A 72,089-nucleotide genomic window follows, 5' to 3' on the forward strand; every position below is an offset into this window, starting at 1 on the left:
TGAGGGGATAATTTAATTATAATGCGTTCAAGAGTCTTACGGCCTGAGGGAAGAAGCTGTTACAGAAGCTGGAGGTTCTGCTTCGGAGGCTGCGGATTTAGTTAGCTGAGGTATATAATGTACAGTGTATTTTGTCAACAACTGTATGTGTGTAACGTATTTCTTGTGCTGAGCGATCATAAAACGGCTGCAAAAGATGCACTGGCTGAGGCTCGCCTCCTGCACCCCCGCCGTAGAATGCACGGCAACCCCTGACGGGAGTGTTATATCAACTAAAACCCACACTTAAACTTTCCACGTGCAAGATTGAATCTATTTAAAAAAGTTATTTCATAGGAAGCCAAAAAGTGCAAAAACAATCATGTTGGTGTTGGAGAAGTTGTGAATGACTGCAGGGCCACAACATTAGGTACACCTGCAGAATGCAGGTGTACCTAATTCACAACTCCTCCAACACGAACATTATTGTTTTTGCACTTTTTGGCTTCTTATTAAATAACTTTTGTAACCTATTTTTATGGGCTTTCCTCTTTGTGATGTTAAGTTCCTGTTATGCGCTGTTATACAGTATATGCCTTGAGCTCTTATTTTGAAGGCGCTAAGAGCGGAAGTGATGTCACGTTGCGGAGGTTTTTGAAAGAAGGTAAATAAAGTGGTCCTCGTGTAAACTGGAGCCTCCGTGTTTGTTATTTTGTAGTTTCATATAGTATAGGCGACATTTATAAACCCTCGGTTACACTTTTTTAAATAGATTCAATCTTGCACGTGGAAAGTTGAAGTGAGGGCTTTAGTTGATATAACACTCCCATCAGGGGGTTCATTAATCCAGCACAACAGCGGCGCATTTATAAGTAAAGGTAAGACCATAATAACGTTTTTTTATTAAATGTGCTTTTTTGTGTGCTACAGTTTGTATGTGTAAAGTTAAAGTTTAGTTAAAGTACCAATGATTGTCACACACACACTAGGTGTGGTGAAATTTGTCCTCTGCATTTGAGCAGTGGGCAGCAGCGGCGCCGCGCCCGGGAATCATTTTTGGTGATTTAACCCCCAATTCCAACCCTTGATGCTGAGTGCCAAGCAGGGAAGAATGCTGGTATGAGCTTTTAAACAAAACCCATTAACTGCTGCCAATCAAATGGTGAATAAGATACTCTTTAGGGTTCATATGTTTGTAAATCTGACTGTGATGAAGTCAGTGCCTCACCAGCCATCAACCTCACCGCACGTCACTGGTATTAAGTCTCTAAGGACCTGTCTGAGAGACAACCAAACTAACAGTTCTGAATAATTGAACACAAAAGTAGTAGTTCACCATTCAGACCTGTATACTCTGTAGCTTTCAATGTCTAGATCAGGCCTGGGCAATTATTTTGCCTCGGGGGGGCCAAATTTAGAGGAAAAAAATGTGACTGGGGGCTGGTATAACTATTTTTAGGAACACTAATACAAAACCTCACAATAATGTCTGCATGCTAAAAACGTTATGACAGACCGCCTAAAAAAACGGAATGGAATTTTTTACAATTTTTACTAAATGAGACACCCAGAATGTACATGAAAATAAAGAATGTGGGATTTACAATATTAACTATGAATGATAAAACACTGAATATTGACAACATATGAACGTCAAACTCCCACTCGTTCTCCGTTTTCTGTCTACACACCGTGTCTGTTTGTAAGTACTCCGTGATTGTGCGCTGCCGAACATGCTCGTCTGCCCGTAAACCAGCAATGACACGGCGACGGGGGCATGGTACCGAATATGATTCATTACTAATGAATCATTAGTATTGCGGTACTATACTAATATCAGTATACTGTACAACCCTAGTTCCTTCCCATGCTCCCATAAACAGATTATTAAAATGAGGTGCAAGGCATGCTCCCATTACTCTTACCTTTGCTGTAGATGAGCTAAATCTGAGAAAAGTGAGTTAAATGTAACAATCTGTCACATTCACGTCTTATGTTTCCTTAGTTTGTGTTTGTTTATTTCCTGTCAGCGCTCTTATTTTAGTTCCACTTCCTGCATGTCTTCCTGAGCGCTTGTTTCCCTCACCTGTCCCTGATTGGCAGCCTGGCACACCTGGTTGCAGTTGCCAATCAGGCTGCTATTTATGCTTGCCTCGCCCTTCTGTCAGGGCTCGAGGATTGTGATTATGTTACGGACTTTTAGCTGCATGCTGTGTGCGGCTCCTCCTATGTTTGAGGATTATAAAAGACTCTTGCCGGCCTCCTGCATCTTGGGGTCACAACTACCTCAGACATGCGAGTCCCTGACATAAAATATGAAAAAAGTGAGTTATATCTGAGAAACAGATCTGCTAGAAAAGTGTGACTGAACTTTTACATTCGGTACCCTATAGTTGCACTGTCTGTCTGTCCCAATAATTGGTCAGTTCGGAAATGTGTTCACTGTTCAGATTAAATGTTCCGATCAAACTTTTCCATGAATCAGACCAAAAGTTAAGCAGGTAAAGCTAAGTTTCACAGAATTTTTGTTTGTGTAAATTTAGTTCACTTTAATTGTCGCAAAGGTACATATTTGACGTGTTTTCTGGTGAACTAATGGCAGCAGTGCTAGCATTTATTGCTAGATATGGTTATGTATTGTAAAATGCGGGAATCCACAAATAGTTTGATCGGGGAAACAGAGAGCTGAAGCAAAACCAAAACTAATTAGGGTATTAAGTATTGGTTTGTCGCCTTTGTGCTTTACTAATTATGGAGGATTAATCTGTTTTAATATGTTGGATGTTTATGTACTATTTTACCTGAAACTGAATAGGCAGGTTATGTAACTAGAAGTTGTGTAAATGTGCCGTTTTTGATCCACTATCCATTTTTTTCTTTATCCTAAATCCCATTTTGGGTGGATGATTTACTCACTTCCAAACCACTCTGATCATTTAAATGCTTTTACTAAATGTTAGGATGGTAATGCTAAGTTTTAATGCATTTCAATTTGATTTAGATCATATTGGCAACACTAAATTGGCCCTGGTGTGTGAATGTGAGTGTGAATGTGTCATGTCTGTGTTGATCATGTTTTTGTTTGGCCATGTGCTGTTTGGTTTTGGACTCTTTTTAGTTCCTGCTTTTCACTCCCTTGTCTTGTTTCCATGGTTACCCATTAGTTTCACCTGTTCCACGTTTGGACTCATTGTGCACTCTTGTTTGTCACCATAGCAACCCATTAGTTTTCACCTGCCCTCACGACTCACGCACCTGTCTTTAATCATGTCACTATTATTTAAACCGATTGTTGCCAGGAAGTCTCCCTGGCGACATCATACCCCTGACACACACCTGACACTCTGCTTCATGCTCAGTTCACGCTGCTTTCTTCATAGTCCATGCCAAGTAAGTTTTTGTTTATTAATGCCACAGTTAGTGTTTTTGTTTCATTGTTCATAGTTTCTGCCTTTGTGCAAGTTTTGTGTTTATAGCCAAGTTTTGTACCTCCACTGTGAGCGCCTTTTGTTTGTTTCTTTTTTTGAGTGTTAAAAATAAATAATGTACTCCCCTTCACGCCACGTATGGTCCAAATCATTTACACCATGGGAGAACAAATCACGCCATAGTTCTAGTCATGACAGAATGTTGTCTGTCTATGTGTGTTGGCCCTGCAATGAGGTGGCGACTTGTCCAGGGTGTACCCCGCCTTCCGCCAGATTGTAGCTGAGGTAGGCTCCAGCGCCCCCCGCAACCCCGAAGGGAATAAGCGGTAGAAAATGGATGGATGGATGGACATTACAAATGCATAACCACAATCAATCCCATTTGCGCTCAAATTAGGGTTGTACAGTATACCGGTATTAGTATAGTACCGCGATACTAATGAATCATATTCGGTACTATACCACCTCTGAAAAGTACCAGTCATTTGCTTACTTACTAATAAAAGAGAAGTTGTCTAGTATGTTCACTATTTAATTTAAGGAAAAACATGCAATAACAAACATACTGTCAGGGCGTGGACTTTTATGCAGCTTACCGCGAGGATTGTTTTCCTAGTATGCAAACGGACTAGACCAGACATCGGTAGAAGGTAGGAACATGATTTAATTTTGACTATAAAAAGTACAATCAAAAGGCGCTCACAAGGCGGAGACACAAACTTGGCGCAGGGAACAAAACTAATACTTTTTTTTTCTACCAAGAAAAATAAACTATGAACATAAAACAAACAACACTTACTGTGACATGAGCATAGCAGCATAAACTATGAACAAGAACTATGGCGTGGGCAGAGCAAACAGAGTAAATCCAGAGTACCGTATTTTTTTGGACTATAAGTCGCAGTTTTTTTCATAGTTTGGCCGGGCTCCAGTGCGACTTATATGTTTTTTTTCCTTTTTTACTATGGATTTTCGGCAGGTGCGACTTATACTCCGGTGCGACTTATACTCCGAAAAATACGGTAATGTCGCCAGGCCGACTCACTGGCAAAACAGGCTTAAATAATAGTCTCTGATTAAAACAGGTGCGTGAGTCAAACACGTGAGACAGGTGAAACTAATCAGTCGTCATTGAAACTAAAACAAGGGAGCGCAAAAACAGGAACTATGGAGTCTTAAACCGAACAGAAAATAACCAAACAAAATCCAGACCACAGAACATGACACATACTTTTAATGTACCGTAAGATTTTTTGTAAAAATAAAGCCAAAAATTCTATTTTTTGTGGTCTCCTTTATTTAGAAAAGTACCAAAATGTATCGAAGTAATTTTGGTACTGGTACCGGTACCAAAATATTGGTATCGGGACGACACTAGCTCAAACTGGTAAAGGTCCAAAGGAAATAGGAAGAAGCAGAGCTTATTTGATCCTACCATTGTCCCCCTATAAGTATCTGAAAAGTCACAGTGCTACAATAGTTGTTTATACTTTGTCAGCACCACTATGCTTATGCTGTATTGCTTCATGAACGGATTAAACTTGCATTTTTACAACTTGAAAGTGCATTAATTGAGTTCTGTTTGAGTAGATGACTAATACTACAGTATGACTTGGCGAGTTTTACCAGGGCGTATGCCTTCCTCAAGACAGAAAATAATGTCACACAGCAATCCTGTTAGACATGTTATTTGCGATCCACTGTGTCCAGTAAGGTTTGTTATTCTTTGTAGAAGCCATTTCAATAGGTTGTTCTGACTTGCCACACCTCTGTTGTGTTACTAAGTCTGAGTACATCTGGCTACTGCTTCATATTGCTCCCTGTTTCTTTGACTTCAACTGCTGACTCTGGTAAAAATATTACTTGGCAATGTTTTTCTTTAGACTTCAATTTCACGTGCTAATTTAGTTGTGATCTGTGAGTTTATTATGTCTGTTGTAATATGTTCACTATAACTGAAACATAACCGCCTCTATTGTTTTTTCACAGGAATGTATTTTTTGTCCTGGAACTAAATTTCCAAGATTATTCTTCACCATGTCGAGGCAGCTAGCACAATATCACCCACAGGGGGCCTATTTGGCTCTGATGAGAGGTTTGAATGAGGTGGACCTTTGTGGCCCTCCTGTGCCCTCTAACCTGATTCTGACAGGAGACCATGCCTTTCCTTTGGTTATGAACAACCAAGGCCAAGTCTTGATGGCGGCCTCTCAGTATGGCTCCGGAAGGATTGTGGTCTTGGGTCATGAGGCCTACCTGACGACAGTCGCTGCTCTCGTAGAAAATGCACTGACCTGGCTGAGAGGAGACAGATCAGAGAACCTGTCAGTGGACGTCCACACAAGCGTTAAAGCAGTGGTTGATTATCTCAGCAGATCCAGTTTCCAAACCAGAGTTGTGGGGGCATTCCAAAAGAATACAAATGCCGGTGTGTATGTAACAGATGCCTACAGCCTTGGTACAGATGTAAAGGACCTGGTGGCTTTCCTGAAAAATGGTGGGGGAGTGTTGATCGGAGGGCAAGCGTGGAATTGGGCTGCAAATCACCCAAAGGAAAACACTCTGTTTCAGTTTGAAGGGAATAAACTTTCTGGTGTGGCCGGGATTTACTTTTCTGAACATCAGGGGGAGGCTGAATGTCTGCCTGTACACCCTCAGATTCCATCTTCCTGGATGGGCGTCGTGTAAGTACATTCTATTATTATTGTAGTGTAAGTTTGCAATTTTATCATGTCTGTTTGTGTGGGTGTGTCTGTTGGGTAACAGCCAGTGGTGTGACGTCAGGGCCAGTAAGGTCTTCTCTGCTGGCCTAACATAACCAGAAATCATGATCATAATTAAAGATAAAATAACTTTTTTATTTACTTTCCCTAAATATCTAAAAGTATTTATATTCTCTTCGTGTCATATCATACTTGTTCCAGTGCTGTTGTTTTTAGTTTTAGTTTGTATCCAATCAGAAATCAGCTAGCTTATGTTGCCATGCTGTACCAAATCTGTCAGAGGCCTTCAGAATCAACAATGCGGGCATCCGTGCTCTGTAAGTGAACGGGGACATACAGTTGATAGACAGTTGCGATAGCCAATCAGATCACGAATTGTCAGTAAGGCCTTCTAGATGGCCTCACGTTGAACGTGACATTTACGCGTCCTGTGATTAGATACTCATCGGGACCGTTAGCGGATGAATTTGAGATCACATAGAGTTGCGATAGCCAATCAGATCACAAGTTGTTGACAGTAGCCTATCCAAGTAGCCTGATGTTAACGAGACTGTGATTGGATACACACTTGTCACTCCAGAGTATCCAATCACAAGTTTCAATTTAGCAGGAAACAGGAAGTGTTGCGCTGTAACCAGACCAGGATAGCAGAGAAGGAGAACAAAACGGTGATTAGGTGGCAGATATATATTTGCAAGGCCATTTTCAAGAAGGATATTTAAAGAGAAACTACATCTTGTGAGACCATGTCGGCCAACCCCGGAAGCTTGCTCAGCTGCTCTGACGATTAAATGCTCGCCATTTCCACTCGAATAAGCCGACGACGAGGGGTACCACTGGCTTATACTGCGTCGAATAGGTCCGAGTAATTGTGAGTTCAAATATTCAATTTTTTCACTTTTAATATGTTTTTTGCAATTTTAATTTTGACAGTATGTTTTAGATATGTTTTAATTGCAAATGCGTTTTAATGGATTTTTAAATTCCGCCAGAAAATAACCCGTTTTGTACTGTTGATGTGGTTCAATGAACTGTTAGGGCGTAAATGTGTTTCTGAATAGTATTTCTCCAGCAATGGTCATGTGGTGACATAAATGATGGTATTTTGAAAGGTAATCTTTGAAGTCGGACATTAATGAAGGCCTTGGTGGGAAATGCACGGCCCACCACAATTCAGAAAGTTGAGGTTATGATTTGTAAGTTCATTAAGGAACATCATGTGGTTACATTTGCATATTTCAACACATCTGAAAAGGAGTAGAAGGAAACACATCTTACATTTAATGCTGCCGCTTCTCCAGGCTCCTCCCTCCCCCGCAACCCCGAAAGGGACAAGCGGTAGAAAATGAATGGATGGATGGAAGGTGTTAAAACAAATCTACTTAATATTGTAGAATCTGTCCTAATTTGCTATTTTTGTAGCTGGCGTTGCTGGCTTCAGATGCAACAAGTCTTTAAGAGTTGTGTTGTTTATGTCCTTGTCGTCGAGATTATGTCATCTTCGGTATTTGTCCAGTTCCTAAATGTCTTTAACAACAAGTATTTTGGTATCTTTCGGTCCTTTTTTAACTTGATGTAGATTTTACAGTTGGTGCTTTGAATTGTCTCCCGTTTCCTTAAGTCACTTGCTTTCTTGGCGATGTCAGCGTTGCGTTTGGTCAGAAGCTTATTTATGTAGATATTTATTCCCTTTCGTTTGACTCACTGCCTCAACAAGGGCACTCTGCTGCTCGCGAGTGTTACCATAGCTGAGTTATCGTGTAGAAACATGGGGAAACAACTACAAATGTGTGCTTCATTCACTAACAGTGTTACAAAAAAGATCAATTAGAATACTACTTTGTACATAGTGTTGGATATAGAGAACATACAAACCTTTATTTATTGAATCAAAATATTGAAATTCAACGACTTAGTGCATTTGCAAAGAGCTAAAATTATGTAACCTGCTACCCAACAACGTACAACAGTTCTTTTCAACAAAAGAGAACTATAACCTTAGAGGAAAATCAAATTTAAAACATTTGTATGCACGTATAACACTTAAGACCTTTAGCATCTTTGTATGTGGAATTAAATTGTGGAATAGATTAAGCAAAGAAATCAAACAAAACACTAATATAATTCAGTTTAAGAGACTGTTTACAAAGTACAAAGAAGAACAAATATACATAAATACTTTAAATCTTAAAAAAAAAGAGATAATCATTATTTATCAATCAAAGTTTACTTATATAGCCCTTGTGCAGCCCTTTTTCAAACGACATCCTTAGCTCAGATCCCACATCAGGGCAAGAAAAAACTCAACCTAATGGGAACAATGAGAAACCCTGGAAGGGACCGCAGATGTGGGGAGCCCCCCCTTAGGTGACCGGTGCAATGGATGCCGAGTGGATACAGTTAATAACGTGAGAGTCCAGTCCATAGTGAGGCCAGCAGTGGATGCTCTTGTATGTAGACACGTCAGCAGCGCAGAGATGTCATCGACTTCTGCATAGCTAGTGCATCCTCCATGCAAACTGATCTGTGGCCACCTGATAACCTCTCCACGCAGGAAAGGGGGGCAGAGCAGAAAGAGAGACGGCAGATCAACTGGTCTAAAAAGGGGCCTTTTTAAAGGCTAGGGTGCATAAATTAGTTCTAAGATGGGACTTAAAATACTTCTACTGAGTGAGCATCTCTGTTAACGGTAGCATTCCAGAGTACTGGAACTCGAATAGAAAACACTCTATAGCTATGCCGCAGATTTATGTATTTAATATTTGTTTACTTGCTTATGGTATAATTATTATTTTTTTAAATTAATTATTCATTGTTCTGTTAGCAGCTGGGGCAGTATTGCATTCTCTCTGCCGCACTGTTGTGACGAAACGAGAGCTGAGCCAGAAGGCAAAGCTCTCGGTCAACCGAGCCACCTACATTCCTACTCTCACCTATGGTCATGAAGTGTGGGTCATGACTGAAAGAATAAGATCTCGTATATAAGCGGTCAAAATGAGTTTCCTCAGAAGGGTGGCTGGTATCTCCCTTAGAGATAGGGTGAGAAGTTCAGTCACCCGAGAGAGACTCGGAGTAGAGCCGCTGCTCCTTCGCTTGGAAAGGAGCCAGCTTAGGTGGTTCGGGCATCTCGTGCGGATGCCTCACGAGCGTCTCCCAAGGGAGGTCCTCGTTGCACGTCCCACTGGGAGGAAACCCCGCGGCAGGCCAAGGACCAGATGGGGGGGATTACATCTCCTCTCTGGCCTGGGAATGCTTCGGAGTTCCCCAGGAGGAAGTTGCTAATGTTGCTCTGGAGAGGAAAGTCTGGGGGTCTCTGCTGGAGATGTTGTCCCCGCGACCCGATTCCGGATAAGCGGTTGAAGATGGATGGATGGATGGATGTTCTGTTACAGAGAACAAATGAAACGGCTGTGATATGAAAAGGGATGGGATTAAATACGCTCTGCTTCTTCCAACTCCTGATCAGACGAGCTGTAATTAAACAATTGGTAATCTGCTATGCATTACATTGTAGTTGTATGCATGATCGAAATAAACTGCACTGAACTAAACTTTGTTGTTTTTGTTGGTGAACTTTGTGATGGTGGCAGGTGTGGTGTTATTCCTGCTAGACATTGGAATGTATGTTTTGATGTTGTTGACATTCACATTCACCCTCTTAGATTGCAGAAAGTTGGACACCAGCATCTTGTCTGCCTCCTCTGCTTCATCATTAGGCATGTGTGATATCTGAAGGCCTATCATAATCACATTGTTCATGCGGACAGATTATTGTGCTGTCTGACACATATAAGATAAAATGTGATACTTCTCATTATTTTGCCTCTTTAAACATTCACTTTCTCTTGTAGTCTAATCACTTTTCCTTCCAGTCCATCCATTTGGTTACAGAGTGTTGCAGTATCCTTCCTCACTTCCTAATATTTTTTGGACAAGTATTTCATGTCCTCGCACTGTCTATCAAGCACAGCAAACACTTGGGTCTACCTGGCTCCCATATTATGTAGAATACTTATTACTTATTGGAGACTACATGATTCCGGACTCTCTTCCACATCCTCCTCTTCTGCATTTGTTGCAGTAGAAGCCTTTTTTCTTCCCATGTTGTTTGGGTTTGACGGCTTTGAAGCTTGGAGGTTAGAAGTAGTTAGCTTCTCTTTGCTAGAGATCGACAGCAGTCGTAACTCGTCTTTTTCGAGGAAAAACTACCAGGCAGTGTTCAAACCAGTGGCATCAGCAAACAGATATGGAATTATGGTCGACATCTGTGGTCCGGAAAAGAAAGGTACAAAAACCTTTAATCACTACATAGGTCTTTCAATTCCCATCCTTCCTCAAAGGAAATTACTTTTTTTTTTTTATATTACAGGCTGATTTTCATCTATCCAGAGATGTTTGAAATGGGATAAGGAAGTTGTCATTATATTTTGGGGTTAATACAAATAATTTATACCTCATTACGGATGTGTATTGCTGATCTTGTCATCCTCGTCTGGACCTGAGGGCGGGTGATGCATCGTTGAACAAAAGTTTCTTTATTGTCGAACAAGTGTCATTGTACAGGACTGTAGTACTTGGAGGAGGTTTAGCCAAAATGTGTCTCCCCTGCCTTGGAGAAGCCAAACCAGCAGTTTTATATTCCCCAATGGGGTCATCTTATATCTTTGAGTGTGTGCTACGCAAGTTGCATACATTCTGACCATGTAAGGCAATGTTAAAGTGTGTAGGTGTGCTTACACTTCAGTTGTAGGTCATAACTTAATTGTTGCCGTTTAAGTTAAACTTAAACATGTGGTCCCTTCCCACAGATGCGGCTGTCCATTTGCATACCAAGGGTGGATTTATGAGCCTTTATTTTGTGTGAACTGGTCTAGTCCAATGTTCCCTCTAATTTTTCATGTGTGTGAGCAAACGCACAAACTCCCTGAGCATTCAGTGGAGCACATGTGAGCAACATCAGACGTGCACACTGTGGCCACACCAGCGTCACACCTGTCCCAAACCTGACATCGTAACAATTTAAATGTTTTATTAAAATAATTTTCTGATATAAGTGATTTTACCCTCTTACAATGACAATAACAAAAAAACATGTTTTTCATGACCTATGTGCTAGTATTTTATGTCTGGCTGCGGGTCCTGCCTTTAAAAGAAATGTTACCCCTTTCAGAGATTACATTTAGTTCCTGTAACTTTCTGGCTGTAAAATACATCTTTTTATTAGCATTTTTGAAATCTAGTGACAATATTTCATGAATAATATCCTTAGATTAACATTCTTAATAAATGGCAGTAAAATAAGCACACATCTGATTGTGGAGTCAGAGTGTTACAACCTGGCATTTACACATTGTGTGGCGTTGGGTTTGTCCGACTTTTTGTGTGGCCATAAACGCAGCACTGGCTAAGTGCCATGAGTGCTTGTGTTGGTGCAGGTGAGAGAGCGAGCGGCTTCTGTTGAAACGACGAATGATAACGTTGGTTTAAGCCTGGTTTGTATGGCAGAAAATTACCAGTTTTTATAGATACAATTTTTTTTTACTCATGTTTTTGGTGTGGTTACAAACAGTTTTGTCCGTAAAGTGTCTCGACAGACGATAATTGAACTGTGTTGACAAAGATTGGTTTATTCATTGGGGCCACTCTTGTTGTCATCTGTCACTCACAGAGTTGCATTGCAAAATCATACAGAATAAATTGTAATGTGTTTATTTTGTTTAAAGTTCAGATGGGATTTTTGATTTCAATCAATCAATCAATGTTTATTTATATAGCACTAAATCACAAGTGTCTCAAAGGGCTGCACAAGCCACAACGACATCCTCGGTACAAAGCCCACATAAGGGCAAGGAAAAACTCACCCCAGTGGGACGTCGATGTGAATGACTATGAGAAACCTTGGAGAGGACCGCATATGTGGGTAAAACCCCCCCCTCTAGGGGTTGGGGTTTCCTGCGCGGCATTAAATTGCTGTGCGCAGAGGACGTGTGAGCGGTGCGCAATTGCGCAGGCGCGCACCTTAGAACGTTGGTCTAGTCCACATGTACGTAAACGTGATGGCCATACTTTATTACCTGCCCACAATGATATACCCCTATTTACTGAAAACCAGATTGTCCACTTTCTCCAAGAGGAATGTAAACATACACCATATGCAAACCTTGATATGTGGTAATATCAACAGACACCACATTACTTTACAATATGAGCTTCAACTTCTTTGTCTATATGTATTGTTATGGTCCCACCTCCACCCAAAGAGACAAAAACAGTAGAAGACTGACAAGAGGCGTCACTCTGTTCCTTTCATTCTGCTACAGAAAGCTCTATCAGTCATTGACAACTTTTTTTTTTAACTTTCAGGAAAAGTCAGAAAAGGGAGAAGGTACAAGTGATTACATTTTGGGGGTAATTCGAATCACTGTCTAGTTTCAGGAATTTTACTATTGGAAGTAGAGCCTGGTGGTGGTCTGTGCTCTCCGAGTGTTTTTGTAGTTTTATATAGTTTTGCAGTGTTAGTAGTTTCTTTCTTTTAATCTACCGCAAAACCACTTTTCATTCAACTGCAACAATGACAGTGAAGCTTTCTCTTCTATTCTTTTTAAATACAGTGTTGGTAAGGATTTTGAGGAAGACCTGGAGTTCTTGCTAAATGGGATATCCCAGTTTGACATCACTGGTAATGCGCTTGCTTCTGAGATTCTTGTTCATGGCCAGCTTGCCTTCCCTGTGGCAATGGCAGACGATGGACGGACATTTTTGGCCGCCTCCTATTATGGACTGGGGCGCGTCATTGTCGTGAGCCACCAAGGGTATCTGCAAAGAGAGGTAATTTTACATTAGAGACGGTATGCTAAGCAAATTACTTTGTGTTACTTTACATGTTATTGTGTGCTTTTTCACAGGCGTTTGCTCCATTTTGGAACAACGCAATTCACTGGTTGACCAATGACCGACATGGCACTATTGGTATCGAGAAACAAGACGTCTTTAAACATTTCAAGAAATCTGGCTTTAAGTGTGAGAAGACAGACTTCCGGAAAGACCTGAGTGTGTTTGTGGGCTCAGTAAACAATGACAAACATGCAGAGGAGATCCACGACTTTGTAGCAGAGGGGGGAGGCCTGTTGATTGGTGGCCATGCCTGGTACTGGGCCCAAAAACACAAAGACCAAAACGAATTTACAGAGTTCCCAGGTGCTACACTCTACCATATCAACTTCATAGTATGACTTGATCATTTTATAATTGACACTGCCTATAATTCCAGGAAACAAAATCCTCAACACAATGGGCCTGAGCTTGTTGAGTGCAACTATTAAGGGAGGTGTCTTCAAGGCCCCTGTGCCCAGCAAGACCGTCAAAGACACCTACCACTTCCGCCACCTTCTGCAGCGCTTTGCTGCTCATGTAACTCAGGGAGAGAATCTTACTCAGCATGAGGAGCAGTGCCTTAAAAGGCTTGGAAATGACTGTGCGACCTTCTTAAAGATGAATGCCCACCACTGCTGCCCATACAATCAGGTCCTGTCCACCCTCACAAATGTCCTGAAAAGATCAGGCATGCCTCAGGTAAGTTAGGTTCTTGGATAAACTCATGAGAGCAAAAACAGCAGTTGCATGCATTAAATCGCACTTAACCATAATCCCCATTGTTAGATCTTTATATTTATTTGGTCACGTTTAAGGTATGTGACAGCTGCCCAGTGAAGTCTCCCAAAGACCACCTCCTTCTCAGTGTGGGAGCAGAGGTATACAAGGTTAGCCCCAATCCTGACAGTCTGATGCCTTACCTAATCAAGCAGAATCCCCAGTTACCTGTTGTCTACGACTACACGATTCCATTGAACGTCAACACAGCAGGTTAGACCTTGTTGCTGTGCTATTTGAACGTTTAACTTTTGTACCGTCCAATACTACATTGACTTAATAAAATGAAAATCATGGTTTCTGTGTGTCAGAAAAGGATGAGTGGATCAGTACAGGTCTCTACCTGTCTCCCGGCATGAAGACCTACATGGCGTTACCTGCACAGATTGTCAACAAGGGATGGAAGGTATGACACACAAATCCAAATGAACACAGGGGGGGAAATAAAAATGGTGCCTTTCATTTTAGACCTAATTCTCAGTTTAGCCAGTCCCCTGAATAAGAACTGGCCAGGAGTTTATGCAATCCCCGGAGTTTGTCTGTTCGTTAGCTAGTTAGTTAGCAAAATAACTCAAAGTTACAGGCTGATTTTGATGAAACTTTCAGGAAATATTCTTTATGGGAAAAGGAACAAGTGATTAGAGGGCAATCTGAATCACCGATACCATGTTTTATCCGGATCTACCATCTACCATGGTGGCGCAGCCATTGTGGGCAGTGTTGCCAATCAGGCCTACGCCTATTACAAGCAACTTTGGGCCTGTTTTTTTAATAAAGTCACTTACAAGTTACGTAAATTGTGGGTTGCGGTTTTTGAATTTTTGTTTTAACATGTGGTAGCTTATTTGGGCTTGCTTTTCTGTCCCCACAAAAAACAAAACATTAATGAATAAGCCAGAGCCCAGACTGACACAAATAACAGTGAAAATTAGTCAGTGAGTGGGGAAAACGTAATAAAAAATATAATTTAACAAATTGAGGGAAAAAGAGCACACCAAAGGACTATATATATATATATATATATATATATATATACATATATATACATACAGTCGTGGTCAGAAGTTTACATACACTTGTAAAGAACATAATATCATGGCTGTCTTGAGTTTCCAATAATTTCTACAACTCTTATTTTTTTGTGATAAAGTGATTGGAGCACATACTTGGTCACAAAAAACATTCATGAAGTTTGGTTCTTTTATGAGTTTAAAATGGGTCTACTGAAAATGTGACCAAATCTGCTGGGTCAAAAGTATACATACAGCAATGTTAATATTTGGTTACATGTCCCTTGGCAAGTTTCACTGCAATAAGGCACTTTTGGTAGCCATCCACAAGCTTCTGGTTGAATTTTTGACCACTCCTCTTGACAAAATTGGTGCAGTTCAGCTAAATGTGTTGGTTTTCTGACATAGACTTGTTTCTTCAGCATTGTCCACATGTTTAAGTCAGGACTTTGGGAAGGCAATTCTAAAACCTTAATTCTAGCCTGATTTAGCCAGTCCTTCACCACTTTTGACGTGTGTTTGGGGTCATTGTCCTGTTGGAACATCCAACTGCGCCCAAGACCCAACCTCTGAGCTGATTTTAGGTTGTTCTGAAGAATTCGGAGGTAATCCTCCTTTTTCATTGTCCCATTTACTCTCTGTAAAGCACCAGTTCCATTGGCAGCAAAACAGGCCCATAGCAGAATACTACCACCACCATGCTTGACGGTAGGATTGGTGTTCCTGGGATTAAAGGCCGCACCTTTTTCTCCTCCAAACATATTGCTGGGTATTGTGGCCAAATAGCTAAATTTCTGTTTCATCTGACATCACATGGACAAAGTTGGAGGAAAGTTTTGTGGTCAGATGAAACAAAAATACCCAGCAATATGTTTGGAGGAGAATTAACCAAAAAAAGTGCAGTTCCCCTTTAAGGGCATCTTAAGTTAAAGTTAAAGTACCAATGATTGTCACACACACACACACTAGGTATGGAGAAATTATTCTCTGCATTTGATCCATCACCCTTGATCAGCCCCTGGGAGGTGAGGGGAGCAGTGAGCAGCAGCGGTGGCATTTTTGGTGATTTAATTCCCAATTCCAACCCTTGATGCTGAGCGCCAAGCAGGGAGGTATTGGGTCACATTTTTGAGACACTGATTAGGCCTGGGCCGATAACTTAATAAATGGAACGATGAATAAAAATGAACTTGATAACTTTGCCAGCCTCAATAAACCGCCATGTGTACCGGTATGCGTGTTTACGAGCTTGAAGACCATTTACTCTTTTACATCGTTTTCAGCATTTGTACCATAGCAAAATGAAAGGAAGGACGATAAGCATCTTGCCCTTCATTAAGTGTATTTGTCTTAATGCAGAGAGGCAGGGTCGTTTGTGTCATACAGTGCATCAAGTTAGCCTGTGACGAACACATTAGCAAAATTAGAAATATTGGAAAAAAATTAAAGCAAAACCTAATGCTTTTGCACCAGTATGGGAATATTTAGGTTTTAAACCAGTGGAACAAGATGAGCCTACCAACACTGAGGAGACAGTTTGCAAAATGTGCTCGAAAATAGCATTTCGAAAAATGTTGCAAACGTTTGACAGACACTGGTCATGTTGCCATGTAATGTTGGTGTTCCTTGCTCAGGATCTGCCAGACTTAAGATTTTTTTGCATATGATATTGCCTGTTAATACATCTGCTTATACTGTAGTGTTTATATTGCTACTCTGCGCTTTTGTTTACAAGGGTCCTAACTTGATTGTCTGTTAAGTAATGTACAACTCTATCTCTGCCTACATGTTCAATATTAAAGTGCAACTTTATTTGTCAATACTTTATTTAGCCATTTTATTTATTGTATTGGCTGTGTGTATTTGAGGGTTCCACCACCTTAACACAGACACAACCTATTTTTTTTTTTTTTGGTTGTGATTTTTTTTAAGTGCAAAATTTTGCTAACAGAGTACATTTTATTCTTAGTATTTTTATTTTTAACTTTGGAGATTTAAAAATGTACATTCCAATTACTATGTTAAAACACAAGAAATACATGTTTATTGCATTAGAAAGGGTATAACTGCATTGTTATGTTTTATCATTTCATCAGTGGTTAATTTGGTCTCAAAATACTATTGACAATAATATTGTTTATCGGCAATAATTTTTAGGTCATTGTGAGCATCCCAGGCCTACTTGTGATTAAGGCTAATTAAATACATTTTGATTGATTAATATATGCTAATAGCAAATAATAACGTAAAAATATAAATAAATGGGTTATACTTGTATAGCGCTTTTCTACCTTCAAGGTACTCAAAGCGGTTTGACACTATTTCCACATTCACCCATTCACACACACATTCACACACTGCTGGCGGGAGCTGCCATGCAAGGCCCTAACCACAACCCATCAGGAGCAAGGGTGAAGTGTCTTGCTCAAGGACACAACAGACGTGACGAGGTTGGTAGAAGCTGGGGATTGAACCAGGAACCCTAAGGTTGCTGGCACGGCCACTCTCCCAACTGCGCCACGCTGTCCCCTACCCATCCATCCATCCATTTTCTACCGCGTATTCCCTTCGGGGTCGCGGGGGGTGCTGGAGCCTATCTCAGCTACAATCGGGCGGAAGGCGGGGTACACCCTGGACAAGTCGCCACCTCATCGCAGGGCCAACACAGATAGACAGACAACATTCACACTCACATTCACACACTAGGGCCAATTTTAGTGTTGCCAATCAACCTATCCCCAGGTGCATGTTTTTGGGGGTGGGAGGAAGCCGGAGCACCCGGAGGGAACCCACGCAGTCACGGGGAGAACATGCAAACTCCACACAGAATGATCCCGAGCCTGGGATTGAACCCCAGACTACTCAGCACCTTCGTATTGTGAGGCAGATGCACTAACCCCTCCTCCACCGTGCTGCCCGCTGTCCCCTACATACCGTACAAAATGCACTGCATAATAACCAGGAGGTTATGTATTCCCTGGGTTTTGTCAGTTAATTAGATAATTAGCAACATAGTTAAAAAAGTTATGGGCAAATTGTGCTAAAACTTTCAGGAAATTTCAGAAATGGGATAAGGAATAAGGAATTAGATTTTGTGGGTGAGCCAGAGCACCATCTGGATTCAGGATTTGTTTAAAAGGGTTCTTTAATATTACGAATAGGGCCTGGTGGAGGTCTGCGCTCCCCCCGAGTATTTTTCTAGTATCTTATTGTAAAAGCTAAACATTTTTAGATCAATAAATGTCCATCTCACGAGCATGGTCATGACAAGGAACCTGAAGTTATTAGGTCTGATATCCAAAGCCTGGATATATGAGAGGGTTTCATCAGGAAGTGCTATTTGAGTAAAAACTAAACTGTGGCGACACCTGACGGAAAAATTAGAGAGAAAAAAAAAATATATATTATAAAGTTTCATTAAAATATTGCTGGATTTTTTTGTATTATTTGGGGGGAACAACAGCCAGGAAATTTTATAAATTTCAACTTAAAAAAGTAATGCAATAGTTAATTTTCCTGGTAGTTAGTTACTTTGATAATGATGCAACTCAGTTCCACTTCTGAGTCGCTAACTTTTTTAGAGAGATAAAGTGTTACTTTAAGCACTGTTGATGGTGATGCAATGTTTTTGTTTGTCTGTAAAATAATCACATATACACATTGCATTATTGTACTTCCACTACAGGTCCAAATTGGTTGTCAAACAGACCATCTTAAGCATGAAAACTTGAAGAGGGCACCTAAAGTTCATGAGCGATTTCCCATTAACACAGAGATGTTGCTGGTGTGGAACTTATGGGGGGGTCTGGTCTATTTGGTGGCCCCACCAAAAACCCAAATGAGAGGCCTAGAGGTCAAAGTGCAGATAGCTGTGCCAGCACCTTATTATAAATCTGGTGAGTAGGATTTGATTGAAACTGTACATGTATGAGCTGTCTAATCCTATATTTGTTCATTTTTGAAAAATAGGAAGGAAATATGTTTTATGCACAGGAAAATTAAGATGTATTACTTATTTTAAATCACTTCAATCCTGGTAAAGATGTAAGGAGCTATTTGCACTATATAAAGTATATTACGAGTGAGTACATGCCTCACGCCTCAGAAACCATTTTCACGACAGTATATTTCTGAAGAGATGGGACAGTTCATTGAAGTTTATCATTTTCAGTTTATTATTATCTGAAGACACTTATGCTCTAAAGTACCTACTTAAGTGTAAAGCTTGGATAGCAGTAAAAATGTACTCACACACAACTATTATTGTCTAAACAAGTGAGTATCCACGTACTGTATGTGTGTCTTGCCGACAGTCAAAAATGTTTTAATCCAATGTTTTGACAGCCTTGTTAATACCAGAAAGCAGTTTAAAAATGGATGCTTATGAGAGGTGCCTAATATATATTTACGCTCGGTGTTCATTTCAGGTGCCACAACACCAGCCGATTGGTCTTTGCGGCGCACAGCTCCTGCCCCCTGGGCCGAGTTGGAGTTTGAGAACATTATCCTCACTGTACCGTCAGATGTCGTACGGACGTTAGATCAGCCAGATTTGTTGGCGGCGTTCTGGGACACCATCATGAGAAGCATTGCTGATCTGGCTGCAAAACCACACACATATGCCCGTAAAGAACGCTTTGTCGCAGATGTGCAGATTTCTCATGGTATGTCATCTGGAATTTTTTAATAACGTATCTCATATACTAGACTGCAACTTCATTTCCATTCCCCTATTGCAGTCAATTGTGTGGTATCAATCGAATATCTAATCAATCAATCAATCAAAATGTATCTATGCACAAGAGTCTCAAAGGGCTTTACATACTCACGGCATTCCTTGATAAAAATCCACAATCGGGCAAGAAAAAACTAAAAAAAGTAGAAACCTTGAGATGTAGGGACCAGGGTGATCGGCCACAATGGATGTTGAGTGGGTATAATTATTGAATTTTCAAATGAATAGATAATGTGGGAGTCTCGTCCATTGGAAAGCCAACAAATAGTCATAGGGCAGGGGTGTCAAACTTGTTTTCATAGATGGCTACATTAATAGGGGTGTGGGAAACAATCGATTCTCATTTTTCAAAAATCGATTATTATTATTATTTTTTTTCTTAATCAATCCAACAAAACAATACACAGCAATACCATAACAATGCAATCAAATTCCAAAACCAAACCCGACCCAGCAACACTCAGAACAGCAAACACGACACAGAACAATCCAAAAGTAGTGAAACAAAAATGAATATTATCAACAACCGTATCAATATTAGTTACAATTTCAACATAGCAGTGATTAAAAATCCCTCATCGACATTATCATTAGACATTTATAAAAAAAATTAAAAAAAATTAAATAAAAATGAACAATAGTGTCATAGTGGCTTACACTTGCATCGCATCTCATAAGCTTGACAACACACTGTGTCCAATATTTTCACAAAGATAAAATAATTAATATTTTTGGTTCATTTAATAGTTAAAACAAATTTACATTATTGCAATCAGTTGTTAAAAAATTGTCCTTTACAATTATAAAAGCTTTTTACAAAAATCTACTACTCTGCTTGCATGTCAGCAGACTGGGGTAGATCCTGCTGAAATCCTATGCATTGAATGAATAGAGAATCGTTTTGAATCGGAAAAATATCGTTTTTGAATCGAGAATCGCGTTGAATCGGAAAAAAAAAAATCGATTTATAATCGAATCGTGACCCCAAGAATCGATATTTAATTGAATCGTGGGACACCCAAAGATTCACAGCCCTATACATTAAGTTAAAAAGTTAAAGTTAAAGTACCAATGATTGTCACACACACACTAGGTGTGGTGAAATTTGTCCTCCGCATTTGACCCATCCCCTTGTTCACCCCCTGGGAGGTGAGGGGAGTAGTGGGCAGCAGCGGTGGCCGCGCCCGGGAATCATTTTGGTGATTTAACCCCCAATTCCAACCCTTGATGCTGAGTGCCAAGCAGGGAGGTAATGGGTCCCATTGTTATAGTCTTTGGTATGACTCGGGGTTTGAACTCACGACCTACCGATCTCAGGGCGGACACTGTAACCACACTGCAGTTATGGCTGCCCTCAGAGGGCCGTTTGTAACAATTAATATATATTAATATAAATGTATAAGGATCATTATTCGTAATAACGGCGTTATTCAATAACTAGTAACGAGTAATCGAATTAATTACTTTTAGGTCCATTACGACGCTGTTAGTGGTAGCTTGATGGAACGTGGAACGCCTATTTTGATGTGGTTTTATTTATGTCAACAACAAGACAGCATCATTGGCGCAGCAAATTCAATGCAGGAAATATATTTTTGTTATAGTGAAAGCAACAATCAGCACCGCACTAAAATAAACTTGATATCAAATAGGAAGAGGCAACATCACACTGTGACACAGCAGACAACATACGCGCACGTACACGATGGGAATAATGAACAACAAATCAATGAATGAAGTAACAAACTTGCCATTCATACAATATATCGTTTGTACAAGAAGATATGACAGCCATCGAATCACCTAGTGTGTGTGTGACAATCATGGGTACTTTAACTTTAATTTAACATTCAATCTATTAACCAAAGGTAACACAATCCGCTGAAAAGATTATAAAGAGCTGGCGTCAGAGCCTACACACTACCGCTGCTAACGGCTAAAGCTAACAAACACAGCTTTGTTGAAACCCTAGATGACGTCACAAGCCACCAGGCAACAGGCCTCGCCTTCTAAAAGCATAGACATACGCACACTGCGCACTATATGAAACGTCTTTCAACTGCAAATGCCAGATATTTGAAGTTTTTTTTTTAAAGTAACGTATTAATTACTTTCCCTAATAATTAATTACTTTATTTAAGAGTAATTACGTTGGTAATTCAATTACTTTTTTGGTAAAGAAACAAGTAACTATCCATCCATCCATCCATTTTCTAGCGCTTATTCCCTTTTGGGGTCGCGGGGGGCGCTGGAGCCTATCTCAGCTACAATCGGGCGGAAGGAATTAACTAGAAAATTCCCACGGAAAATGTTGATGGGCCTGCTATCTGTGCCGTGAATCTCCGGCCGGTGGTCGGCATTTGTCACATACCAAGTTATATGACTCTAAGGTGTCTGGCTGAGGAATTTGAGAAAAAGTGTTTAATTAGCTGAAAAGGTTAGCATGCTAATGTTAGCTTTCTAGCATGCTAATGTTAGGATGTTAAGAGTTAACAAGTTTCACATACCAAGTTATATGAGTCTGGGGTAAACGTTTGTAAAACTAGCTCAAAAAAATTGCACAATCAAGACCTTTCCAACGGTATAAAATATGTAGGGGTTCGTTGGCCAGTTTGTCTTGTAATAAGCACGGCAGAATAAGATAGAAGACGAATAAAAGATAGGTTCAAGTAATATCAATATGTGCTGCTTTCTCATTCACTGCTGCTGTGCAGCATGTGTATGGACGCTTTGCATTGCAGCAGGCCCATAGTAATAAAGAAGTCCAAGCAGTATTATTATAAACTGCTTGCATTTGCCTATTAACGATTTGCATTGCAGCAGGCCCATAATTACATTTTTTTTTTCTAAAAGTAATTTTCAAAACACTGATAGGGATTCATCCTTCCATCCATTAATTTATTTTAGTACTGCACTGTAAAAAATATATATCTAGATTTTACAGTAAAAGACTGACAGCTCAGTTGCTAGAATTGTACCGTAAAATCTACAGTTGTTGATTTTACAGTGAATTACTGCATTTTCTTTTACAGTAAAATTCTGGTGAATGAACTCCCAATTTTTTTTACCTTAAAATTTGTTTTGCAGTGTACGATTTGATGGATAACTTGCTTTAAAATCGTAAGTCAATCAGATATTTAATGTTTGGAATGTATGATAATATAATATTTGTTGCATTATTGAATAATATTAAAGTTTAAAAGATATGCAGTTGCATGAAGTACATGTATTTTTTTCTGTCAAAATGGAAAGAATGAATACTTTTATCAAGAAAACACTATTTGCGCATATTATTTCCAGGCTTTCGGCCAGCCACATAAAATGATGTGGCTGGCCAGATCTGGCCCCCGGGCCCTGAAGCTGACACCTGTGTCATAAGGGATTTTCTTCCGGGCTCACCCAGGTCAGCTCCACAGAGACGCCCACAGCTGTGCATGGAAGAGTGATCCACCCAATACATTGTAGTACCTTTTTAGCCCCACTACTTAGGGCCGTTTTTATGTCTTTATTGACTCACACTATTGCCTTTTGACATGTTGGTTGTGGCCCACATGGGGAGTGTTATTGTAGCTGATCATTTTCTAATCCTCAGGGTGGATGCATTCAGGATACCCAGTTATGATGCACAAGTCCGGGGCAGCTAATCTGGTCAATATTGAGCATTCCAAGAGCAAAGGTATGTGGGGGTCAATTCACGAGCTTGGACACAATCAGCAGAGAGGATGCTGGGAGTTCCGACCACACACCACAGAGTGCACATGCAACCTTTGGTCAGTGTATGTGCATGAAATGGTGTTAGGGATCAACAGGGAAAAGGTAAAGTCCTTATGTGTTCTTAACAATGACCCTGACCGTTCATGCTTTACATCACTGCCTCCTTCACTACAGGCTCACAGTGCAATCACTCCAGAGAAAAGAAAGAGTCGATTGCAGGACTTTGTAAAAGAGGGCAAGCCACTAGGCAAGTGGGAGATGTGGGTGGCTCTGGAAACATACTTACAGGTGAGATACTGTAACCCTTTATGGTAAACTTTAATTAAAAAAACACTTACACGTGACCTCACACAGAATAATTTACTTGTGTTCCCTTTCATGTAGCTCCAGGAAAGATTTGGTTGGGATGCTTTCAAGAGCGTGTTTGCTGCTTACCACACCATAAGCAACATTCCAAAGGACAACAATGGAAAGATGAACCTCTATGCCGAGACCTTCTCGCAGACGGTGAAAATGAACCTCTCTGGGTTCTTTAAGGCCTGGAGCTGGCCTATAGAGAGAGCTACTGAGGAGAAACTATCCAAACTTCCTGCCTGGACTGACCACCCCATGGTCAAGCATGGCTAAACGTTTGACTGGTGTTGATTTGAGTGCGGGAATCTGTTAGAATCGCTGCTTCGACTTCATTTGTTTTATCATTCTGACATGGTTAACATATTTTAAACTACTCTTTGAAAGGTGTCCCTCCCAAACAGGTTCTCATAGATGTAAGTTTTCCTTTTATATGGGTAAAACAATGACTTACAGTATATATTAATGACATAAATAATAACAATCACAGCAATGATTTTACTGAGCTACAACCATGTGGCGCTAATAACAGCCATTAAAAAGGAAACAATAAATATTTACACACAAAATAAATCACACTTCTGCTATTTCAGTTAATTTAGTATTCATTATAAATAGTATGAACTTGAAATATGTGTCAATTACAGTCTTAATATACAGTATGAATTATTGAACGCATGATTCAAAATGTAAATCAGTGATAAGTCACCAAAACATTTACCGTAGTCCTGTTCATTCAATGGCCCAATTGGATTTGATCAGCAAACCTCAGTTCTTACTGTCCAAATTCCCTAACCGCTTTTGAATGTGAATAATGTGAAATGACAGGAGGACGTCCGACCTCACATATAATGATCATCACATACCGGTACTTTATTGTTGTCGTCCAAAAAGGAAACACTTTCAAAGTATCCTATTTGACATTATTTATAGCGCAAGATAATGACAAACAATGTTTCATCTTAATTAGAATACACAAGAAAACATTGCATTCATTTGCAAGGCTATAGGAGTTAAAAATTTGAATATTTTGTGAAAAAAGTATTATTTGGATTCTCTATGTCAATTACTCACTATTCATAATAAGGGAACAATATAAATTATTTTCTGCAAAAACTGTCATTCTAATTACCGTAGTTACAGGGGTAGAATCGGCCATGTCAATGTTAACATGTTTTGAACCAAATACGTAATCATTCAATGATCCTGAAATGTTTTTCCAGAAAATTGCAGGATCATTGAATGATTACATATTTGGTCTCAACTATAATCTGACAAAAACACAGGATGGCACTGTAACAATATCAATTAATATTTAAATTATTTCTTTTTTTGTGGATTCTTGGATCTGTTTCGGGGGAGCCTTTTGGCTATGACTCGGTTGTTTGCACCAGAAACCACTCTCCTCGCCAGAGTCCGCATGTAGAGACTGCCAGCCCAGCGGAGGATGGTGTGGAGCATCGCGGAGGCTGCCGCTGTGTATGTGGGTTTTGGTGTTTTTGTTTTGTCGTTTGTCTATGCATGGTGCAGTCATACTCATTTTTTTGTTTTACTATTTTTTGTTTGACTTTTGTGGCTTTAGAAATGGCACTGCTGAGGTGGCAGCATGTTGCATCAGCTCTGTGCTTCTTCAATACCTTTTATGTCCTTTGTGTTCATTAATATTTCCCTCTTGTTTTCTTTTTTCTTTGTGGATTTAGGCTGAACTGCAACCACATGGTTTTGATGTGCGCTTGAAAGAGTAGCACCAGATCACAGTAGTTCTTGAGATTTTTATCATTTTACAATTGAGTTACTGGGTATCAAACAACTTCCCTTGAGGATTAATAAAGTTTGTCTTAGTCTATTCCCTTTTATTACGTTCAAAATAAAGTAAATAGTGCAAAAAAACCAAACGAAAGCAAAAACTACTATTGTTAAAAGGGTATTATTTCTTGAATTTTGGTAAACAATAACAAAATGACAAATAACGATTTTGTGTACATATTCATACACAAATATCAATCTAATCACTGTAGTGTTGCTTGTATTCCGACAAGTGATTTCTTCAAGGAAGTGAAAACCAGTGGTGGTCAACCAAGCCAAAATGGCAAGCAGCGCGGGCACTATCTGAGTACACAAGAGGCCTACATATTCCTGCAAAAAGCAGATATGAGCAAAAAAATCAATCCACTATGCAATGAAATAAATCCCTATACTTTATCAAAAAAAAAAAAGATTTGTCAAGTGATAAAGGAATATTAGTCGATGGAGTTCCCAAACATATCGAACCATTGCGTGCTCCAGACATCATCCTACACGACAAAACACATGAAAACTTGGAAAAGCATGGAGGTCTACAACTTCTTTGTGTGTGGCTGGGTCAAGGACATTGGTATCAAGACTCTCGCCGATAAATATGCATCGTTTTTTGCTCGGGTAAGATTGCATTTCATAATTTAACTTTGTGTCTACCGCCATGTTTGTTGCCTGCCCTTGCTGTTCCACGCGCCGTTTACGAGTAAAGTGTTTTTTTCCCGTCTTTATTCAAATATAACTATATATGTCAACATTGTGTATGTGCTGAAAGCTTCATTTATGATCATTGCCTTTGGTATAAGCTTAACTCTTATAGGGTTTGCTCACATTTGATTTATTTCATTTAGACATGCCCAGTTCGGTGCTTTACGGAACACTCGTAGCAAAAATGTGTCTTAAGGAATACGAATAATATCAAGATAATATACTTGAATGGGAAACACTAAACAGAGTGGTCACTGCAAACTTGTGCATTCTTCGGCTCTGCTCCCTTGTACTGGAGTGTGTAATACTTTTGTCATAAAATATTGTACCTTTCTGCCATTCTTCATAACCTCTGGAGGAACTCTGAAGAAAATGTTATCCTTTTTGCGATTTAAACGGTTCGTACAGCTGAAAACAAAACAAGCATAGGGCATTTTTCTTTGAGAAAAGCTAAATGGCGCCTAAGTACCCTTTGAGAACAGACGCTGGCTTGACGGCGACGCAAATTTAATGAGCTGGACGTGACGTCATTTTCAATCCAAGCAATTGACCATATACTGATACTATACTTGTTAAAGTTAAAGTACCAATGATTGTCACACACACACACACTGGGTGTGGTGAAATGTGTCCTCTGCATTTGATCCATCCCCTTGTTCACCCCCTGGGAGGTGAAGGGAGCAGTGGGCAGCAGCGGTGGCCGCGCCCGGGAATCATTTTTGGTGATTTAACCCTCAATTCCAACCCTTATCAATTATTATTTAGTTATCAATACTGTTGATATTTGTATCAACCCCCCACCCCTGTTTACATTCAAGAGCCACTGTATAGCTTAATGGTTTAAAAATATTTCATACCTTTCTTTATAAGTTTACCCCCTGAAAGTACAGTAAAATATTTATGGAAAACAAAGTCTCAGTGAATGGTGTCTTCCGATTTAGTTCATTATATACATGTAGAAAAAAATACTGTGGCCAACAAAGCATGTTTCTTATTCTGACAGAAGTGTAAAAACCTGAGGGCAAAAAGGTTTTGAATTTAGAACTCCATATGCAAACAAAGAGTCTTACACAGGTGAAACTAAAAAAAATAGAATAGTATCGTGCAATGGTTAGTTTATTCCGGCAATTACATTTACAAGGTGAAACTAATACATAACATAGGCTCATAACATGCATCTCAAGATATTTCAAGCCTTCCTTTGATGATTATAGCTTACAGCTAATGAAAACCTCGAATCTTAGAACATTTTGGGTTTATAACAAATAAAGGCTTGACAGATCTCAGTAATGCATGTAATGAGTTTATATCAAATATTAGATTCACATTTAAAGTTGAATTGCTGAAATGAATGGACTTTTGCTTGATATTCAATATGTTTGAGTCTGTATAGGTTTAAAAGAAACTTGTAAAAATTAAATGAAAATGAAATATCAATTCATCATAATATAAATCAGCGTTAAAGTTTCCCTTATATGTGACGTATGATATGAAATAGGATTTCATTCTATTTTCTGTAAGTCTTGAAGTGTTTTATGGTAATGTCCAGTATAAACGTGTAACCGGATTGGGCAATGCAGCAGTGTTTTGTATCGTTGTGACTCCATGAAAATGCAGAGCCAGTATCGCAGAAAAAAACAATCCTTATTTGTAATAAATATTTACATTATTGCTAACCAATATTTACAACTGAAAATATCAACAAAACAATGTAATTATTCTCTTATACTGTATTACAAATAATTGTAAAAGAATAATGGTTATTAGTGCAATGCAAGTAAACAAAACCTAAAATTACTATTACCCGTGTCCAGGGACTTACCGGTACTCCCTAAGAATAATTTTTGCTTGTGAACAAAAAACACATGCATTAGTAGGGGGGCTACGCTAGTATCAAGACGGCACTTGGTATCGGTATGGTCAATATTAGGATCGATGGACACACCTCGATACAGCACCGTCAGTGATGCTGGCTTTAAACTGCACCTGCTGCTCCATTGAGGACGAAGTCTCCATCTTGTTGTCCAAACAAACCTTAAAAAAAGATTGTATGTTGTTAACGTCATAAACTCATTGAACCTGGTGGTTTGTGTCCATCGAAACAGACGGTTAGCAAGCTGCTAGCATCACATTGCTAACAGGAGTAAATATTCAATCATCCATCCATCCATTTTCTACCGCTTGTCCCTTTCGGGGTCACGGGGGGTGCTTGAGCCTATCTCAGCTGCATTCGGGCGGAAGGCGGGGTACACCCTGGACAAGTTTCCACCTCATCACAGGGCCAATCAATTAAATACAATTTTCCCCAAATTAAGACTTGTATTATATCGTAATTTGTACAATTAAAGTATATTATGGCATGCAGATGATGATGATAATAAGCTATTATATCTATTTTTTTTTATCTTGGTTAACCTCGTAACGAGGGCAGCACGGTGGAACAGGGGATAGTGCATGTGCCTCACAATACGAAAGTCCTGAGTAGTCCTGAGTTCAATCCCGGGCTCGGGATCTTTCTGTGTGGAGTTTGCATGTTCCCCCCGTGACTGCGTAGGTTCCCTCCGGGTACTCCGGCTTCCTCCCACCTCCAAAGACATGTACCGTACCTGGGGATAGGTTGATTGACAGCACTAAATTGGCCCTAGTGTGTGAATGTGAGTGTGAATGTTGTTTGTCTATATGTGTTGGCCCTGCGATGAGGTGGCGACTTGTCCTGGGTGTACGCCGCCTTCCGCCCATGTGCAGCTGAGATAGGCTCCAGCGCCCCCCGCGACCCCAAAAGGGACAAGCGGTAGAAAATGGATGGATTATGTTCAACTAGACAATATCTGTAAGTCATGTGATTTTTGAGAATATATATTGTACAGTCTTTAAGCTTTTGGAAATTCTAAATTTTAAATGTTCCTCAAAAACCAATAAGATAACTTTCCCCCATAATAGGACTTGTCATAGAAAGAACTAGACACTATCTATAAGTCATATGATTTTTGAGAAGATATATTGTAAGGTCTTAAAGCTATTGAAATTGTAATATTTAAAATATTTCTTAAAAATCAATAGAATAACTTTTCCCCAAAATAACTTCTATCATGTTCAACTAGACACCACCTATAAGTCGTGTTATTTTTGAGAGTATATATTGTTTATTAACAAAGCTATTGAAAATGGAAACTTTTAAATACTTCTTAAAAAGCCACACAATATTATTATTTTTAAATTGGACTTGCAGTATAAACAACTGGTGACCAACTATGTATGGTGCAGTTTGCGAAATACTGTGATGTACAATTATGAAGTTATTAAATGAATAGCCATATAAATCATTAATAAAAATTCAAAGAATATTCCATCCATTCATTTTCTACCGCTTGTTCCTTTATCTCTACCTAACACAGTTTTATATTGTTAACCAATAGGATACATCGTACGTCTAAAATGATTACAGAGACTTGACGATGTATACATTTTTTTGTTTAGTATTATGTATTTTCTTGTCAGGGTTTGCTCTTTGTAGACGGTCCGTTACTATGGTGATAAATAAGTACTTTAAAGATGTTTCGTTTTTGGGCTACTGAGCTGTTTTCCCCTTAATGTGCCAATCTCTTTCTAACTTTACCGCGGTCGGACCACCTAGCATACAGACACGTCCATAGTAATTTAGCGTACTTTTAAATATGACAACAATGAATGGTAACATAAGCTTACACTGTACGTTTTATCGTCGAGGAATAGACCTCGCCGGCGAGTTCCGCAGCCGTCTCCTCTCGCGACTTCACGTCCGAAAAAAGGCGGCTGTTGCCATGACAATCATTAGCGACGTTCAGTTGGAAAGGGGAGGAGTTACATTTGAAGATCACGTGACATGGAATAAGTCAGTTACATATGACTTAAGTCGGTTGAAAATTAATATCAACAGCTCAAAGCCGGTCGGACATATTTGTCGACACGCAGGAGTGAAAATGTCGTCTTGGACAAGCTCCGATTCTTCAATTTCATCAAATTCTTCAAGTAAGTGAATGATGACTGTGAATATCCTATTATGTAACAAGCTAATGTATGTTCTCTTTAGATACAGTATTCATATTATTTCTTAATGCATCATGTAGACACATTAGCTAAATAGCCACAGTTGAACATTATTCAATGCATTAATATTGCTTCCAATGGATGGCTAATTTAAAAAGAAACAGGAGACTTATTGTTGCATTCCTTGAGGTTGAGCGTTTGTTACTGTATGTTTTATAACTTTTGCAAATACAATTTACAATCAATAACTTTGAGGCCAACTGTACATCAGATGCAATCCAAATTCGGACTTTGCAAATTATGCTCGATTTTGATTTACACAGTAAGATAATGTAATAATACCACCAAACCATACTGAGGTGGTTCATGTCTTCCAATGAACTGTATTTTTCCGACTATAAGTCGCAGTTTTTTTCATAGTTTGGCCAGGGGTGTGACTTATACTCAAGAGCGACTTATGTGTGAAATTATTAACACATTACCGTAAAATATCAAATAATATTATTTAGCTCATTCACGTAAGAGACTAGACGTATAAGATTTCATGGGATTTAGCGATTAGGAGTGACAGATTGTATAGCATGTTCTATATGTTATAGTTATTTGAATGACTCTTACCATAATATGTTATGTTAACATACCAGGCACGTTCTCAGTTGGTTATTCATGCGTCATATAACGTACACTTAGGGCAGCACGGTGGGAGTTGGGTTAGTGCATCTGCCTCACTATAAGAAGGTCCTGAGTAGTCTTGGGTTCAATCCCAGGCTCGGGATCTTTCTGTGTGGAGTTTGCATGTCCTCCCCGTGACTGCGTGGGTTCCCTCCGGGTACTCCGGCTTCCTCCCACCTCCAAAGACATGCACCTGGGGATAGGTTGATTGGCAACACTAAATTGGCCCTAGTGTGTGGATGTGAGTATGAATGTTGTCTGTCTATCTGTGTTGGCCCTGCGATGAGGGGGCGACTTGTCCAGGGTGTACCCCGCCTTCCGCCCGATTGTAGCTGAGATAGGCTCCAGCGCCCCCCGCGACCCCAAAGGGAATAAGCGGTAGAAAATGGATGGATGGATGGATAACGTACACTTATTCAGCCTGTTGTTCGCTATTCTTTATTTATTTTAAATTGCCTTTCAAATGTCTATTCTTGGTGTTGGGTTTTATCAAATAAATTTCCCCCAAAAAATGCAACTTATACTCCAGTGCGACTTATATATGTTTTTTTCCTTCTTTATTATGCATTTTTGGCAGGTGCGACTTATACTCCGGTGCGACTTATGCTCCGAAAAATACGGGATGTGTTTTTAGTCTGTGTCGTTTCCAAAACCTTGAGGGTTCCTGGTACGAATTCAGCTTCCGCCATCCAAGTCACTGCCGTCGTGTCCTTGGGCAAGACATTTCACCCACCTTACTCCCGCTGGTGTATGAATGTGTGTGGCAGGGCTGCCTTGCAGATTTCTGATGTCAAACGGATATTCCCGGGTAAATAATGGTTTAAAAAATGTATTAAAATTCAGGTACATCTCAATGAATAGGATGACTGTATTTTGTGAAAGTTCATAAACAAAATATTTCAGTAGTAATTATTTCAGTAATTTTAATGTTTATCAATCAATGTTTATTTATATAGCCCTAAATCACAAGTGTCTCAAAGGGCTGCACAAGCCACAATGACATCCAAATTTGAAAGTGGGTCTGTTATACAATACATAACTGAGTGTAATAGTTGAAAAATGTACAGTCGTATCTCAGTTAGGGATGGATATCTTTTACATTTGAACTGATACAGTACCAACTACCGGTACCTGGAAATCGATGCTGGTACTCAATGGTGCAAATTTTTGGTACTTTTGTGTGTGTTAATAATTATTAATTGTTTTTGATAATTAAATCTCATTTTTCATTGCAACATTTAAAAATGAGCTGATTATCATAACTGCTATGCAGTTAAATAAATAAATGATAAATGGGTTGTACTTGTATAGCGCTTTTCAACCTTCAAGGTACCGTACTCAAAGCGCTTTGACACTACTTCCACATTTACCCATTCACACACTGATGGAGGGAGCTGCCATGCAAAGCGCTAACCAGCACCCATCAGTAGCAAGGGTGAAGTGTCTTGCTCAGGACACAACGGACATGATGAGGTTGGTACTAGGTGGGGATTGAACCAGGGACCCTCGGGTCGCGCACGGCCATTCTTCCACTGCGCCACGCCGTCCCTATCTGGTTTTATTATGACATTTCTGAGTCTCATTTGCAAGTATGACAATAAATTGCAATTACATTGCAAGTGCAAGAGGTTCGATGGCAGTAGTGTATAGTTTATAGTCGGGCTGCACGATTATTGCCAAAATAATCATCACGATTATTTTTATTAATATTGAAATCACAATTATTAATCACGATTATTTTTTGTCATGTAAAACATTTTATTTGCACTTTCTATTTTAAACAAATAATATGAGTTCAATCCCGGGCTCGGGATCTTTCTGTGTGGAGTTTGCATGTTCTCTCCGTGACTGCGTGGGTTCCCTTCGGGTACTCCTGCTTCCTCCCACCTCCAAAGACATGCACCTGGGGATAGGTTGATTGGCAACACTAAATTTGCCCTAGTGTGAGAACGTGAGTGGGAATGTTGTCTGTCTATCTGTGTTGGCCCTGTGATGAGGTGGCGAATTGTTCAGGGTGTTAACCGCCTTCCGCCCGAATGCAGCTGAGATAGGCTTCAGCAACATCCGCGGCCCCGAAAGGGACAAGCGGTAGAAAATGGATGGATGGATGGAATATTATAACTTGGCTTTCATTTATAAATGCGACCTGAAAATAAAAATATCCATCCATTTTCTACCGCTTGTCCCGTTCGGGGGTCAGAAGTAATACAATTTAATTTACAAAAGAAAAAGGGCTAACTAAAAATAAATATGCCTTTGTAGATACCGTTCATAAATTGCAAACAAGTGAAAAAACAAGATTATGCACAAAAGACACATATACTACAATTAAGGAACACAGTGTGCCGCTCACAGTGTGCCCCATTCAGCAACCGTTCTTAAGAACAAATTTTGTTCTTAGGCCCACTTACGAAGTTTTTAAGGAGATTTTTGTATTCACCATTGTTTTCTTAACTGGGATTTGTTCGTAGGTAAGAACAAAATCTCCAGAGCACTCTTAGGGTGGCCCATTTGTTCTTAAGTGTGACAAGTTCCCTTACTTCTATTGTCTAATGTTAAATTAATATCATAGATAGATAGATAGACCGATAGATAGATAGATACATGGATAGAGATAAGACAGACAAGACAGACATACAGCAAAATGAGCAATATGTAGACATTTCAAAATACCGTATGCACGCGCGCACACACACACACACACACACACACACACACACACACACACACACACACACACACACACAATCATCAATTACCGGGGCGTTGATTTAGTGATTGGTGACTCTTTAAAAGATCAACAGGCCTCTCACACCCTGTTGCAACTCAACTCACACAATTGCAATGCTTTTGCTGCTCCCGCAAGATGCCGCAGATCGTGCCCTGGGGAGGGAGCGCATATTTCACGACCATGTAGACCTATTTGCCCAAAGTGACAAATATTTATTTGAACGCTTTAGGCTACCTCAGCAGTCCCCACTTTCTTAAACTTACGTTTTGACATTATGTATTTCCCCGTGGGATAATACGAATTTCTCTTTTGTAATCTGTTTGTGTTTTCGCCGCGTGTTTGATGTTCGGCTTTTCCGCCGGAATTGTGCCCCTATATGGGGAATTAAGGGCGTTTGCCTATGCAAATTACGGAATTAGGGGTGTTTACATATGCATATTGGGGAAATAAGGGCGTGTTTATATACAAATTACGATAGACACGCATTCAGCAACTTAAGAACAGCAGGTGGGAACAATTTGGCCGTTTAAGAACACGTCATGAATTTGAATGGACTCCGCTTAGGAAATCACTTAGGAAGAAAGATACGAGGAAAAGTTAGGAACTTATTGCTGCATGGGGCCCAGTATTTGTAGGACATATGTAATTTGCCAAATAAAACATTATTATATCATGTCTTTGAGAGGTGGATGGATACAGGGCTCCTCGTTGCACGGTTACTGTTAATGTTTTGTACTTTGGCTGCTTGTTGGGGCTTTGCGCGCATGGTGGTCGGCTCTATATGTAACCACAACTTTATCAGGCAAACGATGGCGGTTGAGGAAAGAAGGGAAGTATTGTTAGTGCTTAATGTGTCGTATGCTTAAACGCGCTGATTTGTTTGAATGTGCCCATCGTGCAACGCAGCTATGCAGGGTGAGCGTTGATTCCTGGGCGGGGGAGCATTTCCTGGTTTTGGAGATCGAGCAGGAGGGTGCCGAGAAAACAACAAGGTGTGCAATCGTGTTCCAGGGTTAATATGCATGCCTGTTGGCAGCCTGTGGGTCACTCTGGGGAAGGGTACTGATTTGATAATGCATTTATTTTTCCCAATATTTTCAGGATTTACTAACAACCAGCCAATCTCCTGTCACCCTCTGTTCCTGACGTCTGTTACTCTCACATGAGTCCACTGTCTTCCCATTCGCACCGTGGTGGTTGGCTGACTGTTGGTTGTGAAAGTGCTTAATTTGATATGCTGAAGAGCCTGCTTTTTAAATGTTAATATCGACGACGATCACCCTCATTTAGTTGTAGCAGCCAAAATCGTGAGTCTGATTAAAATTTGATTAATTGTACAGCCCTAATTCAAAGTGTGTTGGCTAGTCAGTTCTCTTGGCTGAATCTATTCTTTTGTTGCGATGTCAAAAATGTTAATAATGTAAGCATTGCACTTACGCACAAGCTGTTTGATTGTAACATGTATCTTAGTTGTAGTTAGCCAATGTATACTAGCATCAGGCCAGCGCATTTTTGGAAAAGTAGAGCCTTGCTTAACTTACATTGGAGCATTTTTTAAATGAATTGCTTTTTTGGCATTGGAAATTGCAACATTACCTAGAGGTCGTTTGGTTCAGTCTGCACTCAGTGCTGCTGGAGGGATTGACAGTGTTGGCAACTGTGTGTGACGTCCCGGGCAACCTAGGTACTGTAACATGGCACCCTTGTATTTTCCATGAATCAGTGGACCAACAGGATTCGGTCGGTGCCAAAAAAAGTACCGACCTCAGTACCTATCTCTAACCTCAATCTATGAAATTAATTGATTCTGTGAACGCGCTCTTAACTCAAAACACTTATATCTTAAGTCAATGTCTCCTATTTTAATTAATTTGATCAACTTAATTAAAAAAATATTTTTTAAATAAGAAATATTGTATAAGAACAATACAATAAAATGTAGTAACAACTACGCTATTTTTTTATTACAGTAATATATATTTATTAATATATTACTGTAATAGTGTAAAGCATCTTCTTCCCGCTGCTTTTTTGTCAAACACAGCATCATCAGCTTCTCCATATTTTCATTGATAAATGTCCAAAGTTATTTTAACATTCTTGACAAGCATTTTTTGCTCAAATAGCTTCACTAAGTTGGTGACAATGTTAGTCATTTATTATGATTATTATTTTGTTTTTTTATTATTTAATAAATGTCATCCACTTTTTATTCACAGCACTGTCCGTCACACAAATGTTCTTCCTTCCAATAGTTGGAAAACAAAGTTATGTCTATGTTTAGCTTTAAGATAAGGCCAGTGAGTAAGACCAGATGTTTTGGTAAGATTGTACATGGCTCACAGTGACATTTGCTAAACCAACTCATGGCGGGGATGCTTGTAACTCAATTTTAATAAAGGTATCATGTAATGAGAAAAAGCTGACACATTGATACTATTAATGGGCAAAATCCCAAATATTTTCTTTGAATGTATGGATAACATTTATCTATAGCCTTTTTATTAGACATTACAAATTACATGATGGCATCGCGTTCCCCCCCAAACACTTTTTTACCAAACATAATGAATAATCCATCCATCCATCCATTTCCTACCGCTTATTCCCTTTGGGGTCGCGGGGGGCGCTGGAGCCTATCTCAGCTACAATCGGGCGGAAGGCGGGGTACACCCTGGACAAGTCGCCACCTCATCGCAGGGCCAACACAGATAGACAGACAACATTCACACTCACATCCACATAATCGTGATTTCAATATTGACAAAAATTACCTTAATTTTTATTTTGTCCATAATCGTGCAGCCCTATGTGTAAGACTAGATCTCATACATGATCACTATTTTTATCTAAATGGGCAAAAAGTGCAGTTACGTCTCAAGGCCATTAGGTGCCTTCTTGCCCAATGTTCACATTTATTTATGTTATTATTTTGTTTCTGTCATATCACTTTGTTTATGTTTGTGTTGCTTTCATATGCACATTTATCCAAATCAAATCAAACTTTATTTATACAGCGCTTTTCATACAAACCCTGTTTCCCTATGAGTTGGGAAATTGTGTTAGATGTAAATATAAACGGAATACAATGATTTGCAAATCATTTTCAACCCATATTCAGTTGAATATTCTACAAAGACAACATATTTGATGTTCAAACTGATAAACTTTTTTTTTTTGCAAATAATCATTAACTTTAGAATTTGATGCCAGCAACACGTGACAAAGAAGTTGGGAAAGGTGGCAATAAATACTGATAAAGTTGAGGAATGCTCATCAAACACTTATTTGGAACATCCCACAGGTGTACAGGCAAATTGGGAACAGGTGGGTGCCATGACTGGGTATAAAAGCAGCTTCCATGAAATACTCAGTCATTCACAAACAAGGATGGGGCGAGGGTCACCACTTTGTCAACAAATGCGTGAGCAAATTGTTGAACAGTTTTAGAAAACCTTTCTCAACCAGCTATTGCAAGGAATTTAGGGATTTCACCATCTACGGTCCGTAATATCATCAAAGGGTTCAGAGAATCTGGAGAAATCACTGCACGTAAGCAGCTAAGCCCGTGAACTTCGATCCCTCAGGCTGTACTGCATCAACAAGCGACATCAGTGCGTAAAGGATATCACCACATGGGCTCAGGAATACTTCAGAAACCCACTGTCAGTAACTACAGTTGGTCGCTACATCTGTAAGTGCAAGTTAAAACTCTCCTATGCAAGGCGAAAACCGTTGATCAACAACACCCAGAAACGCCGTCGGCTTCGCTGGGCCTGAGCTCATCTAAGATGGACTGATACAAAGTGGAAAAGTGTTCTGTGGTCTGACGAGTCCACATTTCAAATTGTTTTTGGAAACTGTGGACGTCGTGTCCTCCGGACCAAAGAGGGAAAGAACCATCCGGATTGTTAACGGCGCAAAGTTGAAAAGCCAGCATCTGTGATGGTATGGGGGTGTATTGGTGCCCAAGACATGGGTAACTTACACATCTGTGAAGGCGCCATTAATGCTGAAAGGTACATACAGGTTTTGGAGCAACACATGTTGCCATCCAAGCAACGTTACCATGGACGCCCCTGCTTATTTCAGCAAGACAATGCCAAGCCACGTGTTACATCAACGTGGCTTCATAGTGGCTTCATAGTGTAGTCCAGACCTGTCTCTCATTGAAAATGTGTGGCGCATTATGAAGCCTAAAATAGCACAACGGAGACCCCCGGACTGTTGAACAACTTAAGCTGTACATCAAGCAAGAATGGGAAAGAATTCCACCTGAGAAGCTTAAAAAATGTGTCTCCTCAGTTCCCAAACGTTTACTCAGTGTTGTTAAAAGGAAAGGCCATGTAACACAGTGGTGAACATGCCCTTTCCCAACTACTTTGGCACGTGTTGCAGCCATGAAATTCTAAGTTAATTATTATTTGCAAAAAAAAAAAAGTTTATGAGTTTGAACATCAAATATCTTGTCTTTGTGTGCATTCAATTGAATATGGGTTGAAAATGATTTGCAAATCATTGTATTCCGTTTATATTTACATCTAACACAATTTCCCAACTTATATGGAAACGGGGTTTGTACATAAAAGAAATGCAAGGCAAATTGCTTTACAGACTTAAAAACAATACCCCGTTGATCTAGATCCCCCATTATCGCACACACAGACAAGCACGCATACAATGACAAAACGCAAACACACACACACACACACACACATATGAAAAAATGAATGCATGTCTCCATAGTTCTTATCTTAAGAAATCTAATTGAGTATATTTATGAAAACATTTAAAAAAGTTATATGTTGTAAATCACAAGTTTGTTCTGTAATTTGTCTCTTAGTTTGAATTTAATCTTGAACCTTTAAATGTAATATTTATGTATTGAGATGTGTGCATGCCTGGATGATTGTTATTTAACCCTAACTGATTGTTGAGCAAGGGCTTCACGGTGGCAGAGGGGTTAGTGCATCTGCCTCACAATACGAAGGTCCTGAGTAGTCTTGGGTTCAATCCCGGGCTCGGGATCTTTCTGTGTGGAGTTTGCATGTCCTCCCCGTGACTGCGTGGGTTCCCTCCGGGTACTCCGGCTTCCTCCCACTTCCAAAGACATGCACCTGGGGATAAGTTGATTGGCAACACTAAATTGGCCCTAGTGTGTGGATGTGAGTGTGAATGTTGTCTGTCTATCTGTGTTGGCCCTGCGATGAGATGGCGACTTGTCCAGGGTGTACCCCGCCTTCCGCCCGATTGTAGCTGAGATAGGCTCCAGCGCCCCCCCGCGACCCCAAAGGGAATAAGCGGTAGAAAATGGATGGATGGATGATTGTTGAGCAACCATTTCCAAACACACATCCTGTGGCCGTTGAAAATATGTTCATCCTAAATATGACAAAAGTATCGTCTGTATTTGTCATCTTGTCTTGCAGCGAAGATTGCAAAACATGAAGTCCAGCTCGGCAAGGTCTTGTACAGCCACCGCAACGCTTACTCTGTCCTAAATTTCGTTGGAGAAGGCTACTTTGGAAAGGTGGCACTGTGCAAAAACGTGTACACTTCGGAGACGGTGGCTATCAAGATCCTGAAGCATGAAGCTTCTATCAAACAAGACCTCGACAGAGAGCTGTTAATGCTCAAGAAGATCAGTGCCTTGGATCCTGACAACTCCAACATGGTCAGGTTCTATGAGCACTTTGAGCATGAAGGAAACATCTGTCTGGTGTTTGAGTTATTGGACTGTAATCTCATCGATATGATGGAGGAACGACAGCGTCAGCCGCTGTCACTAGATGAAGTTCGTGTCATTGGCCATCAGCTGCTGGTGGCTTTGGACTCCCTGAAGGCTCTTGGCATTGTCCACACTGACATTAAGCCTGACAACATTATGCTTGTTAACAGGAAAGACCAGCCGCTGAGGGTGAAACTGATCGATTTTGGTAACGCCATCTCAGCATCCAAAGTTAAGAGAGGGTTGGATATACAACCAGTAGGATACCGAGCTCCAGAAATCACGCTCGGCCTCACTTACAGCGAGAACATTGATGTCTGGAGTGTCGGCTGCATCCTGGCCTTCCTCCTCCTGCCCGGAAACCTTTTCGGTGTAAACTGTGAATATCAAATGATAAAGCGTATCGTTGGGCTTCTGGGCCAGCCAGATGACCATGTGCTGCAGACCGGCAAATACACTGAGCAGTATTTCGTTGAAGACGAGGACGTTGGCTACTTTCATTATCGATTCATGACACCAGAGGAGTATGAAGCAGCCAACAACATGAAACCAAAAGAGCCCAATAGTTGCAAACTTCTCGCTAAACCACTGGAAGATCTGATTTTGCCCCCCCTTGAGGGAGAGAGCGCAGAGGGTGAGCTTGAGGACAGGAAAGCTTTCATGGATCTGCTGACAAGCATGCTGCATGTGGACGGGAATCAGAGAATCTCTGCCGCAGAAGCCTTGCAGCATCCTTTCATCACAATGACTCACCTGGCCGACCCTGCCGGGAGGAGCCTGCTGACACCCAAAGACGTCCTGTCAGAAGAAGAGCAAATCTCCCCCCCGAATCCAAAGGGTGCTAATGGATCCAACAAAAGCATCTTGAAGAGAATACGCAAATTCTTCCGCAGAATGACCTCTTCATTTTATCGCAGGCCCATGCTAATGGACTGATTACTTTTACCAACCAACATGTATATATATATATATATATATATATATATATATATATATATATATATAAACTAACTTGAACATTTATGTGTGTATGTATATGTATACATATATGTATATATATATATATATATATTATATTTAATGTACATATACATTTTTGATTAAATATTATTTTTGTATTAAATGACAAGCAAAATAAAAAAAAATGCATTACTTTTGTGCACTTCTGCAGCATCAACTATGCAACTTTAGTTTTTCAATCAAATGTTATATATTTTATTAAAAAAGCAATACAAAATCTGTTCATTCTTGTACTAATTTTTTTTTACTTCCGTTCGTCATTCAAATATGGGTGACGTGGTGCTTACTGCTGTGACAAAGTAAGAGATGGTAGTATATCTCCATGATCCCCAAAAGGGTATTGTAATCAATCAAATGTCATACAGACAAGAACAATGTGCAAAACAGATTGTAATAAAAATGTTGCAAAAAAAAGATTTGCCATGACCCTACATGAGAGTTTTGGACTTGTGGTTATCTTCCTGAGCTTGATGTTATTTTCATTCTGGCGCTCTTCAATTTACATCTGTACTTACTGTGTTTTCATTTCCTGCCATGTCATCTCTGGCCTGAGCGCTGCCTCCCTCACCTGTTCCTGATAGGCAATCAGGACACATTTTATGCCAGCCCTTTTCCTCTGGACAAGGTCAGATCAGTGTTTGTTGCTACCTAAAAAAGTGTAGTCCTTTTTGTGCACTCCCTAGTGCCTAAGTTCTCTTTGCTGCACAAGCTCTCATTAAATTAAATTTTATCTTGGCTATGCCTGTCGTCTGTGCATCCTGGGGTCACGCTTCAAGCTTAGCTTGCACATACCTGACATTGTTCCTACTAATGTATTTTTAGGTGATATTTTAGTACATTCGATATCTATTGTAGGGTGTGTGTCAATTATAATTTTACATAAGCTTTTACAAAAATAAGCGTATACATATATTACATTGAATTTTATTGTTAGTTGAAGTACAGTACCTTGCAAAAATTAAAACTCAAGTGGAGGAAATATTACAGTAGTTCTTAATGTCATTGGGTCAATTCACGCATTTACAGTCAGTGGAGAAAGAAAAAATTATGAATCTACTGTCTTTTAATTTTTCACAATGCTGTGTAATGGAAGTGTATTTTGATCATTTTACAAAAATACTTAAAACAATCAAATCAAACTGCCATACAGTTGTTGTGGAACAGCTCGCCTACTGGTTGATTTGAGAACTGTTGCAAGAACTCTCCCAGCTCATCCAACGAGAATTTCTCCACCCAGTTGTCTGCGGTGTTCCTGGCTGCGGCGGCGCCCCTCTGAATGGGCTTGTCGTTGTTGTCCAAACAGCAGAAAGCATTCCACAGGTAGTCTGGGATGTTGACACGCTTCACGTTGTTCTTGACGATCCAATTAGCCGCAGAGGGAATGGCACCGACCAGAACGTAGACCTTGGAGCACTTACTGCGGAAAAGCTCAGTGAGCTGAGACTCATGGATTCTCCATGCATTTTGGTTCAGTTTGGGGTTCTGAGGAACCACGTTGGTGAGGGTGAAAGTGGCATTACGGCCAGGGACTGTTATGAAAGTAGGGAGAAGAAGTGAGATTTAAAGATATGTTGTGATTATGTCCTAATCCTACAAATATGATGAGTAGGGGTGTCCAAACTGTAGAAAATATTGTGTGTATCTGACACTATCAGTACCCTATGAGCTTCTTTGAAGTGCAATGGTTGGATCATAAGTTGTTGCTAAGTAAGTGAATGTTTTTATAAATGGCAGATACTTTAACAAACCTGCATGGTGTCCATTAGGGTTAAGGTGACCACGATCAAAGCCAGAGTGTGTATAGTCCTCATTGAGAGCTTGTTTCTCCCCTAGGTAGATCCCAGGATGGTCTCTCCCCAGCCAGTAACCATCCTTCATTTCAGCTTGCCAGGATGGGTTTACCAGCTATACAAGAATCACAAACTTTGAATACTGGTGGAACACCAATTGTTGAATGCTTCACAAATATACTACTGCATTTCTATTTAGAGAGAATATTATGTGTGATAAGTCAATTCAGATTTTGTTTTACCCCATATCCTTGCTTAGTGTCACAGGAGAGCTGGGGTCTATCCCAGTAGACTTTGGGGCGAGAGGCGGGCTATACTCTTTACAGGTCACCAGTCAATCATAGGGCACAAATAGACAACCTAAGGACAATTAAGAGTCTAAGGGCCTGATCTACTGGGACCCTAAATAGTAGGGGTGTGGGAAAAAATAGATTCGAATTCAAATCGCGATTATCATTTACTGATTCTCATTTTTCAAAAATCGATTTTTATTTATTATTATTATTTTTTATTTATCAATCCAACAAAATAATAAAGCAATACCATAACAATGCAATCCAATCCCAATACCAAACCCGACCCAGCAACACTCAGAACAGCAATAAACAGAGCAATTGAGAGGAGACACAAACACGACACCGAACAATCCAAAAGTAGTGAAACAAAAATGAATATTATCAACAACAGTATCAATATTAGTAACAATTTCAACATAGCAGTGATTAAAAATCCCTCATTGACATTATCATTAGACATTTATAAAAAATTAAATAAAAAAAAGAATAGTGTCACAGTGGCTTACACTTGCATCCCATCTAATAAGCTTGACAACACACTGTGTCCAATATTTTCACAAAGATAAAATAAGTCATATTTTTGGTTCATTTAATAGTTCAAACAAATTTACATTATTGCAATCAGTTGATAAAACATTGTCCTTTACAATTATAAAAGCTTTTTACAAAAATCTACTACTCTGCTTGCATGTCAGCAGACTGGGGTAGATCCTGCTGAAATCCTACGTATTGAATGAATAGAGAATTGTTTTGAATTAGAAAAACATTGTCTTTGAATCGAGAATCGCGTTGAATCGAAAACATCGATTTATAATCGAATCGTGACCCCAAGAATTGATATTGAATCGAATCGTGGGACACCCAAAGATTCGCAGCCCTACTAAATAGCATGTGCAAACTATAAAATTGTGTGTCTACTATTAGTGGGTGTGTTGTGGGTGATCTACTAAGACAGCATAGATAACAATTGCAAAAATTGTGCCCTATTTAAATGAAGTTTTTCTGTGTATACTGGCTGTCACCATGGAGACACTCATTTCCCTCCACATTTATGTTATCATACGTTCCAACCTGTGGCGTTTCGTCATGCTGTTAACATGCAGCACACCACCTTTTCTAGGCTTTATTGAAGCCCGACCAAGACAATAGAACCAATTTTTGGCACGTTGAAGGTGTGCTCTGGAAGGTGCTGCTGTTTATTATGGTGTGCCTAGAATAAGTCAGTGGTAAGAAAATGTATACATTTAAATACGTTTTTTGATGACCTGTACATATAAAAACTATCAGCAAACATTAAAACACATTAAATTTGCTTTAATCAGTCACATACTTTAAGGCATGATGTCAAACATGCGGCCCGCGGGCCAGATTAGGCTCGCAAACAGGTTAAATCCAGCCCGCGAGATGAGTTTGCTAAGTGTAAAATTGAGCTGCATTCTTAAATTAAAGAAACTGCTGTTCTGAATGTGTCCACTTGATGTCGCAAAAGCTATTCTGTTAGGCAAGCAAATAGTTTAGACATGTATAGTATAGTATAGTATAGTATGCAAGCAAGTATACTAAGCAAGAGGTACATGGTAAAGCGGGGCTGCGAACAGTTTTAGGTCTAATAAATCACATTGTGAGTGCTAAATGATTATATTTGCATCTCCTTCTCCCAGTAATGTGAGTGTTCTGATGATCAGCATATGTTCTGCATATACTTGAAGACAGACACACTAAATTGATTGCACTCTATTTTGCTAATTAAAGAGACAAAATCCTCTGCACACTTGCTTAGTAGATCAGTTTTTGCAAATTTGCACACGTTTTAGTGAATGCAAGCCTCTAGTATGTCAGGGCTTTAGTAATACTATTCTCAGGGCATTGACCATAGACTGTCCAAATCATCATTGTCATCAGTTCGTGTTCACAGATTTAGACATCTCTCGTCTGAAGGCCTGGTCAAGGATCGATGGTATTTATCCTCTCAGTCTGAGCAATCTGAACAACTCTTTGTGACAAAATTGGAGTAAACCCACTCAAGAGCGGGGAGAAAATGCATGTTCCACACAAATAAGTCTGAGCCAAATGCAACAAGTCAAATGTGCTGCTGTAATACATCAATACAAATAGGAATAAAACAATCAGGCATACATAATGTTATGTTTTATATTGTATAGACAGTTGCAATTCTCTTTATTAGTTGAAAAACTTGCAATTTCTAATAAACCAGCAAAAAAAATACTATTGTTTTTACTGACCATCTATTGAAACTGAGGTTTGAAAACAAATGCAATCATTTTGAGAGTATTTTTATCATTGAGTGTGGCACCAACCTGAGGCTCTACAAACCACCGTCTCTCCCTCCCACCTCCATTGCTTGGCTGGAAAATGTATGCAGAGTAAACTGCAATACGATGGTTGGTGTCGTACAGCGTGGCAAAGTGATACCTGGTAGTGCAAAGAGAATCTTCAACAGTTTTACATATATTGGATGAAATGTGAACATGCCTTGGTGCTAAAAGTAAATCGACCATACAACTGTCAACTATCCTAATACAGTGGGACTAGTTCTTGTACACTCCTTTTTCTATCATTTATATTTCCACTAAAAATTTCAACTACATTTTGCCAAGGTTTTTGCATACTGTCTCGTTTATTGAACGGTCATGTGCGTGGCAAACTTTTATTCTGAATCATTCTACTTTATCGAGTGTCCAAACAAAGAATCCAATGTGTTGGTGACTTGTTTTTAGTGTTTTGTTATATTATTGTGTACGACTACGAAATCACACCCAATGGGGCCAAAGAGAGTGGCAAGGGGCAACACTGCAGTGGAACCTCAATTTACAAACCCTCATTGCACAAACTTTTCGATTTACGAACCACAGGTTGAATAAAATTTAGTCCGTTTGATTTATGTGCAGTCTCAGAGTACAAATGTGCAGCCATTTTGTGCCCGGCAGAAAAGTCAGTGTGTGGTCTCTGTGCAGTGCTGTTGTTAGCTACAAAGTGCTGCTTTGTGTGATTTTTAAGCCTCTTTAAAACATTTGTCTAATTGTGATTGCTGAACATGGGTCCAAAGAAAGCAATAGACGTGTGACATAAGGTTTGAAACATTCAGGAAGTATCCACAGCGTTGTTGACACTGTCGCCCCCTAATTCCCCTTAACCAACAAGGTAAAGTCTATTTATTTTGTTATCCTAATCATTGTAGCGACCTGGCTGTTAAAGTTGTTTGTGATTTCAAACTGTGAGAGCCCTCATTGATATTATCATTAAAAACATTAATAAAAAAATAAAATGAAATTAAAAATGAACAATAGTGTCACAGTGGCTTACACTTGCATCGCTTGACAACACACTGTGTCCAATATTTTCCACAAAGATAAAATAAGTCATATTTTGGTTCATTTAATAGTTAAAACAAATTTAAATAATGGATCCCATATTCCAATATATGACTCATTATTATCTAAACTACTGATATCATCTCCATAGCTCGTGTGTAGCAGTCAGTATGAGTTGGACTATCAACATCTATTCAATTTTTTGATATTACCCTTTTTGTTATTATGCATATTGAAAGAAAAGCATTTTTACTCTTTGATGACACGTTACTAAATTGATGAAGATCCCCAAGAATACAAGTTTGCAGTGTCATTGAGATGTTTATATAAAGGAATGTGATTGCTTCTTTTGTTGTTTTCAACCATAACTCTTTTATTCTCTGACATTCCCACAATAAATGAACAAGAGTTCCCTCAGCTGCCCAACACTTCATACATAACTTGCTATCTACTACACCAATTTTAAACAGCTGAGAAGATGTAAAATACAATCGATTCAATATCTTAAATTGAGTCAGCTTATCTTTAATGCTTCTAAAGGGCTTATTGACATTTTTCCAAATATCATTCCACGATATGTCTCTTTCATCTCAAATGTTTAAGCCATCATCCATTTCCGAACACATGCATCATTTGCATTTCTAGTGTGGTGTTCATTTATTATTCCATAAAATAGTTTCATTAATTTCTTAATTGTATCTTGATTAAAAAGTGCATCTTCCAGTTCATGGCTATTTAAGGACATACTTTCAGAGGATATGCATTTTTATTTACAGCGTGTTTTAAAGAGTTAAAATTTTAAAAATGATTTCTGGGTACATTATATTGATCAACTAAATCATTGAACGGTTTATAAGAGTTTTTATTAATAATATGATGAGGTAACGTTTTGATTTTGTTAATAAATAGAAAATTGATCCATTTTGATATACAGTCCTGTATAGTGTTTTATATTGTGTTCAAAGTGTGCCAACTTTTACTAAAATATGGATTTTTGTTGAGGCTAGAAGCCATTATTCATGTATACATTGTTTCTTATGGAGACATTTGCTTCAATATACTGACTTTTCTATTCACGAACTCTGTTCAAGAACCACTTAATTTGGTAAATCAAGTTTCCATTTGATCTATTAGTTATAAATAATCTGTATGTGTTAAAGTTAGTCATGGTATCCAACCGGGTTCCGTGCTTGGACCATTAAAATTCAGTCTTTACATGTTTCCCCAATGCTGTATTACTAGAAAGCCGTCTGCTTGCTAAAACCCTCTATCCTGTATTCACTATCTACCCTATGACCCTCTACTCAGACTCTCTATCTCAGGGATTCTCAAACTGCGGTACCTGGTACACAGGCTCCATCTGGTGGTATGCCAACAAATTAATTAAATATTCATACAGTGTTACTGTTCAAATGGAATTGAATGTTACAGTGGCCAAAAATATTAAATATACTTGTTAAATGGAACCTGTGCCTTGCTTTTAATTTATTTATTTAACCTATTATGGTACTGTACTTTAATGTTGGTAATGTGTTTTCTGAGGTACTTTCTTGCCTCGAGGGCCAATTGCTTGCTCAGGTATATCAAGAATGTGGTTGCCTGCTCCATGCCCAAATCTAAACCCTAAACTGTATCCTTCTCCCACTCCGCTCATCACTGTCTTTGCCAACAAGATTCTTCAATAATAGATAAATAAAAGCGATTTCATTCGTCATTTATATTCATTCTGCATTGTACAGTGTATGTAAAGTTTCACTTTGTCTCCATAAAATGTGTTTTTTGTTCTTTTTTGGGGTCTTGAACGGATTCATTGAATTTATAGTATTTCTTATGGGAAAAATAGCTGATTTTTCCTGACCTTTAGATTAAACAGAGATATATTTCATGCCATACAATTTTCATTTCACCTGTTGGAAAAGCGTTGGCAGAGGCGTACAGTGCCAGATGTAGACGTGTGGTATTCTGGTACTTTTCTGCTATGGAAATATTCCATGCATTCTGGCACATCCTGGGGGGGAAAAAAAGTAAATTAATAGATTTACAGGGGAAAAAACATGTTACCGAAGGGTTTAAAACAGGGGTACCCAAAATCTTTTTGCCCGTCGAGGGTTGGCTTCCCAAATATAATTGTCACGTCGGGGTCACATTTTACTGCGTGGTCGTTCTCCCAGGATGCAGACGGAAAACTCCGGACGAAGCGTGCAGGTAGTATATGATTTAATGTCCATAAATCATTCAACGAAATACAAACATACCGGAAACAAACAAGGGATGCGTGCCGATTGCTCGGGGAGCTAAGGCGAGACTTAGCACAGGAATCTTGAACAAGGAAACAGGAATAAACCAACGTAACTGTTGCATACAGCAAACAAGGAAGCCAGACAGTTTGTGGCGAACAACGTGAATAAGTAGCTCTCTGATTAGTGCCAGGCAGCAGGTGAGTGTGCCGAACACTAATCAGAGGCAGGTAAAACTAATCAGAGCACCCATGGTAACCCTAACCCAAACCCAGGGGTGCTCAAGACAGGAACTGAGGGAGTTCAAAACTAAACAGAACATGATCCGGGCAACGGATCATGACAATAATACATATTTTTACTGCCGTCTTTTAAGGTCACACAATCACTGATGGTTAACTAGTTGTCCCTCCCTTTTTGCAGACCACGTGCCGTGCGTAGGGCCCCGTGGTTCGTCGGAGGCCCCATTTTGAATAATCAGACGTAAAATATCAAAATAATGAATGACAGGGCGCTTCATATGAAATTATACCGCAAATGTATCCAGGCTCCTTCTTGCGCTGTCACTGATAAAACATAATAGCACATTTTTACCTCTGCATTGTCTTCTATGGCGCGCAGCATTAATGCACTCATCTTGCAAGGGAAGACATACCTACTGGATTCGATGTCTGGAGGTAGTGGTTTGCAAATTTATGTTGTACAAAAAAATATATTATTAATTCATTTATTGCTTGCGAAATAATTTTCGTCCAAAACATGCATCAAAATTAAGTCAAGTTGAAGTGAAATAGTATACAAAATGTTTCACACCAATAAAAAAGAGTGAAAATAAAACACAATTCTGCTTAGGGACCCAATTTAGCCCCACTCCTCTATCCATCTTGTTTGCTCTAATTAAAGGAGCTTTATTATTGAAATTTAAGATGTTTGTGTTTCACAATTAAAATTGCTGTGTTTAGCCTCTGGCCCATTAGCGTATCTTAACTTTGGCCCTCGTAGATAAAACGCTTGCTTGGGCACCCCTGCTTTAGAAGCTATTGAATAGTAAACACAAACCTCAAATTGTCCCACAAGGTCTGCACGGACAACAAAGAAGAGCGACAGAAGACTGCACAGAGTTACCAGTGTTTCCATTTTGGGGCATAACCTCTGGCTACAGGTTCTCGGTCTCGTCTGGCCTAGAGTTAAGATGAATAACGTGTCAAGAAGGATAGAGTTAGTTTAGAGTTGGGGTTGGGGTTAGGTTAGGTTAGGTGTACAGGAGTTAGGTTGGGGTTAGTATTAGGGTTAGAAGTTAGGCTAATTTGAGTTAGAGTTAGGGCTTAAAACAGGTCTTTTCAACTAAGAGACACATTTCGAGAAAGCTAAGAGCAGACTTTTTTCTATTTGTCCTGTAGTGGACATTTGATTTTTGGTCTATTTATTTGTCAAAACTATGGATTTCGGGGAAACAAATAGTCTTGTCTACAGTGTAAAGAAAATTACTGAAAAATTAACAATGCTACCGTTTCTTCATTTACAGTAATGCACTGTAAAAACAACAAATGTAGATTTTGGGCTGAAAAAACTGGCATCTTAGTCCCCAGAATTTTATTGCAAAATCTACAAATATATTTACACTGAATAAAATGGAAAAACAATATTACTGTTATTTTTATGGTAAAACACATTTTTTTTAACTTTGAAATCTACAGTCGTTACAGTACAATACAGTAGATGGTAAAATATACTGGTGACGTTTTTTATCTTATAATCTGCAGTTGTCTTTACAGTGTATACAACAGGAGCACTTTGCTTTTTGTAAGGCTCTATTGCAAAAAGGTAGTCAAAGTAATGAGTAAATGAAATGTAAAAATAGAGAAAATGGAAATATCATATTGTACTTTTTGCATGTTCAAAAGGAACCTAAACAACATCAAAGATCATGTATATGGCAGTGTTCTAGTGTTTTTATGAGTCTCTCACAAGATTTTTGAACTGAACTTGCGGGCTACCAGTTGAATAGCCCAAATGATGAAAAAGAGAGGACTTAAAATGAAACCTTGAGGCACTCTCTAGTATAACTAAAGTTGAATAAATGACTACTGACTGCATCTGAAATAAACAAGCTACAGCAACACCTTAGTTACATAAATCACATCCCAAAAAAATGTGTAACTGCCAAAAAGTAGAGGACTTAAAGGGGTGCCTTAAGGAATGCCTTAGTAATGTGAATTACAAGTTTGGACCCCAGTGTTCAGGATTTGGCCCGTGGGCTGCAAGTTGAAAGGTTTAAAGGTTTGGATAACCCTAAATCTTTGATACTTATGTATGTGTTGTGCAGTCTCAACACATACGTGAATTGATCAAAATAATAATTCTCGATGTCAATTCAGCAAAAAAAAACTACACACGACCATCAATATTTTCTTCCGTTGGTGTTTACTCAAGTGTGTGTGTTCTACTTACCTCGTGTCACACTCACCAGCTGCCACAGTGTGCACTGAGGTGAGAAAGACATATATATGGGACTACACGTCACCTTTCACCTGGTTAGTCTACTTTGATTATCTCCACCTACGGCAACGCGTGATGATACAGTCTGTGTGCGTTGGAAAAAATAGAATCAAATACAATTTTAATAAAGCACGTTCCTACTATTTACTTTTTTTTTCGGTTGTGGTTGAAATGGTCAAAATGACAGGTTATGGGTGCTTTGGTAAAATGTATGGATGAATTAAACAATATTCTGCCAGCAAGGAAATATTTGTGTTGTTTTGTTAACAATTCCATATAACTATAGCTATTAATTTATATTCATTAATTATATATATATGAATGAGAACTCATTGGGTCGATTTATTTGTAAAATGAGAGCTATCGGTTATCTCTTCCTTCATATGTTGTTTTCCCAACGATCACGGCACAGGTGGTGCACTAACTTCACTCAAAGCTCTCGCACTTATTTGCACTTCCATCCGTCATTAAATATCTGGCAGACATTGTGGAAAAATTCTATTAAAATGAGTAAATAAACCTGTCATAGCCCGATGCTGTGAAAAGGTGGTATGAATGTGAGTGAAGCTTCATTAGATGAATATTATAAAAGGCAAAAACAAAATGCATATTTGTATTGGTCATAATAAATGAGCTGGAAATCTTACATATAATATGTACAACATAAAGTTTCAAGAGACACTTTAGTATTGAAGAAAGCAAAACATATTCTCTATACCAGGGGTGTCAAACCCATTTTAGCTCAGGGCCGCATGAAGAAAAATCTATTCCCACATGGGTAAAATCATGGCATAATAACTTAAAAATACAACTAGGACAACTTCAGATTGTTTTCTGTTTTACTTTGGCCCAAAATAGAACAAGCGTATTCTGAAAGTGTATACATCACAAATAATATTCTTGACAAAACACTTTAAGTTAGTTGAAAATTCTGAGGAAAAATTTGGTGTAGATTCAAAAACACCCTGAAGAACACAATGAACTTCGACTTAATCTCAGTTTATCTACAAGGCAATTCAACTATAAATCACAGCCCATCTCGGATTGAACAAAAAAACGATATAAAGCATAAATAAAAACTCTTCTATGTATCAACTACCTCATTTGTCATTTCCACACATTAATCCAGTCCTAACCCAACAAACCATGCAAACTGAGGTAGAAACTAGGTAAAAAAAAAGTTGTACAAAAACAATACAATACAATGTACTATTAACAACTACACAGGCTTTATTAAGTACAAAAGTAATATAATAATACATTTTGTACAGTATTTACCTTGGAGATTGGACTTCTACGGTATCTCCTTCCTGCCGCTTCTCCATCAAACACCGTCTTTTTCATATTCTTATGGATAAATGTCCGCCATTTAGAAATGATTATAACATAATTGGTTGGCATTAGCAACTTATTCTGCTTCTGTGTGGTGCAGACTAGCAGTGCTACGCTAGGTACATGCTCGCCATTTTTGGATGGTTTTATTTCTTCAATTCAATGAATATCATCAGCCTCTTCCTCTCATCACTGTCTTACACACTCACTTTCTTCCTTTCATGGTTAGAAAAACAAAGTCATGTCGATCTTTAGCTGTAAGATAATGCTAGCAACTAGCTTTACCATGAATTCATTAACGTGCACCCAGACTTAAACAAGTTGAAAAACTTAATTGGGTGTTACCATTTAGTGGTCAATTGTACGGAATAGGTACTGTACTGTGCAATCTACTAATAAAAGTCTCAATCAATGAAAGCACGTGATGTTTTGGACCGATATTGGGTTCACTGTGACATTCCCAACGCCAGGGATAGTCAACTGGCCAAATCCGGGCCGGAAATGAAACAGAAAAAGCCCCCGAGTTCAGTTCAAAATTTGGGAGACAAACTTTTTCGCACCAAATTCCTAAGAATACTAGGGTGCTCCTGTGGTATGGAAGAACTTGGTAAACACATTGGCAGATCCTTGCATAGCAAAGGCTGGGGTCCAAACTTGTGATTTACATAACTGAGGTGTTCCTCAAGGCACTCCTTTAAGTCCTCTCCTTTTTGGCAGTTATCCATTTTTTGTAATGGGATTTATGTAACTAAGGTGTTGCTGTAGCTTGCTTACTTCAGATGCAGTCAGTAGTCATTTGTTCAACTTTTTTTTGGTATATTAGAGGGGTTCCTCAAGGTGCCATTTTAGGTCCTATCTTTTTCATCATTTGGGCTATTCAGCTAGTGGCCTGGAAGACCAGTTCCTCACTCACATTTTTTGTAGCAGATTCTGAAGAACTCTCGAGCAGGTGTGCCCAAACTTTTTGACTTGGTGGCTAAAAAAATTTGGCCGTGGGCCGAAAGCCAACTGCATGTAAAGTAACTATCCATCCATCCATTTTCTACCACTTGTCCCTTTTTGGGGTCGCGGGGGGTGCTGGAGCCTATCTCAGCTGCATTCAGGCGGAAGGCGGTGTACACCCTGGACAAGTCGCCACCTCATCGCAGGGCCAACACAGATAGACAGACAATATTCACATTCACACGCTAGTACCAATTTAGTGTTGCCATATATATATATATATATATATATATATATATATATATGTATATGTATATATATATATATATATATATATATATACATATATACATGTTAGTATATATGTATGTAAAAGTTCGACTCCTACCTTGTTTACTTCCGTGACAACCTTCTTAAAGTTTTGTCTAGTTTTGCAACAACCTTCTTAAAGTTTTGTAATCAATAAAAATACCAAGCAGCTAAAATAGGCCAAACATGGATAAGTGTAGAGGGAGTGTTTTACATTTTCCCATCATGCACTCTAATGGATTTAAATGGGTGTAATTAAAAAAATTTTTTAATGGTGTTTGGGAAGTTTTTCATAATATCCACAATGTTCAGTGAGCAGTTTGTGTTATGTGTAACAATGTGTGTTGACGTTTGTTAGTCACATTTTTTTCTAATAATTTTTTTTTTTGCACTATGACAAGGGAAGGTTGTTTGGATTGTGTCATATAAGTAAACACTGTGCTATTATCTCAAAGTACATTCAAGGGTCATTTATCGGATTTACTCAAATTTTCCTCATGATGACATCAAATATGGACTCTTCTGAAACGATATTTTAATAATATTCTCAATATTTAAGATTAATTTCAAAGCACTCCGTGGTGAAATGCTTTCTTAAACATATGACATCTCGTGGGTAAATTGGAAGAAGCTGGTGGGCCTCACTTGGCCCACGGGCCATAGTTTGGACACCTCTGCTCTAGAGTGCTGTCATAGAAATGATCTTTGTCTATGGTTTTTTTTGCAGAAAGTTCTTAAAAACAGCAGAGTGCTCCTGTAACTCTAATACAATAAATAGACCAACATCAAATGTCTACTATAGAGTACACTGGTTCTCCGGAATGTACAAAATATACAAAATAAGGCTAAATGTGAAGGAAAAAGTCTGGACCCCTATCGTTAGCTTCCTTGTAAATGTGGCCCCCAAAACAAAAAATTGGATGAATATCCCTGCTTTAAGCCAACTAATGACGTGGATGCTTCTAACTCAATTCATGCTTGCAGGCCAAAGCATAACAATTAGTCAAGAGCCAGCTCTTGTCTCGAAACACTCTTAAGGTACTACTGTATATTATAATAATTATTGCTATGCGACAATAAAATATCTGGCACCTTGCGGAGTGTTGATAGATGTCGACCCTGCTGTCGCGACAAACAATCGTGCTTCATTTAAGAAGTTGTTGAAAGTCAGTTGAAGTAAAAGTGCCAAGCTAAACTTGAATGATGTTGATTTGAAATAAAGCCAAAGAAAACCGCACAGTCCAGACCAAACAAACATTGGGGATTAGATAAAGTAAGCAAGGGCTTTATTTATTCAGCCCTGCATTTTCCCATTACAGCATTCATTTTTCACATTAATGACTCTTCATAAATCTGCTAGACATGAGGCGACTGGACATGAAGTTGTCACTTTGTTTGCGCAGTGTAATTGTTTTATTATTACGGAATGAGTTGAATATTTAATGATCCGTGCTGTTTTGATTACGACTTGTTTCCCCTCCAATGTAAACACTATAAACTAGAAAGGGCAGACAAATAATAAAGCGTAAATATATTACAATTATTTGCACTGATAAAACTTCACTGTCTTATACAGACAACATAAAGAGACTCAATTCAAATATTCAACAAGCATTTGGTATTATCCAACACTTCCTAGTGTATTTTTGGGCATCTCGGTTTAATAACAATAAACTGGCTCAATAGCTGCATGTTCATGTTTTTTTAACCTGACCTCAGAAAGGTTGATGTTGCTTCAGTCTGCCTCTAGGTTGCAGTGTTGAGTTGTGATTATCCAGTACACCTGCTTGTTTCTTCTTTTAAATTGGTGTTGCAGGTTATTTAAGTGCTCAGCAACCGTGCAGGAAAACACTCTCTAAAATCCATGATACTTTACTGGTTATCAACACTAATATAATACTTTTGTCTCAGTTGACGAACTAAACACAAAATCAATCCAAAAAATCCTGAATGCCTAAACCTTTGAAAAATAGTGTTTTGTTTTAATTTAATCATAGCAAGAACAAAAAAAAAAGAAAGAAAAATAACGGTAGTGAAAATAGGGTGGTCAATTAAACGGTGCCCAGAATTGAATGTACATGACTTAATTAGCACATTCAAATATTTAATTGAACTGATTTGGTCTGTATAGATTCACTGATGACGCTATGACAATTAATGTGACTTATTTTATATAGCACATCTTCTCCAGAGACTCAAAGTGCTTTATATAGTGAACCCCATTATTAAAGTTAAAAGTTAAAGTACCAATGATTGTCACACACACACTAGGTGATAAAACATTGTCCTTTGCGATTATAAAAGCTTTTTACAAAAATCTACTACTCTGCTTGCATGTCAGCAGACTGGGGTAGATCCTGCTGAAATCCTATGTATTGAATGAAAAGAGAATCGTTTTGAATCGGGAAAATATCGTTTTTGAATTGAGAATCGCGTTGAATCGAAAAAAATCGATTTATAATCGAATCGTGACCCCAAGAATCGATATTGAATTGAATCGTGGGACACCCAAAGATTCGCAGCCCTAATATATATATATATATATATATATATATATATATATATATATATATACACACACACACACATCTCTAGTTAACATTTCAACCTCGCTTCAAAAAATCTCAATCAACACTGAATCTTAAGAAAATCAATCATTAATCAATCAAAGTCTATTTGTATAGCCCTAAATCACGAGTGTCTCAAAAGGCTGCACAAGCCACAACGACATCAGATCCCAGAACTCACATCAGGGCAAGAAAAAACTCAACCCAATGGGATACAATGAGAAACCTTGGAAGGGACTGCAGATGTGGTGACCCCCTGGGTGACCGGTGCAATGGACGTCGAGTGGATCTAGTTAATAGTGTGAAAGTCCAGTCCATAGTGGGGCCAGCAGGGGATCATCTTGAGTGGAGAGACGTCATCAACTGATGCACGGATGAGTGGTCCACCCCGGGTGCCGACTTTGAACAGCTAGCGCGTCATCTGTGGTCACCTAATAACCTCTCCACGCAGGAGAGGGGGGCAGAGCAGAAAACAGACGGCAGATCAACTGGTCTTAAAGGGGGGTCTATTTAAAGGCTAGTGTATACAAATTAGTTTTAAGATAGGACTTAAATGCTTCTACTGATAACAAATTCAATGTGTTTCTCAATTATAGCACAACCTTTAAACAATTTATTTAATGTATGTTGTCACAATTCAATTACAAGTAGAACAGAGGAACCCAAGGATGCAGATGGAATGTGAGTAAATAGTTCTTTACTAAACCAAAACGCACTCACAACAATAATCCAAATAGAATGTAACAAAAAGCGACGGTGCGAAAAAGAGCACCGTGACAAAAAGAACAAAAGCTAATATAGAAAGCTAACTAAACTTGGGTCGGAGTTGCAAGACGTGCAAACTAACAAAGTACATACCAAGCTGGATGACACTGGAAATAGCCAAGAAGGTAAGAAGCATAAATACAAGGAGCATAGGAATCTTCATACAACAGGAGTCTAGGAGTGGAATTGCCGAGTGCCATCCAGCTGAAGAGGTGCTGCTTAAATAGTGTGAGGCTGATTGGACACAGCTGTGCACGTCTCACAACTCCGCCCACAGGAAAAGACAGGAACTCTGGGAAGAAGACAAACAATAAGAACCAGGTCTGCTGCACCAACAAAGGCAAACTGAACACAAACCACAAGATGGCAGCAGGCGTTGACAGTATTCCCCCCCCTAATCAACGGACGCCACCTGGCGGACCTCCTGGCTTACCGGGAAATCTATGATAGAAATCAGAAATTAGTGATTTATCAATAATAAGGGAACGTGAAATCCAAGAACGATCCTCTGGCGGGTAACCCTTCCAGTCGATCAGAAATTGCACCCCCCTACCCCGCTTCCTGGCGTCCAAAATGGTGTTGACAGTATAGGCTGGATGACCCTCCACCTGCTGAGGAGCTGGGGGAGACACTGGTGGAGGGCTAAGGTCGCTCGACTCAACGGGCTTTAGGCGGGAGACATGGTAGACCGGATAAGACTTGGGTACCTTGAGTCGAGCTGTGACGGGAGTGATCATCTGCTTCACCTCGTATGGTCCTATGAACCTAGGTGCCAGTTTCTTAGACTCTCCTGGCAGTGTAATGTCTTTAGATGATAACCAAACCTTCTGGCCGGGTTTGTAGTCGGGAGCTGGTCTGCGATGGCGATTTGCCATGATCTGGTTCCGACTGGCCGTACGAGACAAGGCGGCACGGGTATCACGCCACACACGGTGCACACGAAGGTAGTCACGGAGGGAACTGTGGACTCGACCTCTTTAGAGGAGAAGATTGGAGGTTGGAAACCATGCACCACATGAAAAGGAGACAGGCCAGTAGATGAACAGATGAGGGTGTTACGGGCATACTCCACCCATGGGAGATAGGTGGACCACAGTGATGGATGCTGGTGACAAACACATCTCAGAGCCGCCCCTAAGTCCTGGTTGGCTCTTTCCGACTGTCCATTAGATTGTGGGTGGTACCCTGATGACATGCTGACAGTGGCCCCTAACAAGTTGCAGAAGGATCTCCATGTAGCGGATGAAAACTGAGGACCTCTGTCTGACACCACATCCATGGGGATCCCGTGAAGTCGAACCACATGGGTGACCAGAAGCTTGGCGGTCTCCAGGGAAGAGGGAAGTCTGCGAAGGGGGACAAAGTGTGTGAATTTAGAGAATCTGTCTACTATAGTGAGGATGACAGAAAAGCCCCTGGAGATGGGTAGACCTGTGACAAAGTCCAGAGCGATGTGCGACCATGGACGGGAGGGGATGGGAAGGGGCTGCAGCAACCCTGCAGGAGCTTGATGAGAAGCCTTGCTCCTGGCACAAACAGGGCATGCAGCCACAAACTTCTTAGTGTCGGTGTGAATGGTAGGCCACCAGAACCGCTGTGTGAGCAGGAACTCCGTGCGTCTGGCACCTGGATGACAGGCAATCTTGGAGGTGTGAGCCCACGACAAGACCTCTGCACGTAGAGTTCTTGGCACAAAAAGGCGACCAGGAGGACATCCAGCAGGTGATGGGGAGTCCTTGATAGCCTCTGACACACGTCTCTCTACCTCCCACTGTACTGCGCCAAGGATCCGGGACTGAGGAAGGATAGTCTCTGGGGGAGTGTCTTCTGTCGGAGGAGAGAACATCCTAGACAAGGCATCAGGCCTTCCATTGAGTGAGCCAGGGCGAAAAGTGATACAGAAGTCGAACCTTGTGAGGAAGAGGGACCACCGGGCCTGGCGGGGATTGAGACGCTGGGCAGAGCGGACTCGGCAATTCTGTCACAATTCAATTACAAGTAGAACAGAGGAACCCAAGGATGCAGATGGAATGTGAGTAAATAGTTCTTTACTAAACCAAAAAGCACTCACAACAATAATCCAAATAGAATGTAACAAAAAGCGACGGTGCGAAAAAGAGCACCGTGACAAAAAGAACAAAAGCTAATATACAAAGCTAACTAAACTTGGGTCGGAGTTGCAAGACGTGCAAACTAACAAAGTACATACCAAGCTGGATGACACTGGAAATAGCCAAGAAGGTAAGAAGCATAAATACAAGGAGCATAGGAATCTTCATACAACAGGAGTCTAGGAGTGGAATTGCCGAGTGCCATCCAGCTGAAGAGGTGCTGCTTAAATAGTGTGAGGCTGATTGGACACAGCTGTGCACGTCTCACAACTCCGCCCACAGGAAAAGACAGGAACTCTGGGAAGAAGACAAACAATAAGAACCAGGTCTGCTGCACCAACAAAGGCAAACTGAACACAAACCACAAGATGGCAGCAGGCGGTGACATATGTATACTTAAGATAGTGAAATTATCCAAGAAGTGAAAGAGACAAGGTACTTAGGAATAAATATTTACAATAGTCTAAAGTTCCAAAGCCAGGTCAAAAGTCAAGTCAAATTTGGACTGCTTTCGTTTCATTAGAAGACAACTGTCTCGTCAAGCTGCTCTGTTGTATTCACACCCAATGACATTCTGTCAATTCTCGGATTAACTGATGGTCGCAAACTTTACCGACAGCTCTGAAGCCAGTCATATCCCTGCACAACCAGGCAATTAAGGTATTTGACAGAAAACCTGTGAGGTGGCATTATTGTGATGTCATGAAGCTTTTTACATTTGAACGTTTTGTACATTTTAGCAAACTGAAATAGTTTTTTACATGTCAAACTAAGCATGTGCCACCGCTGGTCTCTCGTCTGGCTGTCAGACGTCAAGGCTCTCGCAGACCTGACACCAGATTCTCAGTCAGTGGGGACTGTGTTGTTCCTAAGTTCAGAACATCTTTTGGACAGTCTTACAGAGCCAGACTGTGGAATACGGAGCCCCTAAAGGGATGTGGAGGGGAAAAAATGGAGCGATGGAGGAGCCTACCCATCATCCGTGGGAGAAGTTTATTGATTTCTATTTTAGTATTGGCCTAACATATAAAGACATCAAATCCTATTGTGGTCCCACAACAGAGCACAGATGGGTAGGCTCCCGCATGCTCCTGCTCCCCCATCGCTGTGTCTGTTTCACTTCCGGTTCACCATTGCTGTGTCTGTTTTACTTCCGGTTCACTGACATAGGAAAAAAACCTTTTGCGAGATCTTTTGCAGATCTCGCAAAAGTATTGTGAGATCTCGCAAAACATCCATGTCCCTTTAGGGGATCAGTAGTGGAACACTGTTACCACTAAATTAAAACTGCAAACTGACTTAAAGGGGAACATTATCACCAGACCTATGTAAGCGTCAATATATACCTTGATGTTGCAGACAAAAGACCATATATTTTTTTAACCGATTTCCGAACTCTAAATGGGTGAATTTTGGCGAATTAAACGCCTTTCTATTATTCACTCTCTGAGCGATGACGTCAGAACGTGACGTCACATCGGGAAGCAATCCGCCATTTTCTCACTTTTGTCGGTGTGTTGTCGGAGGGTGTAACAACACCAACAGGGACGGATTCAAGTTGCACCAGTGGCCCAAAGATGCGAAAGTGGCAAGAAATTGGACAAAATTTGTTCAAAATACGAGGGTGTGGGGAAAGCCGACGAAATGGTCAGTCGTTTGTTCCGCACACTTTACCGACGAAAGCTATGCTACGACAGAGATGGCAAGAATGTGTGGATATCCTGCGACACTCAAAGCAGATGCATTTCCAACAATAAAGTCAAAGAAATCTGCCGCCAGACCCCCATTGAATCTGCCGGAGTGTGTGAGCTATTCAGGGACAAAGGACCTCGGTAGCACGGCAAGCAATGGCGGCAGTTTGTTCCCGCAGACGAGCGAGCTAAACCCCCTGGATGTCTTGGCTCACACCGTCCCTTATGCCACCGAAGATGATCAAGAGAAGAATATCGACCCTAGCTTCCCTGGCCTGCTGACATCAACTCCAAAACTGGACAGATCAGCTTTCAGGAAAAGAGAGCGGATGAGGGTATGTCTACAGAATATATTAATTGATGAAAACTTTATTCATTACTCGCGGTTTTACGTAAATTATTATACATAAACTGTGTTTACCAATAATTTAGCTTACAAACATTTTTTTTTTTCAATCATTCAAGTACATTCGGGTAGTCTTGTGTAATGCAGTATTTTGTGTCTACTTAGGTATGGTTAACCTGAGTGCTGAAATCGTGGAAAAATATATGTTCTTAGCGCGCCTGAAATGGGCTGTCTGCACTCTCAAAGTGCATGTTGTTGCCAAATGTATTTCATATGCTGTAAACCTAGTTCATAGTTGTTAGTAATTATCTTATCAGACAGTGTTAAGCCGCTGAAATCCGAGTCTGAATCCGAGCTAATGTCGCTATACCTGGCTGTTTGTTTGTATTGGCATCACTATGTGACGTCACAGGAAAATGGACGGGTGTATATAACGATGGTTAAAATCAGACACTTTGAAGCTTTTTTTTAGGGATATTGCGTGATGGGTAAAATTTTGAAAAAAACTTCGAAAAATAAAATAAGCCACTGGGAACTGATTTTTTAAAATTGTGATAATGTTCCCCTTTAAACATCTTCACCAGACGTCTGAAACTGTGGCTGAAATCAGAGCAAAGTTGTACATATTATTAATGCATTGTAAATTGTATTTATTTTATATTTAGTAACATTTTAACACATACTCTCCTGCGGACGGGTGTTGAAAATGTTCTTGCTATAATACTTAAGGCAATGCATCTGCTTAGTCCAAAATAACTGTTATGTCCATATCAAATAAATAAATAAATAGAAAATACAGATTTGTATATATAATATATGTATATAAACACATATTATTATTATTATTTATTTTGTATCTGCAGTGTTTAAGGGCCAATGACAAACGAGTCAGGGGCCGCAGATGGACCCTTTGCCGCACTTTGGGCACCCTTGATGTAGACGTCAGCTGTTTGTGGCCATTGTAGATTTAGTGAGTACTGTAGTATATTTGTATATCAAACTATTTATTTTTATAGTATAAACAAATGACAAAACTAATAATGATCAGAACTAGAATATTCAATATTCTTTCTCCTTACTGTACTTCACATCCCTCAGAGCACTGGTACTTTGTGTTTGTTGTCACACACATGCACACACGCACACACAAACACACACACACACACACACACACACACACACACACACACACACACACACACGCACACGCACACTCATGCTCCGTTTACTGGGGGAAAATGACTAAATTAAAAAAATAAATGAATACATCTTCAAATAATTACTTAATTGTGTCATTAATTAAAATGGAATTAAATGGATACATGATTTAACAATATTGGATTCCATCCTAAGGGTAAATATATGATTACTTCTATGAAATATTGACTAATATTACGGATGATGTATGCTAAGTAAATTACATGTTAACAATATTACTTTTGTTTCAAATAGGCATTTCTTAGATGCTTATTCATTTTGATTTTAATTGTTTAAAGCTAATAAAACCTCCAACTTCAGTATCTCATATGTGAAAAATGATTTCCAACATTGTAAATAAACACCCTAAGAAAGTAGTTACAACTAGTCAGGAACTTACTGTAGTTTTGAAGATTCAGGTCCGGTCTGGTACACTCCAAGTAAGCCAAGAAAGTTGGTGGAAAACGTTTGTATTCAAATCAGATAAAAATCTGATTCTTTTGAAGGTCACAGAGTACTTTTTAGTATTGTAACCAAGTAAGAACATAACATGTTTTTGGTAGAATTAAATCTCTGGTTAAGGTTGGACAATTAGTTGTTGTGAAGTTGATGAGGCGCTCGACCTTAATGTCCTGCGTTTCCAGGTTATTGAAAGATGTACTTTCATAAAAGTAATAGAAGAGTCTACAAAACCCAAAACTAGTGAAGTTGGCAGGTTGTGTAAATGGTAAATAATAACAGAATACAATGATTTGCAAATCCTTTTCAACCTATATTCAACTGAATAGACTGCAAAGACAAGATACTTAATGTTCAAACTGGAAAACGTTGTTATTTTTTGCAAATATTAGCTCATTTGGAATTTGATGCCTGCAATATGTTTCAAAAAAGCTGGCACAAGTGGCAAAAAAAGACTGAGAAAGTTGAGGAATGCTCATCGAACACGTATTTGGAACATCCCACAGGTGAACAGGCTAATTGGGAACAGGTGGTTGCCATGACTGGGTATAAAAGCAGCGTCTATGAAATGCTCAGTCATTCACAAACAAGGATGGGGAGAGCGTCACCACTTTGTGAACAAATGCATGAGCAAATAGTTGAACAGTTTAAGAACAACATTTCTCAACGAGCTATTGCAAGGAATTTAGGGATTTCACCATCTACGATCCGTAATATCATCAAAAGGTTCGGAGAATCTGGAGAAATCACTAAGCAATGATATTACGGACCTTCGATCCCTCAGGCGGTACTGCATCAAAAAGCGACATCAGTGTGTAAAGGATATCACCACATAGGCTCAGGAACACTTCAGAAAACCACTGTCAGTAACTACAGTGGGTTGCTACATCTGTAAGTGCAAGTTAAAACTCTACTATGCAAAGCAAAAGCCATTTATTAACAACACCCAGGAACGCCGCCGGCTTCACTGGGCCCGAGCATATCTAAGATGGACTGATGCAAAGTGGAAAGTGGTCTGATGAGTCCACATTTCAAATTGTTTTTGGAAACTGTGGATATCGTGTACTCAGGGCGCAAAGTTCAAAAGCCAGCATCTGTGATGGTATGGGGGTGTATTAGTGCCCAAGGAATGGGTAACTTACACATCTGTGAAGGCTCCATTTATGCTGAAAGGTAGATACAGGTTTTGGAGCAATATATGTTGCCATCCAAGCGACGTTATCATGGACGCCCCTGCTTATTCCAGCAAGACAATGCCAAGCCACATGTTACAACAGCGTGGCTTCATAGTAAAAGAGTGCCGTTAAATTCTAAGTTAATGATTATTTGCAAAAAAAACAATTATGTTTCTCAGTTCGAACATGAAATATCTTGTCTTTGCTATCTATTCAATTGAATATAAGTTGAAAAGGATTTGCAAATCATTGTATTCTGTTTTTATTTACGAATTACACAACGTGCCAACTTCACTGGTTTGGGGTTTTGTACAACAAAATCTAAAATTTGATTTTTTTTTATATTCAGACACATACAATATATCCTCCTGAGAACGAGTGTCCTCTGTGGTAGACTTTTGTTGTTGTTGTCTTCTCCTTTCGCTATGAATGTCAGCCCTGTTATGTAAACCACAAATGTCCGCTGCAGGACGCTGGCTCTCAGGAGGATAGGATTTTTTAAATTTTGCTCTGAAAAAATATTCTCTCTGTCATCATTTTCCCAAAATATGTTTGGAAATCAGACATGTACGGTATTTGAATTCTTGTGAGAAATCCCTCTTCTTCTCATGCGCTGCTCAGCGCAGGGACGGCCCCTGGCATAAACACTCTATGCGCTTGTTGGGGGCCACATGATTATGGAGACCCGTCACCCTCCATAATAATCACCGCAGGTGTTTGCGTTTTGTATTTCATGGATACAATGATATTTTGGTTCTGCTAAACCTTTATTTGGCGGTAATGCTACATGTCCTTTGTAATAGTTTTTGTTCGGTTGAGCAGCAGTGTCCATACAGATAATTGCTCATTTAGCCTCACTTCCAACGCTGTCGTCATGACACAATTATGGCCCTATTTTTAAGATGACTGTACTGTTTAAGTTTATACCGTAGCCAAACATTTTCCCTTAAGATATAATGTCTAAAAACTCTTGCTTTTTCATAGGTTTTACCAATGTATTCTGTTTTGTTTATATTTTAAATTAATGCCGAACGAGCATTGCAGTTTTGAATTGGCTTTACGGCAGTATCCAACTTTTCTTTTTCTCCTACACATATCAACCTTTTTTTTTTTTTTACCTTTTTATACATTTTGGACATTATCTGGAATATAAACACATGACAATTGGACAAATTGGATTGAAGTGGCAGAGGGGTTAGTGCATCTGCCTCACAATACGAAGGTCCTGAGTAGTCTTGGGTTCAATCCCGGGCTCGGGATCTTTCTGTGTGGAGTTTGCATGTCCTCCCCGTGACTGCGTGGGTTCCCTCCGGGTACTCCGGCTTCCTCCCACTTCCAAAGACATGCACCTGGGGATAAGTTGATTGGCAACACTAAATTGGCCCTAGTGTGTGGATGTGAGTGTGAATGTTGTCTGTCTATCTGTGTTGGCCCTGCGATGAGGTGGCGACTTGTCCAGGGTGTACCCCGCCTTCCGCCCGATTGTAGCTGAGATAGGCTCCAGCGCCCCCCGCGACCCCAAAGGGAATAAGCGGTAGAAAATGGATGGATGGATGGATTGAAGTGAATGGTAGTTGTCAGTTGGTCAATGTAGGTCTTAAGTTTAGCCACATGATAGTCTGGTGAAGTGTATTGTGGTATTGTAAGGAGAGTTCATGCGCAAAACATTTCCCTTGTTTTTTATTAAATCCATTTTTTGTGGAGTTTTTTTTTTTTTTTTCAAACAGCCGTCCTGCTGATGTGGGCCCCAATTTGAAAAATTGGGACCCCCATTGGGCTCCCACGCACACTGGGAGTCAAATATATTGTACATACAAATTCCCATATACTCACATACATACATAGGTACCTACGCTCCCACATACATACACAAATACAGTACATACTTACATACTCAAAGTTCGTACATCCACACACACACACATTCATTATACAAACATACACATACTGTACATATACATTCACTGTACAAACACATATACACATTCTGTACATATACAAGTACATATGCATACATACACTCATGCACATAATCACGTTTCATCAAACATATATTAACGCTGTTGCCCTAGGGTGAACTGGGTCTAACACATGGCACACTGACAAAAGCTTAACCTACTGTTACTATAACAATCTACAAGGTTAATGTAGGTTGCTTCTCTTTCTCCCCCACCTTTTTTCTGCATTCTTTCGTATCTCAAGTTATCATTATGTATATGTATTGTTGCATTTGAACAACTGTATTGTTGATAATAGAGGTAAATTATTGATATTGTTCATTATCAATAGCGCTATTTCTATTGGTATTTGTATTGATCCATTTGTAGTGTAATAATGCTCATTGTCATTTCTGTATTATTTTTTATTTTTGCTAACTGCTTATTTACTATTACTTTTACCATCTTATTTGTACATGTCGTATTTGCTGATGTTGCTCTATTGTTGTTGTTGTTGTTGTTTGCTGTTGTTGTTTTTGTCTCTCTGTCTAATCCCCCTCTTGTCCCCACAATTTCCCCCTCTGTCTCCTTTTTTTCCCTCTTTCTATCCCCTCCTGCTCCGGCCCGGCTGCACCAAATGATAATATAAATACATTTAATAAAGTCAAATACAAATAAGGCAACAAGAGAAGTATCCTACACTTCTCTTTTGTAAAGTAAATGTGAACATCTACATCAACTATATGATTTGCCTGAGAAGCTGGACAGGACAAAAAAAAAATAAAGTGAATAAATAAATAATTCAATTTATTACAAAAATGACATTTTTTTAACAATATTTTCAAAACAGACGACTCCAAACAACGTTTCTCCTTGCAAAAACAGACTTATCTTATCTGGTGCCTTGCAACCTGGCCCTAGAAATTAGCGCGGGGATCAGTTTTTTCAGAGAAATATGCTTATTCCATCACTTTAATTATTGAATTTGATCCAAACAAACAACCTTTTTGGGTGATCCCTCGACAGGGGGATCCAGGGTTTACATGACATCATTACATCACAAGACAACAACAATGACTTTTTCAACTGCAGGGAATGCTGCCATGTTGGATGACATCATCAAATTGCGATGGATTTGTGCCAGAAAGAGAGCTTAATGTTTGTCGCTTTCTTTTTTAGCTAAATGTTCTTTTCCTGTTTTGACTAATAGGCTCATTGACCAGAGTAAAGTGTTTATTATTCCTTTACGTGAAGTTATTCATTTTAAAACCACCTAAAAATAATTATATAAGCTAACTATTATTTTATTTGCTGGTTAAATGTAGTAACCGTTTTAATCCAGGAGATGGCGGATGACAAAACAGCTAGTGAGTGCGCCATACACTCACTAAGCATTATTTACCCATTACTAGTATAGTAAAACAAAAAGGCAGGAACTACGTCAAAGCAGTGTATGAATGCAAAAAAAAGAGGAAATGATTTTCCATGAAATGTTGCTGCTGTGTTGTTCGAAGGTGGTGTCGAGCTTGCAGTTCCGGATCCGCTTCTTCATCAATCCTTTTGTGTTTTAAAGTCGTTATTGTTGAATGTCGATGACTCCAGCAGTCCATCTGACTGCATCACTGTATTTTTGTGTTTTGTGTGACTTTTATTGTCATGTTTACTGTTTGTTAAGCTTTTTAACAACTTCTTCACGTCCTTCATTTGACTTGACACTGTGGAAATGAAGTGGACGTATTGACAGCATGGAAAGGATGAGAATTCCATCCCGCACTTTCCACCGTCTCTCATTGTCCAGCCTCATTCATTTTTCATCTTTTCAATTCACTTTATTCCACATGTGTTCATTTTCAATATATTTATGCATGAGGCTTCCTTGCGTCACCCCTCGACTACTCTCCCCATTTTTTAAATTCCTTCCTTTTTTCCTCCTATCCTCTCTTTCCATGGCTTCATCCTTTTGCCTTCCCTATCACCCCCTCCCCACACACACACACACACACACATCCCCCTTTCCCATTACAGTAATCCATCACTCCTCCATCAGCCACCATGCAAACAGGCCTCCTGGTTGCCGTAGCAACCACCTCCCGGCCCAGCACTACACTGCCTTTTTCTGATTGGCTGGCAAAGCATAACTAGTCTCACTCTGTCTGGGAGATGTGGTAATTGGCTGCTAAGTCATACAACACACACACACAGACACACACACAGACACAGACACACACACACACACACACACACAGACAGACGCAGACACATTTTCATAGATATCAAAGGGAAGCTGGGGTCATAGTGATGAAGCTCATAAGGCAATGGTGCGCTCTAGGCTGTGAGAGTGTGTGTATAGGCATGCCGTATAGTTTGTGTGTTATCACCGAGGCTTGGGGGTTTGTGGTGTTTTGGTGGTGATGGCAAGGGGGTAAGACGTTGGAAAGGTTGGACTGCTGCCATAAAGGGTGCAAGATTTATTTTAGAGCGGAATCCATCCTTGCCTTTATTCCCTCAAGGATGCAGTTCAGTCGTTGTGGTGTCTGGTCTGTGGACGGAGGCAAGAAAGAAGCGAATTGTTGATGAGCTTGACTTCACGCTGCTGCTGCTCGGTCGGGTCTGGGCAGCACAGGCGCTATGATGAATGTCTCGTCTGCAGGAGGGCATCACAAAGAGCAAAACTGGATCTGGCCTGAATTGCAATGTTTGCAGGGGTTTCAAAAAACAACAACAAACCTAAAATTGCAGACCTTATTAAAAGAAAATCAGTGTCATCCCTTCAATGTTATTGTGTAACATTTGGCATTGTTGTTTGCTTTTAAACACCTTCAAAGGGTTATCAGCTGCTTTCGTGTTTAATCCTTAAAAGATATTCATCCAGATGATGACATTTTGTTACCTGCATAACAATAAGCCTGCAAGTCAAACTGCATGCAAAGAAATAACAGCACGTGTACCAGGTGAGGCCTAACCTTTTCACAGAGGGCCCATACTGAAAAATCAAAGCATGATACTGATATATTCATATTTTTAATAGGGATATTGTTTTTTAGTTTTGCGAGCTCATTTTGAGTCAAAAGAGAGCCCTGGACGAGCTGTGTGTGGTTGGAAACATTCAAGAAGTATCCATAGTAGAGATGTCCGATAATGGCTTTTTTGTTGATATCCGATATTCCGATATTGTCCAACTCTTAATTAACGATTCCGATATCAACCGATACCGATATGTACAGTTCTGGAATTAACACATTATGCCTAATTCTGTTGTGATGCCCCGCTGGATGCATTAAACAATGTAACAAGGTTTTCCAAAATAAATCAACTCAAGTTATGGGAAAAAGTGCCAACATGGCAGTGCCATATTTATTATTGAAGTCACAAAGTGCATTATTTTTTTTTAACATTACCTCAAAAGCCAGTTTTATATCCGTCAGAGACACTTTAAAATAATCCCAAACCATAGACATGGTGTTGTTAGTCAGTCACTGAGCTCGCTGGCTTGTTAGCCACGGCTACAGCACCAGCAACAACACACTCTTGTTGTTGTTATGCTGCGCTCGCGGCGGTTTGATGAGGTCATCAAGCGTCGCCAGTAAACCTCTCATGCTACAGTCGTCAACTCCTGTGTTGTGTGTGGGAGAGGGCAGAGGGGAGGGGCTGCTGACTGGGAGACGCCTCTGCTCTGTACTTCTTCTTACGTCCGTGTACCGCTCCGTACAGCGGCGTTTTAAAAAGTCATTAAAGGGGAACATTATCACAATTTCAGAAGGGTTAAAACCATTAAAAATCAGTTCCCAGTGGCTTATTTTATTTTTCGAAGTTTTTTTCAAAATTTTACCCATCACGCAATATCCCTAAAAAAAGCTTCAAAGTGCCTGATTTTAACCATCGTTATCGTTGTATAATGTATATTTATTTTCCTGTGACGTCACACAGTGATGCCAATACAAACAAACGTAGAGGATAGAACAGCAAGGTATAGCAACATTAGCTCGGATTCAGACTCGGATTTCAGCGGCTTAAGCGATTCAACAGATTATGCATGTATTGAAACGGATGGTTGTAGTGTGGAGGCAGGTAGCGAAAACCAAATTGAAGAAGAAACTGAAGCTATTGAGCCATATCGGTTTGAACCGTATGCAAGCGAAACCGACGAAAATGACACGACAGCCAGCGACACGGGAGAAAGCGAGGACGAATTTGGCGATCGCCTTCTAACCAACGATTGGTATGTGTTTGTTTGGCATTAAAGGAAACTAACAACTATGAACTAGGTTTACAGCATATGAAATACATTTGGCAACAACATGCACTTTGAGAGTGCAGACAGCCCATTTCAGGCGCGCTAAGAACATATATTTTTCCACGATTTCAGCACTCAGGTTAACCATACCTAAATAGACACAAAATACTGCATTACACAAGACTACCCGAATGTACTCGAATGATTGAAAAATATAAATGTTTTTAAGCTAAATTATTGGTAAACACAGTTTATGTATAATAATTTACGTAAAACCGCGAGTAATGAATAAAGTTTTCATCAATTAATATATTCTGTAGACATACCCTCATCCGCTCTCTTTTCCTGAAAGCTGATCTGTCCAGTCCAGTTGGAAATGCATCTGCTTTGAGTGTCGCAGGATATCCACACATTCTTGCCATCTCTGTCGTAGCATAGCTTTTGTCGGTAAAGTGTGCGGAACAAACGACTGACCATTTCGTCGGCTTTCCCAACAGCCTCGTATTTTGAACACATTTCGTCCAATTTCTTGCCACTTTCGCATCTTTGGGCCACTGGTGCAACTTGAATCCATCCCTGTTCGTGTTGTTACACCCTCCGACAACACACCGACAAAAGTGAGAAAATGGCGGATTGCTTCCCGATGTGACGTCATCGCTCCGAGAGCGAATAATAGAAAGGCGTTTAATTCGCCAAAATTCACCCATTTAGAGTTCGGAAATCGGTTAAAAAATATATATGGTCTTTTTTCTGCAACATCAAGGTATATATTGACGCTTACATAGGTCTGGTGATAATGTTCCCTTTTAATTTTACTTTTTGAAACCGATACCGATAATTTCCGATATTACATTTTAAAGCATCTAATCCACAATGTTGTCGACACTGCCTCCCTTCTCCCGCTTTCTATTATATTAACCAACAAGGTAAAATGTATTTTCTTTTTTATTCCTAATCATTGTAGCGACCTGGCTGTTAAAGTTAAGGAGCTTTATGGTTTCAAACTGTGAGTGCACCACAGGGCTAGTGACAAAGTGCAAAGGAAGAGAGATAGTTCGACTTTTATTGTCTTTTGGCATTGTTATTAAACAGAAAGTTGGTCCATCGCCCCCTTGTTAGGTTTGTTGGGTATACAGTATTGTTTAGCACTTTATTTGTGTTCAAAGTATACACATTTTTACTAAAATATGGACTTTTATCAAGGCTAGAGAACCCATTATTCCTGTTTACATTGTTTCCTATGGAGAAATTTGCTTTTGTATTCATGAACCTGGTCAAGAATCAATTAGGTTTGTAAATTAAAGTACTACTAGAATGTAAATACAATACACTGCAAAAAGTCAGTGTTCAAAAAACAAGAGAAAAAAAAATACAAAAATTAGGGGTATTTTATTTGAACTAAGCAAAATTATCTGCCAATAGAACAAGAAAATGTGGCTTGTCAAGACTTTCCAAAACAAGTAGAATTAGCTAACTTCAATGAACCCAAAAATACCTTAAAATAAGTATATTCTCACTAATAACAAGTGCACTTTTCTTGGTAGAAAAAAAAGAGACCTTTTTGCTTAATATGTTGACAAATATTCTTAATTTAAGTAAATGCTAGTGCCATTATCTTGACATAATGATATGCGCTCGGCATTACATTTCTTGAAACCAGCAAACTTATACGAAAAACTGATTTATTGTTCTTAATGGAAAGGCACCAAGGCAAGCGCTTGTTACTCTCGGGGTCTCCTATCCGCTCAGGCAAATCATATGGTCTAAAAATGCATTTTCCCATCGATAACATGACATCATCGCGCCAAGTGCGTGCTCTTTCAGTCAATTAGTGCGAATATATACAGCCCGGCCCCCGGCCAAAAAATGTTAAATTGTCATTTTGAAGAATTCATCTGAATGTGCATGAACTATTTCTGTTCAATATAGTTTGAAATGTTAAATGTTTAAATATTAACTGTCAGTTTACTGTACTACTATAGGAGTATGGGTTTTCTATTGTTTCATTGAAAATAAAACAGCAAAGTCAATTTGGCTATCATCTATTTTAATTATGAGAGACAATTGTGTCAAAATCATGATTTTATTTTTCATGCTTGAAATAAGAAATGATGACTTTAAAAAAGTAGTTTTATACTTGTGAGTGTTGATGACACGGCTTTGCAACAGTCGATATTCTAGTTTCAAGCATGTTTTACTCCAATATAGGTCATCAAATCTCAGCTCCAAGCTGTAATATCTGACTGAGATCATTTAGGACCAAAACCCTTAAAACAAGTAAAACACTCTAACATCAAATCTGCTTAGTGAGAAGAATTATTTTATCAGACAGAAAATAAGCAAATATCACCCTTATTTGAGATATTTCATCTTACTTAGATTTCAGTTTTTGCAGTTCTATGCTCAATTGTGTTTCATTTTATCCATTAAACCATATTTAATTGTTTTTACAATCCGCAAAATATGTGAAAGTACCGTCGAAACATCACAAAATGCCACAATTTCATGAGGCCATTTTGAATATTCTGCTCCAAACACCTTTGGCAATTTCCGTGTATTTGAGGTGGGATGACGTCGCGATGGGAACACTTCTGCACTCTG

The 72,089-nt window shown here is 39.4% G+C and overlaps 3 protein-coding genes across 5 annotated transcripts; 2 read left to right on the forward strand and 1 right to left on the reverse strand.

The window, feature by feature from the left end:
- Window positions 1-2,165: 2,165 nt before the first annotated feature.
- LOC133587460 (TRPM8 channel-associated factor homolog) lies at window positions 2,166-24,163 on the forward strand. Of its 3 annotated transcripts, none has more exons than XM_061939931.2 (12): window positions 2,166-2,303; window positions 5,397-6,091; window positions 12,742-12,958; window positions 13,036-13,327; window positions 13,401-13,702; window positions 13,819-13,993; window positions 14,092-14,186; window positions 18,476-18,686; window positions 19,218-19,454; window positions 23,118-23,341; window positions 23,414-23,527; window positions 23,624-24,163. In XM_061939931.2, the coding sequence occupies exons 1-12, from the start codon at window positions 2,295-2,297 to the stop codon at window positions 23,864-23,866; spliced, it is 2,814 nt and encodes a 937-aa protein (XP_061795915.2). In that variant the 5' UTR covers window positions 2,166-2,294; the 3' UTR covers window positions 23,867-24,163. The 3 variants fall into 3 exon arrangements, 2 of the variants coding, with proteins under 2 accessions (XP_061795915.2, XP_061795913.1); XM_061939929.2 differs by lacking the exon at window positions 2,166-2,303 and adding an exon at window positions 2,953-5,257; XR_012048623.1 differs by lacking the exons at window positions 23,414-23,527; window positions 23,624-24,163 and adding an exon at window positions 22,826-22,928 and having other exon boundaries at window positions 23,118-23,264.
- A 5,729-nt stretch (window positions 24,164-29,892) lies between these two features.
- LOC133572566 (homeodomain-interacting protein kinase 2-like) lies at window positions 29,893-40,190 on the forward strand. Its single transcript, XM_061925381.2, has 2 exons — window positions 29,893-30,100; window positions 38,951-40,190. Exons 1-2 carry the CDS (start codon window positions 29,893-29,895, stop codon window positions 40,183-40,185), a joined length of 1,443 nt encoding a protein of 480 aa, XP_061781365.2. The 3' UTR covers window positions 40,186-40,190.
- A 991-nt stretch (window positions 40,191-41,181) lies between these two features.
- LOC133572865 (endonuclease domain-containing 1 protein) lies at window positions 41,182-50,399 on the reverse strand. Its single transcript, XM_061925926.2, has 6 exons — window positions 50,376-50,399; window positions 48,984-49,105; window positions 47,595-47,695; window positions 44,674-44,788; window positions 42,018-42,174; window positions 41,182-41,798 (listed from the first exon to the last, which is right to left on the reverse strand). Exons 2-6 carry the CDS (start codon window positions 49,059-49,061, stop codon window positions 41,404-41,406), a joined length of 846 nt encoding a protein of 281 aa, XP_061781910.1. The 5' UTR covers window positions 49,062-49,105; window positions 50,376-50,399; the 3' UTR covers window positions 41,182-41,403.
- Between the last annotated feature and the right edge of the window lie 21,690 nt (window positions 50,400-72,089).

The sequence above is a fragment of the Nerophis lumbriciformis genome, linkage group LG30, assembly GCF_033978685.3.
Source record: "Nerophis lumbriciformis linkage group LG30, RoL_Nlum_v2.1, whole genome shotgun sequence".
Classification (NCBI taxonomy): Eukaryota; Metazoa; Chordata; class Actinopteri; order Syngnathiformes; family Syngnathidae; genus Nerophis; species Nerophis lumbriciformis.

Bases quoted from the DNA above. Each gene is read 5' to 3' on its own strand.
- LOC133587460 (XM_061939931.2), top strand. The intron at 6,092-12,741 runs GTAAGTACATTC...TTTTAAATACAG, and splicing joins TCTTCCTGGATGGGCGTCGT to TGTTGGTAAGGATTTTGAGG. The intron at 13,328-13,400 runs GTGCTACACTCT...CTATAATTCCAG, and splicing joins CGAATTTACAGAGTTCCCAG to GAAACAAAATCCTCAACACA.
- LOC133572865 (XM_061925926.2), bottom strand. From the start codon at position 49,061: ATGGAAACACTGGTAACTCTGTGCAGTCTTCTGTCGCTCTTCTTTGTT. The intron at 47,696-48,983 runs GTTTGTGTTTAC...TTTCCCCCCCAG, and splicing joins ACCTTGTGGGACAATTTGAG to GATGTGCCAGAATGCATGGA. The intron at 44,789-47,594 runs GTGAAATGAAAA...TTGCACTACCAG, and splicing joins TGCCAACGCTTTTCCAACAG to GTATCACTTTGCCACGCTGT.
- LOC133572566 (XM_061925381.2), top strand. From the start codon at position 29,893: ATGACAATCATTAGCGACGTTCAGTTGGAAAGGGGAGGAGTTACATTT. The intron at 30,101-38,950 runs GTAAGTGAATGA...CTTGTCTTGCAG, and splicing joins AATTTCATCAAATTCTTCAA to CGAAGATTGCAAAACATGAA.